Source organism: Chrysochloris asiatica, unplaced genomic scaffold (assembly GCF_000296735.1).
Source record: "Chrysochloris asiatica unplaced genomic scaffold, ChrAsi1.0 scaffold00035, whole genome shotgun sequence".
In the NCBI taxonomy this organism is placed as follows: Eukaryota; Metazoa; Chordata; class Mammalia; order Afrosoricida; family Chrysochloridae; genus Chrysochloris; species Chrysochloris asiatica.
Window position 1 is genome coordinate 7,663,805 of NW_006408553.1, and position 71,179 is coordinate 7,734,983.

The window sequence follows — 71,179 nt, forward strand, 5'->3', positions numbered from 1 at the left end:
AGAAAAAAAAAAAAAAAAGCTATGGCAGTGTGGCTCCTGTCTGAGGTCAGGTTGTCTGTTCACCTCTTGTCCAGCTTGCAACTGACATTAACCATAAAGGACAATAGTCACATCTGAATTAACAGAGAATCAGAATCATAAGTAGAAACCTGGAGAACGAGACTTAGCAAAACTGCTAGATACAGAAGGGACCATTTGACTGTGTTCTTTCCCAAAGCAGTATGTATAGTTGCCTTTTACCTGATCTCTCCAAAATGGAACTCTAAGCTAGACTGAGGGATGGGCTGGTGGCCTAAGTGTGGCAGGGACTCAGAGCACAAATAGATGGGACACTAATGAAACTCAGCTTGGTAGAGTTTACTATGGTCTGTTTCACTCAAAGATATTCCTCACACGGATGTGTTTGGGCCTTAGTGAGCATTGCTATAATTTAATTGTAGTCCCCACCAGCACCAGATCCAAGCTTATGGTGATGTGGATAGGTATGTAGGTCCTCTGGAAACTTACAGGGAACATCCATGTGTACATTCTAAATATTGCTTCCAGGGCAGGACTCCAGGGCGAACATAAGCAAGGATGTCCTCTCAGAGGGTGTGTATATGGAAAAGTCCCAAAAGAAACCCAAGAATGAGTCTCAGGTCTTTTGTGGCCAGAAGAGCTACCTTTTCAGACCTTACAGAGATTTCCAGAAGTGACAAATCTTCATCTGACGGTGCTAGAGGGGCAACAGGAACTGGATATACCCTGCTGCTTAAAATGACCCAAAAGTGAGCACACTCTATGAATCAAAAAGTTCAAAGCATTAGGTGCCAGATGACCAAAAAATGATCCGTGATAGATGGGAAATAAACAAGGTGAGCCCCACAGTTGTCCAATTTACTGCTTTGAGTGAGTTTCTTGATCACAACATAAGGAAGGGAAACCCACGTAGACTTCTTGAATTGAAAGAAGTTTCTGAGCATCCAGCAAGACCAAGGTGACTAGAGTTCCTAGAGTAAAGTATCAGAAAGAAGAAAACTTCAGAGAGAATATTGGAAATATGCACAATGTCTCCCTAAGTATTCACCTGAGTACTAATCAACTATTTCCAAACCCAGACTGATCATTCACAAACATTGCTCGAGTACACAGATTCTTGCCTCAGAAATGAAGACTGCTTCAATTCTGACTAACAAATCTTGAAAGCAAAACTCAGAAGTATCTAAGTGTTTCCAAGTAATTAACTGCATAATAGAGTAAACCTCAAGAATACTTATAGAACTACAAAACTATTCAGCACACAACAAGGTAAAACTCACAATGCCTAGCATCCAATTAAGGTTTACCAGGAATTCAAAGAGGTAAGAAAGCATGACCCATAATCAGGAGGAAAATCAATGGATTGAAATTGAATCAGACTTGACACAGATGATGGAATTACCAGACAAGGATGCTAAAAGTTAGTCTAACTTCATTTCAGATGTTTATAAGTTAAGAGACATGGAAGATTTCTTTTAAAGACCCAAATTGATAGTCTAGAAATTAAAACTATGATGTGTGAAATGAAAAATACATGGAATGAAATTACACTTGCAGAAGATTGGTGAATTTAACTAATATAAATTCTCCAAAATTAAATAATAAGGATGTATCTGTGAACTATAGGGCAATAGCAAGTAACCTAGTATACAGGGTTGCTATGAGGCAGGACTGACTGGACAGCACTTTAGAACAGCAGCAATATATGTAAAATCATAGTCCTTGAAGGAGAAAAAGGCAGAAAAAGTATTTGAAGAAATCATGGCAAAATGTTTTTCTAAATTTGGTGAAAACCATAAATACACCAGTTGAAGAATACAATAAACCTCATGCACAGAAAACATAAAAGCAGTTACATCTAGGTGCAGTATAAACAAACTTCAAAATCAGTGATAAGAAGATGTGAAGGGGGGTGGGAGTGGTGTTTTTACTAAGGAATAAAAAACAAGGATGACATCATTTTTCACATTAGACACAATGCAAGCCTAAAAGCAATGGAACACCATTTTCCTCTAATGTCTCCTAGAATTCTATACCCAGCAAAAATAACTTAATTAAAGGCAACCATGACTGAGGTCTTTAAATAAATAAATGAAGGCAAAATAAAGACATTTTCAGATACTCAGAAGTGGAAGGGATTTATTGCTGGGAGACCCATGCTGCAGGCATTGTTTTTAAAAACAGTTTTTCAAGACAAAAAAAATGATTATCAGACAGGAACACAAATCAACATAAAGGAATGAACAATGCTAAATATATTCATGAACTACAGGGGAAAATATGTAATACTTATTTTATTATTAGGCTCTTATACTATATGTCAAGTGTATAATATTACTTTAAGATAAAGTATGATGTGTTAAAGAGTTATACATAAACCCTAAAGCAACCACTGAAATAATGAAATAGAGAGCTATAGAGTTATGGTTAATGAGCCATCATTAAAAAGAAATAAATTTTTAAATTTTTAAATAAAGACAAAAATCATTAAAAACAGATATTTAACATATCCAAAAAAGTCAGAAAAAAAATAGAAAAAGGGAGCAAAAAACAGATGGAATAAAGAGAAAATAGCAAGTAATAAGTTTAAATCTAATGTTCACAATCTGATTAAATACAAACTATCTAAATAACCCAGTTAAAAAGTGGAGATAATCATTGTTGTTGTTAAGTGCCATTGAGTTGGTCCCAACTCATAGCAACCTTGTGTAGGGTTTCCAAGTAGCAGCTAGTGAGCTTGAACCACCAATCTTGCAGTTCAAACCAACCTTGCAGTCCAGCACCAAATACTGGATATAAAATTAAGGCCTGACCATATGCTGCCTGCAAGAAATGCCATTCAAATATAAAGGCACAAATAGCTTAAAAGTGAAATGATGGGAGAAGATAAAACCTGCTAACACTAATCAAAAGAAAGTTGGAGAATCTGTATTAATATCAGACAAAGTGAATTTTAGAATAAAGAACATTACCAGCAATAAAGAAAGCAATTTCATGATAAATTGGTCAGGTCATCAAGAGAACATTATTGTTGTTAAGTGCCATCAAGCCAGTTCCAACTCATAGCAATCCTTTGTACAACAGAATGAAATACTGCCTGGTCCTGCACCAACCTGCTATTCGTTACAATGTTTGAGTCCATTGTAGCAGCTACTGTTTTAGACTATCTCATTAAAGGGCTTCCTTTTTTTTTTTTTTTTTGCTGACCTTCTACTTTTCCAAGCATGATGTCCTTCTCCAGGGACTGATTCCTGCTGATAAAATATCCAAAGTACATAAGATGAAATCTCACCGTTCTTGCTTCTAAGGAACATTCTTGCTATACTTCTTTCAAAACAAATTTCTTATTTCTTCAGGCAGTTCATGGTATATTCAATATTCATTGCCAACATAATACTCCTAAATATTTATGCACCTAATAATAGAGTTTTGTTTTGTTTTTTCCATTTTTAAAATTAATTTATTATTTTTTATTTAAGGTTTTTATTGTGCATTGATTAAAACTTTACAGGGCAGATCAGAGTTTTACATTCAACAAATCATTCACCTTGTTTATTACAAGATTATAATCCCCTCCATGTACCATCAATTAACAGTGTTTCTCTCTATTCACTTTAGCTCTTTTTTTAAAAAACACTCAGGCATATATAATAATTTACACTACCAAAGGGCACATTCTGCAAGTCTGCCTCTTGGTCACTAGCTTTTAGTCCCTCTCTTCTCATGAAACTAGAATCCTCAGCTGCTCCCCTTCTCCATGTCCCCATCTCTGCCTCCATCTCTGGTGTTGCTTCTCTGGTTAGGGTGCCACATTCCACTTGTACTCTTCTCTCTTGAAGGTCCTAGGGTCCTTTGTTTCTGGACAGTAAGATTAACTTCCCCTGTTTTTGTTATAAAACTTCTACCTTTACAATTGTGACAGCCACAATTAGTCATGATAACAGTTACTCACTATTGAATCATAAGAATCTTATTCCCATCTCTTTAAACCAGACCCATCTAGACAAGATGAAAACTATTCAGCTGGGACTCTTTCTTTCCCCACACACTCTGAAACTAATCTCCCCCTTGAAACCTTGCAAGCCAGTCACTTCGTGCTTTTTTCGCCCCCTCATTTTAGGTAGCCAATGTCTAAGTTGCCTGTCCCTATCTACCCTGTGTACAGAGGGGATAGCATTGATACTTGATGTGAAGACTCCTTCCCTCTCTGTTGGTATTTAGAGTTATTACCTCCATGAGTATAGGTCAGGTTCATCAAATGGTAGCAAATTACACTCGTTTCCTTTATCAAAAATTGGTGTTTGTTTTTTAATGTTTCTCTAGCCTAGTTCTGATTATCAAGCCATCGAGGCTAGGTCAAATGGGCACTATCTGCAAGTTTAGGTGTTCTTGTGCCTCTCCCCTCACTTCATATCAGCTGGATGCTTCACTCTAAGCTCTAACCCTCTATGGCTATGTCCTTGTCCATGGGCTCAGGTGTCCCCAGGTTTCACCACACTTTGAACCAACCAGCCCTTCCTCTTCTCTCTCTCATCTCCAGGTCAATGGGAGTCTATGGACCATGGTTGAACACAACCCATTTCTTTATTGCTGTTTTTCCCCCTCTTCCACTCACCAGTAGACAAATGTGGTTGCCAGCAAGCTTTCATGCCTGCTCATGTGTTCCCTTTGAGTTTCAGTCTTAGAGGGGGTTTGTCCTAAAGGAACTTGATTGCTTGCCTTAATGGCTTCCTGGCAAACATCTTACTTATTCTTGTAGTAGCCAGTCATGCTGCCATTTTTGTTTGGGGTTTTTCCTGATGAGATTTCTTTAAAGATGTATCTTCTGTGCTCTAGCTGTTCCAGGCTACTCTGCTTGTCCTTTCTAGTGGGAATGTCCCACCTCAGAAGGTTCTGGATGGGACTCAAAATTCTACCTAAGGTCCTATATCCACAAGAGGCCTATTTCACTGGACAAGTTCTAGAAGCCCTTTTAGGTATTCCAATCATTATAGGCTGAAGATGGACTTACAAGTTTTCTGTAATCATGTTTCTGGACTTGTCTTTCTATCCCATTCAAATGTCTATTTTACAACACTAGACAAAGGAAACCAATATACATAAGACAGTCAAGCATCTCAGTATTATTTCCCTTCTTCAAACTATGCCTAGATCCTTGTATCCCAGAGCCCTGTTGTTCCAAGGTTGAGCATGCATCACTATTTACCTCTGTCCCACTTAGCCCATGCAAACCTGTCTCAGTGTTTCCCTATCTACCTTGTTCTTCCACTCCTCCCCGTTCTTATATTGCCCTCCCCAACACCCAAACTATGATGTGTGTGCCCTTACCCTGTGCTCTACTATTGCCTCCCTCCGCCTTCCCCTAAGCCCCCCACCCCAACCCCACCATTGTGGTTACCTTATATTCCATTAATGTTTCCCTCTATTTAAGACAGTTTGTTTTATCCTGTAATCTACCTGACCTTCTCACCACCTGGACCTCTGTTCCTCTGTGTGCACCTTCTTTCACACGGTAATTGTTTTGATCGTAGACTGACCTCCCAGATCCTCTGAATTTGTTCTTAAAGTTTTATTCTGTTCTCAACATTTCCATTTGTTGATTGAGTTCTGGGTGACGCTGCCACGTACATCAATCTCTGGTTGTTGTCTGTTCTTGTTGGTTCTCAGTACACAGAACTCCCTTTAGGATGTTTTTCATCTCAGGGTTGGCTTTGGCAAAATCCCTTAGCTTCTGTTTATCTTGGAATGTTTTGATTATGCCATTGTATTTGATTGACAGCTTTGCTGGGTAGAGGACTCTTAGTTGGCAGTTGTTGTTTTTTTTTCTTTCAGGGTTTTATATATGTCTCCCCATCTCCTTCTTGCCTGCATGGTTTCTGTTGAGAAATCTGAGGTTAATCTGATTTGCTTGCCTTTGTATATTACACTTCTCTTTTCCCTAGCTGCTCAGGATTCTGTCCTTATCTTTGATTTTGGAGAGCTTGATTATTATATGTCTTGGTGCTTTTCTTTTAGGGTCTATGCTTCCTGGGGTTCGTTAAGATTCTTAGATGCTTATCTTTTCGCTTTTAAGGGTGTTAGAGAAATTTTCTTCTAGAACTCTCAGCACGATAGGAATATAAAGGAACTCACTCAACCTGATAAAGGTCATCTACAGAAAATCTAAAGCTAACAACATCACATTTGGGAGCTTGGACTCTGTAGGAGAAACACTGGACTGTCAGCCACAAGGTCAGCAGTTCAAGCCCACCAGTTGCTCTGCAGGAGAAAGATGCGGTTTTCTGTTCCTGAAAAGATTTACAGCCTTGGAACCCTACACAGGGTTGCTGTGAGTTGGAAATGACTCAAAAGCACTTAACAACAACAACAACATCACATTTAATGATGAAGACTGACAAGGTTATCTAATCTCACCACTGCAGTTCAACATTATATTAGAGTTCTAGCCAGTACAATAAGACAAGTAAGAAAAATAAAAGGCAACCAAATTGAAAAGGAAGAAGTAAAACTGTCTCTATTTAAAGATGACATGGTTATTCACGTAGAACATCCAATTAAACCTACAAAAAAAAAAAAGATTAATAAGTGCTTTTGGCAAGGTCCCAGAATACAATTTCAATGGCATTGTACGATAAGCAAGGTCTGTGGTTCAAACTTACCAGCTGCTCCTCAGAAACCCTGTACAGGGTTGCTTGGAGTTGGCACTGACGCCACAGTATTTAACAACAACAAGAAGTAATGAATGATTGGAAATTAAATTTTTTAATTTAAAAATAATACAATTTATAATAGCATTGGAAAAACTTGAAGTACTTGGAAATAATCTAACAAAAGATGTGAAAAACCTACACATTGAATCCTATAAAACATTGCTGAGAGAAATTCAAACCTACCAGCCACTCCCTAGAAACCTTATACAAAGTCGCTATGAGTCAGAACTGACTGGACAGCTCTTAACAACAACAAATTAATGTAAAGGATCTCTGGTAGTATAGTGGGTTACACATTACGACTGTAGGTTCAGCAGTTGGAATCTACCAGTTACTCTGTGGGAGAAAGATAAGGCTTTCTGCTTCTGTAAAGATTTACAGTCTTGGTCGCTATGAGTTGAATCGACTCTATGGCACACCACTCGCACAAAATAAATGTAGATATATATCTTATTAATGGGTCAGAAGACTTGATATTGGTAAGAGTTAATTCTCCCTAAAATGATTCGTGTATTTGATGTAATTACAACCAAAATCCCAGCATGCTTTATTGTAGACACCGACAAAATGATTCTAAGAGTTATATTGAAAGGATCTTGAATAGAATAGTCAAAATAACTTTGAAAAAGACGAACAAAGTTGGAGGACTCATGCTAACTGACCACAAGGTTTATTACAAAACTAGTTTGGTACTGGCATATAGATAAATAAATGAGTGGAACAGAATAGAGATTCTTGAAATAGATCCATACGTACAAGGACAAGTGATTTTCAACAAAGGTACAAAGTGAATTCAGTGGAGAAAGGGCAGTCTTTGAACCAATAGTACTGGGACAATTGGCTGTTCATAGGCAACAATGAACTTGGATTCATACCTCTCCTTATATGCAAAATCAAAATAGATCATAGGTTAAATATAAAACCTAAAGCTATAAAACTTCTAAGAGAAAACCTTAGAGATCTTGGGAAAAGCAAAGCTGTTTTAGATACAATACCAAAAAAAAAAAAAAAAAATCAATAAAAGAATAAAGTAGTGAATTAGACTTCATCAAAACTTAAAGTGAAAAAACAAGACACAGAATGGGAGAAAATACTGACAAATAAGACTCTGATAAAGTACATTTACCCAGAATGCTTGTATATAAAGAATTCTTAATAATATGAAAATAAACAACCACATTTAAAATATGTACAAAAGTACAAAAGATTGGAACGAACGAAAAAGCATCTGCGTGATTAGTTTCCAGTTGCTGAATGATTTCCCACAGCTGGCTATGGAAACTGCAATGGTAAATAGAACCTGCTTGTTGGTGTCACCCCTCAAGTTGCACCCAGGGCACTTGCCACGTCTGCCATACCTCTGATACACCTCTGTCCCAGAAGATATACTTATGGCAAATAATCACATGGAAACCTGCTCAACATTATTAGTCATTAAGGAAGCGCAAGTTAAAACTATAGGAGATGTTACCATGCATCTGTTAAAATGGCTAAAATTAAAAAGGCTGACCCCATCAAGTGCTGATGAAGGTATAGGGGAAATGGAACTTATGCATTGCTGGTGTAAATGTTAAGTGGCACAACCTCTTTGGAAAACATATTGGTCATTTCATTAAAAGATAAATACATACATACCACATGATCCAGCCCTTTAATTTATAGTATTTACCAAGAGAAAAGAAATATATATCCATACCAAGGAGCAACTTTTTTGTAATAGTCTAAAACTGGAAGGAACACAAGTATCCATTAGCAGATGAATAGATAAAGTGAACGGTGGTATATCATACAATGGAATACAGATCAGCGATAAGGAGAAATAAACTATTAATACAGGTAACAACAGCAGATAAAACTTGGATGAAACTCAAAATAATAAGGCTGAGTCAAATAAGCCACACAAAAAAAGAGTGCATACTGTATAATTCAATATATATGAAATTCTAGGAAATGCTAATTAATGTGTAGTGACAAAAATCAGATCATTGGTTACCTGGAAATGGGGTGGGAGTGGGAAGGTCAGGGGGAGGAAGAGATTACAGAGAAAACTGAGGAAACTTTTGTGGAAGACCACTCTTAGCTGTATGACCTTAAGCAAGTTGCTAACCCTCTAGTTTTCTAAGCTATAAAGTAGGAATAATAGTTCCTTTGTAGGTTATTGTGACAATTAAAAGCTGTGTGAGGTATGTTTTAAGTTAATTTGATGCTCAGTAAATTATAGGAATAATAATGCTTGCAAGACTAATATTAAGGAAACTGATTATCATTTGATTCTAAAATGGTCTACTCGCATGTATCTGGAAGGATGTCTATGGAGGGTTTGAAGATCCCTGCTCCTGGTTTCCCAATTTTCAGAAAGTCGGTTTTATACTCTTGCAATGACTTGGAGTTATTATCATGGTCATTTTCAACCCACCTATTTCTCCTACTCTCTCACCTTCTAATAGTTCCTCCAAAGCAAAAAAGTGATTACCTTTGTCTTTATCACAGCCTTACTCCCTCTGCCCCCCCTCCCCAGGCCCCTGACCACCTAATTGTTTCTTCCTAATTTTATGTCTTGGGACCACTTAGACTGGTAGAGATTGGTTGAAAAGGAAACTCTCCTGGGAAGATTAAGAGAAAAAATGTATGCCAAGCACGTAGCCTGGCTCCTGGCACATTGGACATATAGGTAAATGTTGTGATTATGCTCCATGTGGGCGAGGTCATGTGTCTGGCCCTTGTGTCACCCTCACACAACTGGAGAGCTCCCCAGTGGTCATTGGGCCAACGGAGTCCCAATCCTGTTCTAGGCAAGTGGGAGAAAAAAACCTCAAAAGAGTTTACAATTACATGAAGCAATTACATGAAATATAATTGTTTCAATAAGTAATTGGGGAAATTTTTCTTGTAGAAAGAGGGTGATGGAACCTGTCTCTGTGTGTGTGTGTGTGTTTGTGTGTTTGTAATCCCTTTAGCACAGTGCCTGGCATGTAATCAGACCTCAACTAATGTTTACATTGAACAACTGAGCAAGTAAGGATAAATGATGGTAGGGTTGTCAAAAGTAGAGACAGGTGATCAAGAAAGAAGATTTTGCAATAAGGAAGAAAATGCTTGGCTTTAATAAAGGCTTCTCCCTGGAATCGCTGGAACTATGATGGGATGTGGGATGGGGTGGGTTTGAAAGGCAGAATCAAGAGTTGGACAATAGGTCTCTTTGGAGACCAGGAAAGTCCTGACAAGACTCAGCAGTGGGCAGCCTCACCATGTTCAGTGTCCTACTCTGGCTCTACTGGATCATCAGCAGTTGTAGGCACACAGCTGCACATTGGTTCACCAGACAAGCTGAGCTGAATAGAAAATCTTCTAGTCCCTTTTCCCACTCACATGTTTAGATACTTGCTCTGAAGAGAAGTCCGAGACTCTTTCTCTGTAGCAGGGACTACCATTCCAGGCTAAAGGAAAGCTTAGGGAGCCAGTTGCCTGACAGAATTTTGCCCATCCCACATTTCATGCAAGCTTTCCCCACACCCCCTCATACAGGCCATTCACTCAGTTGCTTCTAAGCACCAGAGAACCAGTAGCAAAGCCAAGCAGAAACCTCTCAGGCTCAAGCCAGTCAGCAAAAAGCAGACACATTAAGGGGTCGTGGTGACTACAGTACCATGCATTTGGGAGCCAGCGTTGTCTGGCTCCAATCCCACCAGATCTTTGGTGACCTGGAACTGAGATAACTAGCTCAGGGCTTCAGGACAGAATATTGAAGCAGCAGCAAATGTGTCTAGCATCTCATGGTGCTCCTCTGACCTTGCCCCCTCTTTTGAACCCTTAGAACCCTCACCTGTGCCACTTTAGATCGGTCACAGTTTCTGGAACCAATATGCAGCTTGAGGAAAAGTTCCTTCATCCCAAACCAGAAGCCCGTTTCCCATTTGACCATCGCACTGAGGTCTGTGGATGTTCAGTGTACCCCCGTTAGACCCCTCCAAGGCAGCCTGGTTACTGACCCTGGTTTGGGGTGGGTGTTCCCTCCCTTTAAGGAACATTCCCAACAGAACCCCTAAGGACTGTGCTGAAGTGAGATTCTGAGCAAAGAAAGAGCAACATTTCTATTTGCACAGCCATCAAGAAGTGGGCCTTTCATCTGATTAGAGACAGATTGGAGCACAAGTCCTTTGGAGAAATGCTGCTTTATCTAGTGCTCTGGACTGGATAAGAAAGAATTCAATCTCTTCTCTTTGCCATACAGCAAAACAGCCCTCCCCTCTCCCACTTGCTGGCTGCCCGCCCCCTGCCCCAACTCAGAGCCTTGTTTCTCTTGCCTCAGCACTCCAGGCAGCAGCCACAAGGCCTGAGGGTTGGAATCTGAGCTTGGAAAGCCCCCCTACCCCGAATGTGCATGCGGATCTATGGCTGTGCCTGTGTGTGTGTGTGTGTGTGTGCACGCACACACACGCGCGTGTGTGAACTTGCACGTAAGCGTGTGTGACAAAAATCGCTTCTGGAGCATGTTGCCCTCTGTCTGCCCATCCAGGTTACGACGAGCTGCTGTCCCCCGCCTCCCTGCACTACACGCTTCCCCCTCCGCTGTCTGCAGACCAGTACTGGAACGACACCATCCCTCTGGCAGCCACAGAGCATGGCACCGGTCAGGAGACGGAGACGTCTGACATGCCGGTGTGGTCCGCGGGCCTCACACCCTCTCTGGTCACTGCTGAGGACTCCTCTCTGGAGTGCAGCAAGGCCGAGGACTCTGACGCCACCGGCCATGAGTGGAAGACATCTGACATGCCGGTGTGGTCCGCGGGCCTCACACCCTCTCTGGTCACTGCTGAGGACTCCTCTCTGGAGTGTAGCAAGGCCGAGGACTCTGACACCACCGGCCATGAGTGGAAGTTGGAGGGGGCGCTCTCCCAGGAACTGCAGGGCCCCGAGCTGGGCCCTCTGGACCTTGTGGAGGACGACACAGTGGATTCAGATGCCACAAATGGCCTTATTGATTTGCTTGACCAGGAGGAAGGTCAGAGGTCAGAAGAGCAGCCACCAGGTTCTGAGAGACAGGATGACTCCACAGGTGCAGGGCAGGACTCAGAGAATGAAGTGTCTCTTGTTTCAGGCCAGCAGAGGGTGCAAGTCCGAATCACAGAATCCCCCACCGTGAGTCTGGTGATGGAGAAGAGCCAGGACAGGTAAGGGCGTTGCTGCTGTCACTTTAGTCTTCCTGGGCTTCTGGATAAGAGTGTGTCTGACAGTGAGTACAGAGGAAATTCTTAAGGACGGTTGTCACCTTTGGCCCTGAATCCTAAATGCCCTTCAGCAAATAAATCCAATGTGGCACCAGTTTCTAGCCATGGTGATTAAGCCCTTGGCTGCTAACTAAAACATTGGCAGTTTGAACCCACTAGCTGCTCTATGGGGGAAAGATGCGGCATCTGCCTCTGTAAAGAGTTATAATCGCCTTAGAAACCATATGGGGTAGCTCTACTCTGTCCTACAGGGTTGTTGAGTCAGAATTGACTCAGTGATGGACAACATGCCACCAGTTTGCCTCTGAATCTACTCAGCCTCACTTAGGGCTCTGTAATAATAAGAGTGGAACTGTGAATTGCATGCGCCAGTCTCTTCCCAGGACAACCCCGTGGGTGAGGCCAGCTGAGACAGGAGAGTAGTTGAGGGACCAGTGGGGAGGGTATTTGGGATAGGCAATAAAGCTTGGAGAAAACACATCTCTAAAATGTGGGCAGAGTGAGGTGCCCAGGACACCTATTGTTATTGTGTGGTTAGTGTTTAGGGCCATACTTAGAAACCTAGAAGTGCCAGTCTCCAGAGAAGTCATGCACATGTGGTCCCTGGCCTGTGTGTGACAGAGCTGATGAGTGATACCCCTTCTATTATGCCCTGTAAAAGAGAGAGATTGGTGGGCTTGTCTGGGGCAGGACAGGACTTTTCAGCAGCTAGGAAATGGTCATTGCTTTGGGTAACTCTCTCACCAAGCTTCCAGTGATAAGGAGAAATGGCACTGTGGGGTAACAGAGCAGTGCTGGCAGGGGGGTTTATGCACCTCTGCAGACCCCGAGAGTCCTTAGGCTGAGGACTACTTCCCCTTCTTTGTTTTCTCTCTGTCCATGCATGGACACCCACCATATGCCCGGCACTGTGCTGAGTGCAGAGGAGGGTGCACAGTTGAGGGTCCCCTTATGGACTGGAGAGATAAGACATGTGAACGGGTGTCGCTTTGACCATCCTAGGCTGTTCCATGGGGTGAGTGGCAAAGTCCATGTTGCTTTGCTTCCTACATTTCCCCAAACACAAGGAGTTTGTTCACCTGCTCCCAGAAGGCTGTGGCTACCCAAGGAGTGAGGCCTGGCCAGGGTGTAAGGTAACTGTTCTCATTTCTTCTTCCTGTCCAAGTTGCTCCTCAGGCTCTTTCTTAGTCCCAGTCTAGCCAAGACACTACCCTGGATCCCTACAGTGAGGACTAGATGTCATTGTTGTTGTTGTTGTAAAGTGCCATCAAGTCAGGTCTAACTCATAGCAACCCTGTATAGGGTTTCCGATAAGCAACTGGTGGGTGTGAACCACCCACCTTGTGGCTCAAATCCACCTTGTGGCCCAGTGCTTATCCTATAGCACCATATCAGGACTCCAGATACCATTATTGTTGTTGTTGTTGTTGTTGTTGTGAAGTGCCGTCAAGTCGCTTCTGACCCATAACAATCCTGTAGAGGGTTTCCAAGGAGCAGCTGTTGAGTTTGAACTGCCAACCTTGAGAGTCAAACTGACTTTGCAGTCCAGTGCGTTAACCCACAGCGCCACACCAGGACTCCAGATACCATAGTATTAGGGAAAAAATAGTTTAGGAAATGAGACAGCAAAGACTTTCTAAAGGAATCCTTTGATTTGTGGAATGAAGTAGAAAGGCTGGAAGTTCAAAGTGGCTTACTGACATTCCTATGAGAGAGACCATTTCCCAACAACCTGTGATGATCATTTCATCCAACAAGATTTTACCAAACACTTACTCCTGATGGTCACTGTACCATGATATCATAGCAGTCACTTCTGTAACTTACTGGCTCTGGGACTATGGTCAGCCTTCCAGTGGGAACAGATGAACTCCATTCACTCACTCAACTATACTTACTGAGCACATACTATGTGCTGAAGGAGCCCTGGTGGCAAAGTCTTAGACTGCTAACCAAAAGGTCAGTGGTTCAAACCCACTAGCCCCTCTGTGAGCAGAAGATGTAGCAGCTTGCTTCCATAAAGATTGCAGCATTGGCCACCCTGTAAGGCAGTTCTGCACTCTGTCTTGTCGGGTCACTGTGAATTGGAATCAAGTCAGTAGCAGCAGATGTGGTTCGGTGTACTATGTGCTGGGGACTTTTTCTAGGTACCGGGGCTATGGCATTGAACAAAACAGACAAAAGGGAATGGTTGAAATTATAGATAGAGTGACCTCGATGAGACAGTGGCATTTGGGGAAAGACTTAAAGGAATTAGTGAGCAGAAGGAAAACTGGTGCAAAGGTCTTGAAGTAGAACATGTCTAGCACATTAAAGAAACAATGAAGAGGTCCTTATGCTTAGAGCAGATTGAACAAGGGAGATGAGGTCAGGAAGGTAATGGGGTTAGACCTTAAGGCTTGTAGGTCCTAGATAGGACTTTGGTGTTTACTGAGTGCAGTGGGGAGCCACTGGAAGGTTTTGAGCACAGGAGTGGTGTGATCTGTGTACATTTTTACAGACACACTCTGGAAACTGCCTTGAGAATAGCCTGGCGTGGCCATGGGTGGAAGCAGAGGGATGGACAAATGGCAAGAATTGATGTAATGCAAACCAAGATAGTAGCAATGCTGATGACAAGAAGGGGTTGGAGTGACAATATTTGATGAGAAGTAAGATGTGGAGTGTGTGAAAGACGGCAATGCCATTAACTGCAGTAGGGAAGATGGTTTAACAGGTTTGGGGAAAAGATTGTAAATGTGGATTTGATCATGCTATGCTTGAGATGCCTATTACAAGTCCAAAGGAGAGAGATCTAGGAGGCAGTTGTGTTATGTCGTTCAAGGAAGGGAGCTGGCTAGATACATACATTTGGACACAGTGAGCACATTGTTGTTGTTAGGTGCCATTGAGTAGGTTCTGACGCATAGTAGCCCCGTGTACAACAGAACAAAACACTGCCCAGTCGTTTACCACCCTCACAATTGTTCCTATGTTTCAGCCCATTGTTGAGTCACTATGCCAATCCATCACATTGAGGGTCTGCCTCTCTTTCTCTGACTCTCCACTTTACCAAACACGATGTCCTTCTTCACAGACTGGCAGTGGACTGAATGAGCTCACTTAGGAAGTGGATGTGATAAAGACGAGGTTTGTGTACTGAGCTCTGGGGCACTCCAATATTCAGAAGTCAGGCAAATTAGGAGGAACCAAAAGGACATTGGAAGAGAGGCCAGAAAAGGAGGAGGAAGCTAAATAGAATGTCCTAGAAGCCACAAAAGAATGCTTTTGGAAGAGGAAGGAAGGAAGGAATTGCTGTTTCAGTAAGGACTGAGAGCTGCCTAGCAACTCTCAGATTCAGCAAGGGAAGAGGTGACTGGTGTCCCAGTAGTAACCATGTCAAAGAAATGGGAACACTCAAGAGAAAGTGACAGCAAGAAGTAAGGATGGAGCACTCTTAAAAGGAAATTTTTCTGGAAAAAGGAATAGAGAAAAATGGATGTAGTCAGAGAAGTAGTACATTCAAGAGAGTCTGTGTGCATGTGTGTGCATGTGTAAAAGAGGGAGAGAAATATTACTGGTCGCTGTGAGTCAGAATCAACTTGATGGCAGTGAGTTTGGGGTTTTGTTGTTGGAAACGATCCTGTAAAGGAGGAAATATTGATACAGGAAAAAGAGGGAGGCTCACACTCATTCTAGAGAATACTGGTGGTGCCATGGAGTCGATTCCGACTCACAGCGACCCTGAACAGGGTTTCCGAGGCTGTAAATCTTTACGAGAGCAGAAAGCCTCATCTTTCTCCCGCAGAGCAGCTGGTAGTTTCGAACTGCTGACCTTGAGGTTCACAGCCCGATTCGTAACCACTATGCTACCAGAGAATACTAACCCCAGAGGACTGGGGCTCAGGAGTTAGATAAGGTGATAGAAGTGCAGTGCAGTTCTCTCCTGATGGCTTGCATTTTCTTGCAAAACAGGAACAAAATCATTGAAGGTGTAAGAGGAGGGCGAAAAGTATGCAGTGTCTGTCTAGGGAAAGGCTTGGGCCCTGGAGGGATGTATGCTTACCAGGAAGGTGCTGGAAGGTACACTTAAGGTTGTTGGGTGCTGTGGAGTCTATTTCAACTCCTAGAGACGCCATGTGACAGAGTAGAACTGTTCCATTGGGCTTCTTAGGCTGCAGTCTTTGCAGAAACAGATGCCAGGTGCTTGTCACAGGGTAGGTTCACTTAGCCTTACACTTGAAGTTGGTAGGTGTGAATTTCAGGTTAGATCAACCAGAGTGCTTTGTGTTTGTCTTCAGCCATGTGGCACAGGGAAGGTGGAGCCAAGCGAACACTGAAAGAGAGTTTATGCAAGGTAGTGAGTATAATGACTGATCACGGGGTTTAGGTTGTAGGAGGGGAGATGGAGGTGCACTGGTCATTCAGTGGTAGAGTTCTTACCTTTCATACAGGACACCCAGGTTCAATTCCTGGCCAGTGCACCTCTTGTGCAGCTACCACCCATCTGTCAAAGTCTGTTGCAAGGATGCTGAACAAACTGAGATGGACCAGGAAGAAAGGCCTGGTGATCTACTTATGAAAACTGTTGCTGTTGTTAAGTGCTGTCAACTCAATTCTGACTTATAAAGACCCTGTATAGGGTTTCTGAGGAGCAGCTGGTAGGTTTGAGCCACTGACCTTGTGGTTAGCAGTCCGGTGCTTATCCTGCAGTGCAAATCCTGTGGATCGCAACATTTCAAACCATAACTGATGGTGGGGTTGGCCTAAGACCAGCCAGCATTTTGTTAGGTTGCACATGGGGTTGGGGGCCAACTTGACAGCAGCTAACAACAACAAAAGAGAGGGGGATATGAGTGCGCTAGATTGAAGGTCCTGGTGTTGGATGGCGAATTCTAGAGGGCAGTGAACTAAAAATAAAAGAGGAGCTAGTTAAGAGAGTGCTAGAGTGAAGCCAAGATTATGGAAAAGTGGCAGTTCTTGATAAGACAATGAGACAAAGACTATGGCTGTGGCGAGATGTTGAGGTAGGGCTGAGGTCATGGTTGCTGAAGGAGAAGAGGTGAACACGGATACTGAAATCGTCAGCTATTTTGGCCTGGGTAGTCTTGGAGAAGCCAGAGGTAGAACCTTTGAGGAATCAATTGAACTGACTTGGAGGACAGGAGGGGAGGTGGGTGGCGTACTAGTCTGAGAATGTAAGATGCTGACCATGAAGGCACCAACAACAGGGTCATCAGTGCTGGCTAGTGCTTTGGGAGCCCAGAGTGGGGAGCAGTTCATTCCAAAGAAGGAGAAACAGTGGTATCCATGGCCCTCTCCACTGGGACTACGGGGATGGACCATCTGTGACTCTCTGGGCCAGAGCAGGGTTTGCTGACACTCTCCCCACCCCTGGGTGGGCAGTACAGCTGTGTGGATGAACCAAGGCTCTGGAGGGAGAGGGTATCTGGAAGAGCAAAGACAGGAGCGTGACTAGGTGTTCTTTCTCTTTCCCGGCCACCTCTGTCACTTCTCCTGGACCCCAGGCTACAGGACTGGGATAGGGAAGGATCCATTGTCTCATATCTACAAGATGCTGGACAAAGTTCTTGGCAAGAGGAGGTCACGCAAGGCCCACACTCATTCCAGAGAACGGTCACCACCATCGAAAGGCTGGAGCCCAGTAGCTCTCAGGAATCTGAGAAGGTCCTGTTGTCTGCAACTGAACACATGCCGAAAGAACAGCCTGAGGCCGAGAGTCCCCTGACTGACAGAGAACAGAGACAACAAGCCCACACAGATTGGATGCAGGAAGTTCAGAGCACCTTATCCCAGGTGTTCGAGGTGAGAGCCTGTAGGGAGCTGTCTGCTATTGCTTGCCCCAGTGCCAAAAGCACCCTCCCAATTCAAGTCCTCACCCAAGCATGTTTTCATTCTTTAAAAATTGTGGTGATGGTGACTTTACTTTCTCTAGAAGTTACGAATACAAGATCACTGTCCACCTTTCTGCCTCTTTGACCCCTATGAATGGAAGGAAGTAGCTAGCATTTATGGGTCAACTAGGTGTTCCAGGAACAACATATGTGGTTCATTCATCTTCACATCCACCCTGGCAGTCAGGTGATACTCCCTGACGAACTCCGGTGTAGAATGGTGGTTCCTTTTGCAAGGTCACAGTTTCAGAAGTGGGTTTTGGATTAGGTCTGGCTGACTCCAAAGCCCATGATATTTGTTTTCTTTTACCATTATGTTTAAGAAAGGATTGAGAATCAAGAGAACTGTTAGGTTAACCCTGATCCTTCCTTGCTCAGTGTGTGGCATGAGCTCTTGGCACCTCAGTTTCCTCACTGGTAACATGAGGGGTGATTGGATTATCACCGAGGTTCATCTGGCTCTGAAATTCTGTGATTCTGTGGGTGACCTCTGAGTGGGGTTCGACAAGACAGTTGGATAGACAGAATTTTCCTCACGTGGGGTCTCTCTCACTTCTCCCCTCCTCCCATTCCTGAATCTATCCTCTCTCAGGCCTCTCTCCCATCCCTCCTTTCCTCTTCTTCATCACCCTCCCTTTTTAAAATCTCCCTTATTTATTTTCTTCTATCCTTATTGTCCATACTCATTCCCTTGGCCCTTTACTATTTCCATAGTCATCTATTTTAATGTATTTAACATAGGTGTTTTGTGTGTGGTGTTGTTTGGGTTTTATTTTGTGTTTACTTTTTATAATAGGAAATTGCAAATAAATATACAAATAGAATAATGTACCAACTTCCCATAAGCACTAATTGTTCAATGTAGACCACCTCAGTCCCCCTCTCTCCCTCCATGTTATTTCAAAGCAAATCCTAGACATCTTATTAATGTACGTATTTTTCATTTATGTGTTTAAAATTTTTTTTCATTGCTGTTTGACCCGTAGGTATTTTTAATACATATATAACGTGTTCGATGTCTCCTTCAGTATCATGTTAAAATCTGTCCCTGCGGCTCAGTGCTCACCTCTTCCTGCGCTTCTAATTGCTCTCCTCCTTTCTCCTTTTCTTTCCCTGCCCCTCTCTCCTATGTGAGCCTGACCCTTCATTCTAGCTGAGCACCTTTGAGGAGTCCAGTTTACTCTAAAATGGCCCTGGGCTGCTGGCTGTGAAGAACTGCCAGGAATTACATAGAGTTTTATTTAGAATGCCTCCCTGCCAAGTATGTGCACTCAGATAGGACTGGAAGCATGTCCATTTTTAACCTCTGCCCATCCCTTACATTCTTCTCTGTCAGGCTACTCTTTAGTGCCTTATTCCTGTCCTGCTGCTCCCAGTTACTGAGTGTTTCCCAGAGCAAAGGTGATCTTTTGTGGGTCTGCTTTCCTGAATCCCTGGGGAAAGCTAAAGCAGGAAATGCTTCCCACTGTCCCTCTGCAAGCAACCCTTGGTGACAAGAGAACAGGGGAGCAGAGGCAGAAAGCAGGACCATCTAAGGAAATTGTGCAGAGAAACCTAGATTATATGTCCCAGTCCCCTCATTTATATAGGAGGAAACAGGTCCAGAGATGCCAAAGTCACACAGTGAACCTATGTCAAGGGCAGGAAAGTCTATATCTCGTAGTTCCCAGTCTGACATTCTTGCTGCCAGAGTAAGTGTGGAAGGCCACCACACCTCGCCTTAAAATGGAGAATGCTTTCCTGGCCTAGGTTCAGAATGAACAGCATGGACACGGCTGTTGTTAGCTATCATTTGACTGGGGTATGCGGATGTCAGTGAGGTATATCTAAGGGAATGTTTATAAAACATCCGTAAACGAATACTCCTTCTCCTCACTAATCAACTATTTTGTTATCCAACATTTCACATTTATGACCAGAGGGGAAAAATATATCGTCCAATTATTCTGTACAGTAACGATGTACATCTGGCAGTAACAAATGCCAGTGTGGGATGCAAGAGGAGTGCCGTCGGTGATGTTAAGGTTATGTGTCAATGTGGTTGGGCCATGATTCTCAGTGGGTTGTCAGTCCTATAACTATGTAATTTAGCAATTATCTGGGGCACAGTGGGTTAAATGTTGGGCTACTAACCCAAAATGGAGATGTTTGAATCTATTAGTTACTCCATGGGAGAGAAATGAGGTCGTTTATTTCCATAAAGATCTACAGCCTCGGAAACCCTATGGGCAGTTCTACTGGATTCTATAGGCCTGCCATGAGTCAGAATTGCCTTGACAGCAGTGGGTTTGGTTTCTTGTTGTATTTTGTGTTAGTCGTCCTCCATGTTGTGATCTGATGTGGTCATCCTCCATTTTTCACATAACAACCTGGTCTTTGGAACCTAATCATGTTGATAAAGTAAGGAGAGGATATATTTCTGCTGACTCACTGAAAACAGTGCAGTTCTGACAGAGAGACACAGATGCCATGTAATTTGTGGCTTGGGAGTATTAGACCAAAAAGCATATTAAGTCATAATATAAATTGAAAACTGATTTGACATTTATTCAATCTACAATTTGCAAGTCAGACAGCACTTCTGACTAGAAAGTCACAGGGTTCCAAAGAAAAAAGGCTTTCCAAAGGTTCTTACACCACACCTTATTGACATTGCCATGGAAAAAGACTGGGGAACAGTGTTTACATAATAATAATTCATTTACCCTAAAACACAAAAGAACTCAATGATAAGGGGAGAAGGAGCCCTGGTGGTACAGTGATTAAGCACTTGGCTGCTAACCAAGAAGTCAGCAGTTCGAACCCACCAGCTGCTCCTTGGGAAAACGAACCTTGGAAGCCCTATGGAACAGTTCTGCTCTGTCCTACAAGGTCACTGTGACTCAGAATCCACTGGATGACAATAGGTCAGATAAGGCAAAACAGCTCCCACTAAGCTATTACTAGGCTATTGTTTGACTTAGAACTCAAGTTTAGGACAATTAGGAGATCAGTCTGCTCACGACTCAAGGTTCAAAAAGGTCAACTTTGGGTAATGGCCTGAGTGGGTCACTCCAACTTCATGGATCCCAGGAATCTGGCTTCCAGAAGAGTGTTTCTAAGAAGGCAAACCTGGAATGACTAGCTCAGCTGATTCTCTGAAGATCTGGAAGAAATATTAGAAGTTGGTCGTTTCTTGACTTCCCAGTCACCAGCTCCTTTATATATGTTATGGACTTTTGTTTCCCTGGGTGCTTTCTTGTTGACATGTAGTGATAAGAGTTTGAAACATGACTATACTCTTTCATTTAAGCAAGCTAACAGACTTCACTGTGCCTCAGTTTCTTTTGGGTAAAAATATTTAGAATTCACCTGGTAGGATTATTATAAGGTTTAAATGAGTTATCTTGTGAAAAGCCCACTGAACAGTGTTTGCAGAGTTGAATGCACCATTGTGTGTTTGTTATAATTATTTATAGTTAAAAAAAAAAAAAAAAAAAACAGTTGCCATCAAGTTAACTCTGGGTCATGGCATGTGTTCACAGTAGAACTGCTTCAGAAGGTTTTCATGGTTGTGACGTTTCTGAAGTAGATCGCCAGGTCTCTGATGTAGCCGAGTACTTAACCATCGGTGCTACCCAGGGATTACATTATTCACGTTTGTTGTTTAGGGCTGTCAAGTCAATTCTGGCTCATAGTGACCCTTTATAGGGGTTCCAAGGAGTGGCTAGTGGCTTTGAACCGCCAATGTTGTGGCTCGTGGTCCAATGCTGATCCTACAGCACAGCAGTCCTCATAAACCATGTGATCCTCAGAGCAATCTTATAAAGTAGTAGGGAGAGCTCGATACTCTCTTTGTACGACTAAGGAAACGGAGGCACAGAAAAGGTACACAGTTTTACTAAGATGTCACAGTAAGTGGCAGGTCAGTGTGCTCTGTCCCAGATCTTTGTTCTTCCCACTGTGATGAGCTACTAATCAAAGAGGACAACCTGATCCAGAAGCTGAAATTTCTGCCAGTCCCAACTACTACTGCTACTACTGCATTTATGAATCAGCTCTGTAAAAGCAAGTTAATAGGCATGGTTCCTGCTCGGTGGGTGTTGCTAATCTAGCATGGGAAGAGCCTTTAAGGACAGGCCTTAAATGGGCATACCAGTTACATGCCCAACGTCAATCAGGGTTTCTGTGCCCCGTAAAGGAAGAGACCAAGGGCATGTGGGGCTAACAGGAAGTTGTGCCTCCAGAACTCCCCAGTGGGCTTCCAGGTAGCCCCACCATCTGTGCTAGATCCCTGCTGTGCTCATTGGACTCACTCTTGGGGCTATTTTTTAACTGCAGCTTTAACTCTTTAGGACATTAACTGGTCCCATCTCTAGAGGGGGCGGTGGTGAGCATCATTCTGATCACAGCAAGAGCAGGCAAAAAAAAACAAGCAAACAAACAGAAAAGCATGCAAGTAACCATATTCTTGGAACTCTTTTTCCTCTTAACAATGGGTGGGAACATTTCCCTAGGAGGAATCCCCTCCCTCCCTGGCAGTACTGCCCTCTAGCTCCCCATAAGAACAGGCAGGAAAGGCAAGACACACGAGACCCCCTTCAAGCTCTGCCGGATAAGGTGGGCATCATTCGCACAGTGACTTTGACATGTGCTCTCAGTGCAGAGGACAAACGCACCTGCCGGCTTCCTTCTCGCCCAGTTGGACAGCTCCAGCAGTTGGATTTTGGAGCTAAAATTATAGAAGCCAGACGTCACTTGGGTGTGAGGGCAGAGCCTGGAGCTGCTCTGCAAGGAGGGCACTCAGATCCAGCTATTCTAGTCTTAGGGCCTCTGGTTCTCCTGTCCCTGGAGAAAGAGTGAGAGACAGAAACAGGGAGAGAGAGACAGAGAATATGGATGGGGCCACTGGGGAGCTCAGGAGTCCAAGAGGAGAATGAGAAGGTGCGCTTCAGCAGCAGCTGGGCCCCTGGTTCCACCAGCTACCGGAGGGCCAGGCTGCTGAAGAGGAGGTGAGGATGTGGACTTTCATCATCCAGCTCCTGGTCACGCTAGTGCTCCTGAGCTTTTTCCTGGTCAGCTGTCAGAACGTGATGCACATTGTCAAGGGCTCCCTGTGCTTTGTGCTGAAGCACATCCACCAGGAGCTGGACAAGGAGCTGGGGGAGAGCGAGGGTCTGAGTGATGATGAAGAGACCATCTCCACCAGGGTGGTCCGGCGTCGGGTCTTCTTGAAGGTAAATGCCAGGCAGGCAGGACTGGGCTGGAGGTGGGAACCACCAGGGCCATGGCAAAGGAAGAGTTCTGGGCTGGGCTTTGGGGAGAGTGGGGTAAAGTGCTAGACTCCAAGTCAGGACACATACTGGAAAAGAAGAGCAGAAAGACTTCAGCAGATCAGGCTCTGTGGAGACCCCACACATACACAGCAATGTGTGAGGACAGAGAATGGCAGCTCTGGGCATTAGGAGGCCTATTCTCAACCTGAAGTGTTGGGATGGCAGACCAGTCACATTCAGGGAAACTGTAAACTTTGTAAACCTTGAATTGCTATAGAAATATAAATTAGGTGCCTCACTTTCAGGGCCTCCAAACTCTAGGCTCCATCCTGCCTTCAAGACTCCATTGCAGCCCCTCTGACACTCAGTGAGCCCATTGGTTTGGCTGTCCCTACTTGCTGAGTTGGAGTTTCCCAAGATGATGGGGATTTATTGCTGCTCCTGCTATTTTACTTCCACTCCCTCTTATTCCCAAACTACCACTTACCAACCTCAGATTTTCACCTTTTCTCTAATTCCAGGGGGATGAGCTTCAGAATATTCCAGGGGAGCAGGTGACGGAGGAACAATTCACGGATGAACAAGGAAACATTGTTACCAAGAAGGTGGGTATAGAGAGTCCCCAGGAACCGGGAGAGGCAGGTAGACCGGAAGATGATGGGCATACAGAGCTCACAACTGTTTGCTCCTGCCCCTACAGAGGGCATGTTGTTGTTGTTATTGTTGTTAGGTGTCATCGAGTCGGTACCAACGCATAGCGACCTTATGCACATAAGCATGGCTATTTCTGTCCCCTTTACTGCTCAGTAGGCACAATTCAGGTGCTGACATTCTGGTGTTCTGCAGTCCAGGCATGGTATTCCTCATAGCCTCTTTGCCAGATTCAGCCTGTTGAAATAGCCCCCATGGAACAGCCCAAAGACAGTCCCATGATGCTTATCCCAGAAAACAGAGCTTTACGAGAGCAGTATGGTCATGCTGACCTACCACGTATCTCCTAAAATTAAAAAGAGGTGAAAATCCACGGAATTGATAGCAGACATGATTTTGTCTATAGAGTGTGGGGTCATTCTGCCAGGTATGAGCAAGAGGAAAGACCTTGTGTGCGTGTCCACTGGGATACCATTGCCACTTCTTTAGAAGCAGACCCTCTGTGTTCGTGTTTCCTCCTGCACAGTGTGCTGTTTGCAAGCAGGGACCATGTCTTGTGTATGTTTCATCTCCCCCTCCTAAGACACTGGCAGAATACATGGTAGTTTGAATACTGGGATGAATGAATGAGGGAATGAATGGATTGACTCGCATTACTATTGATGACAAAGAAATGCTCACTGCCTTCAGGAGCTTACAGTCCTAAGGGGAAGATAGATACACAGCATACATAAGCTTTTATACATAGCACAGGGCAGAATGAAATAAGTGCTTTCGCCCAGAGATAGAAGTTACATACACATGTTCAAACCTTGATCCTTAAGCCTTTTAAGGCCTCTCTTCAAATCTATCTTCTCTGTCATTGTCCCTTGTGAGTTTTTTCATAATGTGATGAGGGGTTGGGAGTGGAGGTGGGAGTGGGCCAATCAAGGAAGGACCTCTCAGGACAAAGGCTGCCTTTCCCTTGAATCTCAAGGTGCTGTCTTGATTGTTTGACCAGCCCTTTTTACCTCCTTGTCTCTCTTTTCCAGATTGTTCGCAAAGTTGTTCGGCAGATAGACTCATCTGGTGCCGATGACACCCAGGTGCATGAGGAGGTGATTGTTGAGGGGCCCCTGCAGGATGCTAGTGAGCTGGAAGCTGATCTTGATTCATTTATGAGACATGCCAAGGTACTAACTACTGCAGTGGCACCAGCCTTCTGGAGTCTCTGGCTCTTCTGAGTGGTCCCAACACTGTCAACTTCAGCCAGACCTGCTCCAGCTCACTCTGGGTTTCCCCCTGCACTATGCACTCTCCATTCACCTCCTTTGGCTCCCCCTTGAGCCTCCAGAGCCCTTTTTCATTCTTTCACCTATGCTCCACCTATCTCTCTGTGTGATCTGTCCTGCCTTCTGTCTCTGCTACCATCTCCAGGTGGAGCTGAGAGGGAGTAGCCTACAGCCGGACCTGATAGAGGGCAGGAAAGGGGCTCAGATAGTGAAGAGAGCCAGCCTGAAAAGGGGAAAACAGTGATCCCCAAGCCTCTCTCCCAGGAAAAACCTCTTTAGAGGTAACACCGTCTTTCATCTTTCTCCACCTGCCCTGCATGGCTGGCTGCTCCTGGAAGGCTGCACACCTCCACCCACACCCACATCCTCTTCTCCCAGGAATTCATCCTCTCATCCCCTTTCACCCCTTCCACAGCTCCACTCCCTCAGGCCTGCATGATGTGGGATGGAAACAAGTCCTTACAGCTGGGTCAGGGGAGGAAGAGCACCTTCAGAGCATAGATTCTAATTCACCAACCTACTAACTGTAGCCCTGAGTAGCAAGTTCCTCATCAACAGTCAGTAATCTATTTGACCTACATCTCAGGAAGTACTTGGAAAACATACAGACTTGAGAAAATGCCATGATGAGCAAAAAAAAAAAAAAAAAAAAATGCCCATTATAAATCTAAGTTAGTAACATCTTTGAAAAGAAGCGATTGGGGCTTCAGAGATGAGGGGGACAGGTGCTGGAGAGGATAGTAAAAATCTGTGTAGCCTGGAGCCATGTAGGCCCCCAGAAAGAGCTCCAATGATGAAGATAGGCTTCCAGCTCTCAATTATTTCTTGTGTCTGTTGAACCTGAAACCTACAAGTCTGGATGAGCCCAAGACTTATATTCTCCTTGGTTCTCCTTCAAATATGTTTCTCCTTTGCTTTCTAGGAAAGCGCTAAATTCAACACCATTCTCCCCACAAGTCAGGAGGGTTGGGGTTTAGGAGGTGGTTAGCTGTCATGGGGCATGTGTGCCTAAGCATGGGGGCTTGTGCCGGAAGTGGAAGGTGTGTGGTGCTGGGCCATGAGGGGGCTTCGTGAAGACTCTGCACCCGGCGGATGGTCCTGCAAGCGCCCTGTGCAGTGCCAGGGACTTCATCGGCCAGCTCTGGTCTCTGTCCTCCCTGATGGATCCTGTACTGAGCTGCCCCGAGGCCCTTCATTGTGCCCAGCTCGGGGCAACTCAGTACAGGATGCATCGGGGTGGGAGTCAGCAGGAAGCGAGGAAGCACTGAGGGCCCAGCACAGCACTGGCCGGGCTGTTACCCTTTAAGCCCCCAGGGCCCAGCTCTGGGGCCAAGTCCACACAGACTTCGCCTTTCAGCAGGCCCGCTGCCTCCTGAGCCTCTAGAAGTGCTGACTCTGTCCTTCTGGTCATATCTCAGCACTTGGGCAGAAAGGGGACTGGCGGATCTAGTTATAGTATAAAATTAGACCTGACTCCTCAGCAGCTTAAGTAGGTCACCGGCTTAACCCTCACACTGCCAGGCTGTTGGTTCAGAAAGTTGTGGTGAGCTACTTTCTGGTGCTGGAGATAATGCAAAGGTGCATATAACTAGAGAAGGCAGAGGGTGCCTCATTTTTCTTATGGTAGCAGCCACAACAGCTCTGAAGTTCAGCTTCTATTGGGCTGAGATTCTGCTGATTTTCTTAAACTGGAGAGAGGCAATCAAGAAAATCCAGCCTACAGGGGTTAATTTGCTATAGACAATCTTCAAAGTGGCCAAAGTCCCCACCTGTCATACAGGGAACAGATGACACAAGCGTGGACATGAGGAACACTGAGCAGTCTGGCTCCAGGACAGTCCAGAGACCTCTCTCAATAGGCTAGCAAGGGGCAGTGGTGAAGGGGGCAAATGTGAGGCAGGGCTTCCACCTGTGTCCCTAAGGGTCCAGGGAGCTGCATAAAACCCTCTACCCTCCTAACAACAGCAAAGATTACCCCACTGCTATGGAGTCAACTCTGACTCATAATGACCCCATAGGGCAGAGTAGTAGAGCGACCGATGGGTTTGAACTGCCACCCTTGAGTTTAGTAGCCCCACAGTTAACCCATTACACCACCAGGGTTCCTTGTAACAAAGACTGAGGAATAGTTAACAAATAGCCTGAAGGCTGTCTGATCCTCAATAGCCACTTCCACCACTCCTAAGCAAGAATTGGTTTCAGAGAAAGCGAAAGCTGGGGCTTTGGAGTCTAGACTCAGGTCTGGCTCCCCCTGTTTCTAAGTTGAAAACAAACAAATAAACCAGTTGTCAGGGAATTGCTCCAACTCATGGTGCCTCCATGTGTGTCCGAGTAGAATTATGTACCCCAGGGTTTTCAGTGGCTGATTTTCAGAAGTAGATCGGCAGGCCTTTCATCTGAGGAGCTTCTAGTTAGATTCGAACCACAGTAACTTGGTGTGCACTGTGGGTTAATGTGCCAGACTGAAAAGCTGTTTGAACTGCAAGGTTGGAGGTTCAAGCTCACCAGCTGATCCTTGGAAACCCTACACAGGGTCGCTATGGGTCGGAACCAACTCGATGGCACTTCACAACAACAACACCTTGGTGGTGGTGGTGGTGATTATGTGCTGTGGAGTCAGTTCCAACTCATAGAGACCCTGCCTAGGGTTTCTGAGGCTGTAAATCTTTACCGGAACAGAAAGCCTCATCTTTCTTCTGTAGAATGCCTGGTAGTTTCAAACTGCTGATCTTGAGGTTAGCAGCCTAACTCGTAACCACTATGCTACCAGTGCTCCTTAGACAAAATTTTTAACTACCCTAACTTTAGTCTCCTTAAGGGCAGATGACAATAGTCCCTCCTGAAATGTGTGTTGCTCTTTTTTGAAAAAAAAAAAAAGATTTAAAAATAGTACCTGTAAGAGCTATGGATAAGAGTAAATACGAACATGTATATTCTGGCATTCAATCAATTGCAGATCTCATTTGTAATGTAACCCAAGACAAGTCAATTGATCTCTCAAAGGCTCCAGTTCCTTATTCACACAATAGCAATATGATGATGTTTCTCTTATAGGCTGGTTGTGGTGATCTGCGAGTTTATGTTCGGGAAGGGGCTTTATCAAGTATGAAGTTCTCATCCGCTGTTTCTCAAAGTGTCATCCACAAACCTCCTACATTAGTCATCCAGAAGTTGCATTAAAATGCAAATTCCTAGACTTTGTTCTGGACCCTTAAATTCTGCATTAAACACCTGAAGTGATTTTTATTCCTCCTGGAGGTTAATTTAGAATGGCTGGTTTTGTTCTCCTTCCCAAACTTGCTAGAAGTGATGTGGCACAGTTGTAGACTTTATGTAGAAAAAGTGAGTTGTAATGAATGAGGGTTATAGTTTGTGTGAAGATGAGAAAAACCCTCAAAGGGTGGAACATTCCAATGCAGGTTGGGGTGAGGATTGAATGGACTGAAACTGTCCATTCTGATGCCCCTGCCTCACTCCCAATGCTGGGAAGGATTTTGCACCTAAGACTTACTGTAGAGCAGGATGGTGTTTTCTGGTAATATTTTAAAGATGAAGGCTGGGGGCAAACAGTAGCAGGTGGTGGGTTTTGCTTTGTTCCTGAGTATTTAGGTCCAGGTATTAGCGTCTCAGTGCCAGGGTGCTGCAAACCGTTAAGGCACTGAGCACCTAACTAAAAGATTTGCAGTTCAAGTCCACCCAAAAGTGCCTTGAAAGAAACACCTGGTAATCCACTTCTGAAATACCAGTCAATGGAAACTCTATGGAATCTATTTCTACTCTGACACACATGGGGTTGGCATGAGTCAGAATCTACTTGAGAGCAACTGGTTTTATTTCATTATGGTCTCTGTCCTGCTGAAGGGGTAAAATGGGACAGCTGGAAGGGCTGGTAGCAAGGCAGACTGGTAGTGCCCTGGGTTACCAGGAGACTGACTCTCCACAGCCATACAGGATTCAAAGACAGTTGCCTTTTTATTTCTTCAGAAATCCTTTCCGTTTAGAAAACTGGGTTTGCAAAACCTGCATTAGCTCTAATAATAGGATGTTTTAATAAGTTTAAAAAGGGACAGGGAAGCAAGGTATTTTGATTTGCTGTTTTATTTAGTTCTGAGTTGCAATCCATCCTCACTTTCAGCTATTGCAAGTATATTAAAATCTGGGGTTTGGGAAAGAGGAGCTGCAAGCGTTGGGTGGTGACCAGATAGCAGAGAGGGAAAGAAACTGGCAGCACAGCCATCAGGAGTGGGCAGGGGCCGTTTTCTGAGTTTTTAAAGGGCAAGACCTTTCTCTGAGTGAAACCAAGAGAAGTGTTGGAATGGCAAAATGAGCCCAAGCCAGTTCTAACCCTACCCCAGCTACTACTTACATGTTCCAACTTGGACCTGCCACAACTCCTCTCTGAGACTCATTTACCCAATGATGAAATTGAGGGTCTGTGCTAAAACGGCCTCTTAAGGCTTGGGCTTTCTCCTCTGCTCAGTGCCTGGGCAGAAACATGAGTGGGAAATGCTAATTGGTCTTTCATAGGCTGCAAGTTTTATCATTGTCTCTCATGTAGGAGTGCTTAGCACTAGGATAAGGAACCCTGGTGGTGCCGTGGGTTAGGTGTTGGGCTGCTAACCAGAAAGTTGTTGGTTCAAACCCCCCAGTTACTCTAAAAGGGAAAGATGAGGCTATCTGCACCCATAAAGATTTACAGTCTTGGAAACCCTAAGGAACAATTCTGTTCTGTCTTATGTTGTTGTTAAGTGTTGTAGAGTCAGTTCTGACCCATAGTAACCTTGCATAGGGTTTCCGAGGAGCCGCTGGTGAGTTTGAACTGCCAACGTTTAGGTTCAAATGAGTTTGCAGTCCAGCACATTAGCTATGCCAGGACTCTGTCATATAGGATCCCTATAAGTCAGAATAGATTCAATAGCCGTTGGTTTGGGATTTGGGATTAGCACTAGGGTAAACACTGTGTTGTTGTTGTTAAGTGCTATTGAGTTGATCCTTCTGACTCACAGTAACCTTGTATAGGGTTTTCAAGGAGTGGTTAGTGGATTTGAACCTCTGACCTTGTGGTTAGCAGTCCTGTGCTTATCCTACAGTGCCATACCAGGGGAACACTAAAAGGAGTTTTGTTATGTGCTGTAAAGTCAATTCTGACTCATAACGACCCTGTATAGGATTTCCAAGGATCAGCTGGTGAGTTTGAACTGCCAACCTTGTGGTTAGCAGTTCAGTGCTGGTCCTACAGCGCCACACCAGGACTAATAATTGCCTCTACCAGTTTCTTTCCATTTGATCTCGACTCATGGTGAACCTCATGTGTGTCAGAATAGAACTGAACTCCACAGCATTTTCCATAGCTGATTTTTCTAAAGTGGATCACCCGGCCTTTCTTTTAAGGTGCCTTTGAGTGGACTCAGATCTTTAGGTTAGCAGCCATGTGCATTAACCGCGTGCACCACCCAGAGCTTCTAGCAGTTGCCCTCAAAGTTGTTCACAATTCATCCAGGGAAATAATGTAGACAAGAAGGAAAGACAGGCCACAACTGGAAGTATTTCCAGGGTCCCAGTCATGTGATTTACACTCATATGATGCTCAAACCACTTTGTATATTCTAAATCTTTTAATTAGCACAACAATCTAATGTTATCCTCATTTTACAGCTGAGGAAACTGAGTCACAGAGAGCCTAAGTAAGTTGACTAAAGTCACGCAACAGGTAATTGGCAGAACCAGGATTTGAATGTAGGCTGTCTGGCTCCAGGGTTCTTACTCGTATCTATCACAGTCTACTCTTTCTCTAAATAAAATGTAGAGACCAAAAGAGTTTCCAGAGTGCAGAAGGGAGAGACATGAGAGAGCTGGAGTTATCTGGAAGGCTTCTTGGATGAGGGGAACTGAATTTTGTTAAGGGTGCTGGGTAGAACTTGAGCTGAGAAAAGAGTGGATAGTATCCTTGCCAGGGGAGAAGCACAAGCAGAGACAGAGGCAGAGGGCATTGTGGTTCAGACTTGGCTTATAGAAATGCCCAGGTAGTTCAGGGGGAGCTCAAGTTCTACCTCTCAATATGGAAGAGTCCTGTCCTTAAGGGTAACAGTTCATTCAAAGGACAGCAGTAGAGGTACCTGATTTTTTAGCTTTTTAGTAGCATCTGGCAAGGAACTTAACACCACCCCTCTCTCATCCCTGGAGAATTTCATAGAGTGAGACCACTTGGTCACCTTCAGCATTCTCACCCCAGTCCCTGTTCCTGTGGACCCAAAACTGTGCTGCCTCAGAATAAGTTTCTGCCTTTGTGTGTCACTTTCTCTTTTGGTATTCAAGAATCCTCCTACTGCCTTTTTCCTGATGGGTCCCACGGTCCCTGCAGACAGAATCCTGAATGACTGGTCTTAAATACATGGAGTTTTCACACCAGGTTGGAGGATGAGGGACAAGGAGATTGCAGTGAGGGTGCCTTACTATGAATCCTAGGCTGCTGAATTGGCCCTTCACTCTGCAGGAGAAACTGCTGGTTTCAAACCTAAAGCACACAATATTTCAGGGAGGTTGCTCCTCTTTTTTAAAACTCTCTTTACACAGTACTGTCCATCCATGGGACACACAAGAGGAACCAGTGTCACTTGACAATAAAAGCTGTGAACCAGAGGAACTGTCATCCCTGAAGCTATGGGTTCCTAAGCCAGAGAGGACTCTTACCTGCTTTGTGTCTGGGTCCCATGGCTGGCACATTTGTTGTTGTTGTTGTTGTTGTTGTTAAGTGCCACCGAGTCAGTTCCAACCCTATGGGGTTTCCAAGGAGCAGTTGGTGAGCTTGAACCATCGACCTTGTGGTTCAAACTGACTTTGCAGTCCAGCTCATTAACCCACAGCACCACACCAGGACTTCAGACATCAATTCATGTTGGCTGAACTAAACTGAAATAGAGGACACCACCAACTAGCTTAGTCCCTTTTGTGGTTCAAGTCTTGGCTCATGAAAATGGTCTGCTCTCCTATGGTACAAAGACCTGCTCATGGGGGTGTCTTTCAGGTGACAGCCTAGGCCTGGGAGCTGCCTACCTGCTCCGTGAGGGCAAAAGCTCCTTTAACCCACACAGGAGGGTGCTCCCAGGAGTTCATTCATTCAGCAGCCTCTTCAGTGGGAGGTTGGGAAGCAGTGGATGGTAGTTCAGGAAAGGCAGAGTTTAAGAGCTCAATGCCTTTCATCTCATCATCTTGCTAGTTATCAGTACTGCTTGCCATTGAGTCGACTCCATGTGTGTCAGAATAGAACTGTGATCCACAAGGTTTTCAATGTTGATTTTTCAGACGTAGATAACCAGGCCTTTCTTCTGAGGAAACGTTGGGTGGGTGGAAATGGTCAAACTTTCAGTTAACCATTTGTACCACCCAGGGACTTCCCTACCTTGCGAGGGGTGGCTGCTTTTCCTGAATCAGATCCTGCCTGAGCAACTAGACACAAAACTTTGTAATTGGGTTTTTGTCAGGGATTTGCCACTTTATAACCTAAGTGACCCCTTGTCTCTTTCTGTCCCTCAGGATCACACCTCGACACCCAACCCCTGAACTCCACACACTCTGCCATGCACACAGGAGGAGAGCTGTACCGGAGGACGACTGAAGTGGTGCACATGTTCCTTTAGGTTCACGGCATGAGCTCAGTAAGAGACTTCCTTTAGTCTCCTATTCGCATGAATGACAGGCTGTAGAAGCATGACCTACAGTCCTCTCAATCCTGCCTCTAGTGACGGATCTCTGTCGGAATCAGGACAAAAGCAGCAAGAAGGGAGAGAGAGAGAAAAGAAAAAGAAAACAAGTGCAAAGAGAGAGCGAGAACGCAAATGTGAATAAGGGCTCTTTGTGGCTGGGGATGGTATTTCTTTTTAAATCATTTTCTTTTTAACCTCGAACAGGGTAGTTTTCTTCCAACCTCATCTGTAAGAAATCCATGTGGGTTTTCTGTAAAGGAAAAAAAAAAAGGAAACTGGACATGAAATTATTTCAGCACCTTAATCCCATGTCCTTATCTGGCAGCCTTCCCCATCCACTCACACATCTCCATTCCATTTGTGACTGTCCCCTTCCACTCCCCAGTGGGACCGCTCCTCCCAGAATGCGCTACATGACATTCAGGACTCACACACACATGTTCACCTCTCCCCTCCACTCAGTATACACACAGATTTTACTGTGATATCTGAAGCTGTATAGAATCTCCTGTGGATAAACTGGAATTTTTTTTACGTTGTCTCTCTCGCTCCCTCTCTCTTTCTCTCTCTCTGCCAGTTTCAGTATTAATCATCTTCCAATGGAAAATCATTACCTTTAGAGTGCATTCAGGGTTCCTTGTGCTCGGGACTTAAGAATCTGAGGCAAGGACCCCAAGGCTTAGCTGTAGAGTTCAAAGGGAGCCAGCACCCCATCTGAAAGGGTCTTCTCTCTCAGTTGGTGGAAGGCCGTGGCTGTCCCAGGATTGCACCAGCATGTTCAATAGAGAAGAGGTTTTCTATATCTTCAAGCACTTATATCATAGTCTGTGTTCAAAGTGTAAACTGTACAGTAATCAGCCTTGTGTATATGAAAAACAATAAATACTATGCAAACCAATAGAAACACTTTAGCAGTATGTACAAAGCACTAACAGCTCAGCTCCTGAGGACTTCTCCAGGCTGCAGGAGAAGGAGCTACAGCCTGTCCTTTCAGTGAAAGAAGAAAGAAGGGAGTAGGGTTAGTGAATGTATCTGCCAGTTCTTAGAAGTCAACGACAATCCTGAGGTCTCCTAGAGCAAGCTTGGTGCTCTAACTCCAGGTAGTTGGCAGGTTGGACGGGTCGTGAGTGCACAGCCTCAGTGCCCCACTCTGGCTGACCACGCCCCTCTCGCCCCACCTGGAGAGGCAGAGTGAGGGGACCACTCCTGACCATATCCCCAGGGAAAGGAGAGCAGGAGAAGAAGAGAGCTACTGATGACCAACATGCCCGGAGTTAGGAAGGAGACCCTCCTAGGCCAGGCTCCAGGTCCGGGCAGAAAGGAGCTCGCCTTGGTGCCATCAGGGAAGAGCCTTAAAGTTACACTAGCGCCTCTGGCCAAGGAAGGCCCAAATCAGCACAATGCGCCCCCGCTCTCTGCGGCGGCGCCCTCTAGGGCCAGGAGAGTGACTGTGGCAGGCTCTTCTCGCTTTCAAAAGAGCTGCTGTTTCTGAATGTCCTGTCACCTTCCTTCTCTGCCGGTCGTCTGAGGTGTCCTCGAGATAACATTTAAACCTTCCAAGTAGCACAGAGTTCCCTCAGTGTCAGAGGCCCCAAGGCCGTGGTGCCAGTGACCACACCCAAAGATTTCCCTGTGGAGCGGGGACAGCCGGCCCTTCCGCCGCAGGCCCCTAGCCCGCCAGTCCCGTCCCCTCGGTGCCCTCCCCAGGCCGAGTGAGGACGGCACCTGGGGGCTGCGGAGCCGCCGGCCGCCCTGCCCGGGCCGCCCAGATACGGCACGGTCTGCGCCTTGAGCCCGCCAGAATCCAGCGCCCCCGACCAATGTGTTTTCGTGTGTTCCCGGCGGGTTTTGCTTTTGCTTTCTTAAAGGAGTTGGGAGGGGAGAAGACGTTCAAATGTGTGGCCAGCATTCTCCCTGAAGACTGTCAGAAGAGACCTAGTCTCTGGGTCTCCTCCTCTGAGGCTGTACACGTCAGAGTGCTTCTTTCCAAGTGGGCGCTGTCGCCCTTGCAGAGAGGCTCGATCTGGGTCGGCTGTGGCGTGGCGCGAGGGAAGAGAGGGCCTGCTTGTCCCCAAAGCACCCTCTCCCCGGCTGTGCCCCTCGCCTGGGGGACGACGCCACCCACAATGCTGCGGGCTCGGGAGTCGATCGGGTCTCCGCTGTCGCCCCGCCACCCGACTGGCTCCCGAGCCCTGCGTCCCTTTCCGGGCGGCGGCGGGCTAGGGCAGGCGGCGCGTGGGGCTGAGTTGGGTGAAGGCCCAAGGAAGCCAGGAGCAGGGCTCGCCTCTCCCGCCTCAATTCTGTACTCCCTCTCCCGGGTCGCTGCTGCAGCCGAACCCAGTAGCCCCTCTTAGCACCCCGCGTGGGTCCCGCGGCTCAGGCTGTGCTTTGGCACCTTCCGCTCTGTCTGGCATGGCTGCTTGGCCCGCCGGCCCCAGGCCCTCGGCGGCATGGCTGCACGCTCCAGTTGCTAGTAGGAGCTGTTAGGGGAGGAGTTTGGGGTCTCCACCTGATGCCTAGAGAATGCTGCAGTCTGCACATTAGACGCTTTTTAGAAGTTTTGAAATTACCTTGATTTTTTAAAAAATGTTATGAAAATGAACCTTTTCTTGACTCTCCCACATGCTCTGTTACGGGGAGAGAACTCCCCACCACCCCCACTCTGATGTATAGACCATTTTCCCTACACCAGCTGAACAAATGTCAAAATTAATAAAGAAATTGACTCATGGCAGAAGGCTCCATCTCTCCTTCCTGGCTGTTCTTTGGGGGTGTTGAGCACTCCCTGAAACAATGTCTGGCCACTGAACTCAATGCCAGTCACTAATTCAAGAAAGTGCCCTACTATGGGGAGGAATTTGAGTTCTTGGATGGTGTGAATGGTTGTGTTGAAAGGTTAGTACCTCAGAAAACAGGTCTGGTGATTGGCTTCCAAAAGTTCACAGTCTTGAGAAGCCTACAGAGCAGTTCTACCCTGCACACATGGGATCCCCACAAATTGGAATCAACACACCAGTAACTAACAACAACATGGAAAGAAGAGGGTTCTGTTCATAACTAGCAGTGACACTTTGTGCAAAGCTAACTCACCTTGGTTTCCCCAGCTGGCAAATGAGGGAAAGGAGTGAACAGTTGCTTAAAATATCTTCCAGTTTGGTTATCCTGGGATTCGCAAACATGAATGCCTGTCTTAGGCTTGGGATAAAGAATCAAATTGTTTGCTGAAACTTTTTTTTCCTCATAAATGCCCATCTTAGGAGGTGTCCAAATCAAAGCCACAGGGTCCTAGGAGCACTCATAATGCCCACCCCTCTCCAAATTTCTCTCAGAGTCTGAGAGGCCACCCAGACCAGTGGGCCAATCATAGCTGTATCTATGTACATAGCATCACCGAAAGGATTTTTTTAAAGCAAAGATTTACAATCTGAATTGCCTGGAGTGCTTGGCTGGTGGGGGAAGAGGGGGACCACATGAGGAACGAGAATTAAATTTTTCAGAGTTGTGATATGCTATCTGGTAGCAATGCCAAGTCAGATATATAAGAACCTTTTTGTTGTTGCTGTTTTTCTACAAAAAAAAAAAATTCCACGGCCTTTGAGAGGTCTTCTTACAATTTTCCTTGAATCAACCTAAGCCATTTATACCACGGGGGGAGGGGGTGGTTTACAGATGAAAGCAGAATGGGAAAGTCAGGCTATGTGAGGGGGGACCCTCTCCCCACTGTAAACCACAGGGAAGCCCAGTGATGAAGGGTGTCTCTTGTCTCCCCCATCATAGCGCAGACCACAGTTAGTAAGGGAGCCAGCCTGACCAGGAAGAACTCTGAAGCTGCCAGTGAAGAGAAACAGAAATTCATCTGTCTGACAAAACTATTTTCCTGCCACTTTGCCTGTTCAGACCAGTGACATGCAGGTTTCCAGTTTTAGCAACCAACTCCAAGAAAGAATGCTGCCCAGATGTGTACAGAAACAACCTAAGTAACTAGAGTGCCAACTCTGATTCGTCTATACCTCAGTTTCCCTGTTTATACAGTGGAAAATTGCCCCCAGGTAGAGAGGCTTGTGTGTTGTCAAATTCATTAGGGGAAAGGAAAAGAACACATATGTGTGCTCTGTGATTTGTCCTGTCTAATCCCTCAAATCCATCAAAATATTTACTAAGCATCCATTAAATGCCCAACACTGGGATTCTTGGCTGAATCATCTGCCATCCAGCATCCAAGATTTCAAACTCAGGCACTAAAGCAGAAAGAATGGGGCACTTGCTGCAGCAAAGGCACAAATGATTCCTCTGTGGTGCCAAGGAGGAGGAGATGATTCTGACAGAGGGAATCAGAGAAGGCCCCCAGGGGTAGAGGCAGGAGCATGTGCACAGCCTCAGTGGGCAGGAAGGTGCACACGACTCGCCATGTTCAGAGTTCCTTCCTCCCTGGCCCCTGTGACAATCTTCCATCCTCAGGCTTTCAAGACAATCACAGGAATAGGCAGCCCCCACCCCCACTCCCAGCAGAAAGCAGGTGTTATCCAACCTTCCCACTTACCCCATCCCAGCGTCCCAGCATAGCACATCCAGGCATCCCTGCCAGGCATCCACACATAAAAGAGTCTGAACACCTCAGAAGGTCATTTACCTCTAAGGTTGGCCTCCTCTCCCTCAGGGCAGCAGCTGCAGGAACTCTGAGCTTCGAGAAACCTCCCAAACACCCACCTTTATCTAGATGTTGGTCTTGGGGGAACCAGGAGCAATGCACCCTCTGGTGATAAACTCTTTTCAGAGCTTATTTCTTTCTCTCTCTCTGTCTCTCTCTCTGTGTCTTTCTCTCTGTCTCTCTCTCTCTCTCTCTCTCTCTCTCTCTCTCTCTCTCTCTCTCTCTCTCACACACACACACACACACACACACACACATGAACTGGCTGATTTTACAGTCAATCTTTCAAAGTACAATTTGTCTAGGAAAGACCAATGTGAGGCCCGTGTGGGCTCCGACCAATGGCGGTGCAGCTCTCTCAGCTCAGCCAGTCTTGGGCCTGTATTCTAATGGACCATATCTTTATCAGGGAAATGTTGGTTCTCTGAACTTAAAACTTCTCATGGAGGGTCCCCAGACTCAGAGTCAGAGGAGGGGTCTGAGCTGAGGAGTGGGGAGCCACCCTTCTCCAGGCCAGGGCAGGGATAGCTGAAGCAGGATTGGTGAGGCCTCTCACCTGTCCTTGTGAGCACCTCCCTTCTGAGCAGCTGACGTGGGTGCCCAATCCCTGGGCAAAGACCGGGCCGGATGCTTCAGGTGGGAGGGTGGTCAGGGGCTCTGGGACCCATTTTGACCCTCTAAACATACCATGGGATTCTGGGCCACAGTGTGGGTTCTCAGGATTTAGGGGCCTGAATTTGGGCAGCCAGGGCCCTGCTGCCTTCTTTCTCCCTGTCTTGGGGATCATGGAGTCCAACCTGCAGGGGACATTCCTGTTGAACAACACATCGCTGGCTCAGTTCTCAGAGATGAAGTCTCCCATGTGCCAGTATTCGGTGCAGAACTCCTTCTACAAGCTCAGTCCTCCAGGCCTGGGCCCCCAGCTGGCTGCTGGGACACCTCACGGGATCACGGACATCTTGAGCAGGCCAGTGGCCACGCCAAACAGCAGCCTCCTCTCCAGCTACCCCCATGTGACAGGCTTTGGTGGACTTGGCTCCCAAGGGGTCTACTATGGCCCCCAGGTAGGGAATTTTTCCAAGGCTGGGAATGAGTACCCCACCCGGACCCGGAACTGCTGGGCGGACACCGGCCAGGACTGGCGAGGCGGACGACAGTGCAGCAACAGTGAGTACAGGGAAACCTTGGCTCCCACCCCACCCAGGCACCATGCAGTCTTGCGGGAGGAAAAGCGGGTGAGAGGGGACTCTTTCAGGGCAGTCTGCTCTGGCCACCCACCTCAGTCGCCATTAGACAGTCCAACTCAGGCACCCGGATCCACTTCTTTAGCTTAGTGCTAAACTGACTTCCTGCCCACTCCCATCCCAGCTTTGCTTGTCCTGATTCCTAGCCCCACCCCTTTCCAACTCCTGTCCTAGGGCACCTGGAAGACTCCAGGTCTGGTAAAAACTACACAGCCTATACCCTATGTAGGGTTCCAGCTGGTAGCTCTCCTTGCTTTTCCCACCATTTTCTTCACCTCAACCACCATCCAGTCCTCAGAATACAGGCAAATGCTATCCCCCAACCAAGAGAATTTGCCACTGGATTGCCTTCCCAAAGAGCCTACCCATGCCCTGACATCCTACAGAGATGAAGAATGCTCCCTGACCCCATCCTAACTCCAGCTGCAAGTGAGGGGGCCATTTCCCACTTCCTCCCCAGGCCTCACATCAACAGTAGCAACAACAACCCACCCAGCCCCCAGAGGCTGAACCCAGCTGCTGGTTATGGGGATAGGCATTCTCTACAGCCTACTACTCATCCTCAGGCCACATTGTAGCGAGCTGGTCCAGGGACAGGAGAAAGATGCAGAGCACATATAGCCAGATGGTAGGAGCCATCTGTGAGGCCCTGACACCCTGCCCAGGTCAGGTAAGGGGTAGGGGTGGAGGGACCCACTCCTGCTGATAGTCTGATCGCTGGGCTCCCCTGCAGTAGGGACTTGGGGCAGCCAAGGAAACCCTCAAAAGCACACCTACCTCCTCCTCTGCTTTTACTGCTCCTGACAGGCATTTTGCCAACAAATCAGTCCATCCTTCATGAGACAGGGAATGTCTGACGTGGGGCCACCGCCACAAACCTCTAGGACACATACCAAGGGGCAGCAGCCCTTAACCTCCCTGTAAAAATGTCTGACTCCTGTACTCAACACCATTCATAAATTCTAGTATGGCACTATAGGATCAGCACTTGACTGCTAACCACAAGGTTGGTGGTTCAAACCCACCAGCCACTCCTCAGAAACCCCATACAGGATCACTATGAGTCAGAACTGACTCCACAGCACTTAACAACAAAACAGTACCAACATGGAGGTGGGGGGAAAAGGAGTCTTGCTGGTACAGAGGTTCAAAGTACTCAGCTGCTAACCCAAAGGTCAGTAGTTTGAACCTCCGCGCCAGTCTGTGGGAGAAATATGTGTCAGTCTGCTTCTAGAAAGATTGTTGCTGTTGTTGTTATGTGCCGTGGAGTCGGTTCCAACTCACAGCGACCCTGTGCAGGGTTTCCATGGCTGTAAATCTTTACAGGAACAGAAAGCCTCGTCTTTCTCCCACGGAACAGCTGGTAGTTTCGAACTGCCAACCCAGAGGCTAGCAGCCCAATTCGTAACCACTACACTACCAGAGCTCCTTGGAAACCCTATGGGGCAGTTCTACTCTCTCCCGTAGGGGTCCTCTGAGTGAGAATTGGCTTCATGGCTTTGGGATGAGAGTTAAATGCGGAGGATGCAGACTTCAATTTTATAACCCCTGTTTCAGGGTGCTTTCTGATATGCCTCAAGCTCTCAGTCTTTTTCTCTCTCACCTTCATCTTCCCTCCCTCCACCCCAACACATACAACACAGACACACTTTCTCCTCCCCCATACTCGATAGTGGTGGGGGGGTGAACCTAGTGCTAATCCCAAATGCACATACACACACAGGGAAATATTTAAGAAAGTTAATGTCTGGATTAAGGTAAAGGAAGAGAAGACTGAGGCGGATGGTCTCTCAGGAGGTCTCCTCACCTTCTGCGCTTCAGTTCCCTCACCTATAACAGGACACACTGGGATGTGCCTTGAACAAGGTCTAACCCATGAGACCTGACACATGGGATTTCTGCTTCCTCTGAGTCCCCTGCTGTGTCCTCTTGAGTCCTCTGTGGGGTCAGGCTCTCCTGTATGGTCGCAGCCTCCTGGTGACATGGGAGAGCAGCAACTTGGGGCTAGAAGTTCACCCCTCCCTGCTTTTCCAGGAGACCTGGGAAGTTGGGACCTGAGAGTAAGGAAGTGAAAAGGAATTCATAGACCCCTAGGGTCCTGCTTGTGAGTGGGAGGTGACAATCCCTATCCTGGTCATCTAAAGGGAAGTCCCTGGGACAGAGACAAAACTTGGAAAGGGGAGCTACAACCGTAACTACAGAAACCACAAGCTGGAGAAGCACAAGACCTCTGGAGGATTCCAAGCCCCTCTATCCCTAGTAACTATAACCGGGACCAACAGGACCCTTCCTGATGTTCCTTCCTACTCAGACATGGCGGAGGTCACAGTCACTGTTACCAAAGGCCAGGAATGCCACAGTGCCCCAGGCAGCCTCATTGGCCTCTCTGTAGGATGGAGTGTCCTGTGGGAGAGACAAATCAGGGCTGGAACTTGGCAGGTGTGGCCCCTGGTCCGTCCCTCACCCTGCTCACCCATACCTCCTTCCTCCCGCCAGCACCAGACCCCCTGAGTGACAGCATCCACAAGAAAAAGCATACCCGGCCCACCTTCACAGGACACCAGATATTTGCTCTGGAGAAAACCTTTGAGCAAACCAAGTACTTGGCTGGTCCTGAGAGGGCACGGCTGGCATACTCTCTGGGGATGACCGAGTCCCAGGTGAAGGTGAGTCTGTGTGTGGGGAACCGGGATGCCGCTGCATAAAAGACAGTCACACAGCTCCTGGGAGAAAGGCTGTCTCAGTCTTGGAGGCATTGCATTTCCATCTAACTATCCTATTGTTATTAGGTGTGCCATCAAGTCAATTTTTGGCTCATAGCATTCTAGTGTCGTGGAGTAGAACTGTCTAATAGTATTTTCTAGGCTGGAATCTTTATGGGAGCAGATTGCTAAATTTTCTCCCATAGAGTCACTGGTGGATTTCCACCACCAACCTTTCTACTATCAGCCGAGTGCTGAACCACTGCACCACCACGCCTCCTTCCTAACTGGCTTAAAGATTGTAATTAACAGTAACAAAATACTGAGCCCCATTCTGAGAACCTCATACGTAGTACCACATTTAATCCTTGCAGCAAACTTGAGGTGTTTGTTGTTGTTGTTGTTGTTATGTGCTGTGGAGTCGGTTGCGACACTATACAGGGTTTCCGAGGCTGTAAATCTTTATGGGAGCAGGAAGCCTCATCTTTCTCCCGTGGAACAGCTGGTAGTTTTGAACAGTTGTCCCTGAGGTTTGCAGCCCGATTTGTAACCACTACGCTACCAGAGGTGTTTAGTGTTATCCATTTTACAACTGAGGAAACAATCCAAATTAAGCCTCTTGCTCAAGATCACCTAGCTGGTAAGTGACAGAGATGGGACTCAGACCCAGATCTGCAGGATTCTAAGTCTCATGCTTTCCCTGTGTGCATTGCCTCTGTCAGAAATTCCAAGAGCTGATGGCAGCCGCTGGGCTGGGTTATGAGTCTGGAGACCGGCTCAAATCTGTTCCTTAGCTACCCTTAGCTTGTTCTTATTGTTATCAGCTGCCTTCTAGTCAACCCTAACTCATGGTAATCCCATGCACAAAGAGATTGGAACTTTGTGACCCAGAGGTTTTCACTGGCTAGTTTTTGCTTTTGTTTTTGAGGGGATAGCCAGGCCTTTCTTCCTAGTCTGTCTTAGCCTGGAAACTGCTGAAATCTGTTCAGCCTCATAGCAGCATGCACACTTCCAGTGACAGATGCACTTTATGTACATTGACCAGAAATAGAACCAGGGCCTCCCACATGGGAGATGAGAATTCTATCACTGAAACACCAATGCCTTCCTATCCTTAGCTTACAATTTTTTAAATGAAGATAACACTTCTTGCTATCCATCATCATACAAGTGAAGACAGATGGGAGCCTCAGGCAAGTGTTGTTGTGAAGTAGATTCAAACTCATAGTGTTTTCCAAGGAGCGGTTGATGGATTTGAACCGCCAACCTTGTGGTTAGCAGTTCAGTATTTATCCTACAGCACCACACCAGGATTCCAGGTAAAGGTTGTTGTTGTTAGGTGCTGTCAAGTCAGTTCCACTCACAGCAACCTTATGCACACACACACACAAAATCAAAACACTGCCAGGTCCCGCGCCAACCTGACAATTGTTGCTACATGCTACACTTGAACCCATTGCTGCTGCCCCTGTGTCCATCCATCTTGGGGGTCTTCCTCTTTTTTCACTGACCCTCCACTTTACATAGCATGATGTCCTTCTCCAGGGACTGGTCCCTCCCGTTAATACGTCCAAAGCATGAGAGACGAAGTCTGGCCATCCTGCCTTCTAAGCAGGATTCTGGGTATACATCTTCCAACACAGATTTGTTTGTTCTTTTGGCAGTCCGTAGCACGTTTCATATTCTTCTCCAACACCATAACTCAAATGCATCAAATTTTCCTATAGTCTTCCTTATTCACTGTCCAATTTTCACATACATATGAAGCTGTTGAAAATACCAGGCAAGGGTTAGGGAGGCTAACCTCATGCTCTCACACTGCATACCACAGGAACTGAAAGCAGCTTCACCCACTCCTAATACTCCCTGGGAACAACTTTCCAACCTTGAAGCCAGAAGTGTCTGGAGAAACTTTGGGTGGGGAACACCAAAGGATAAAGCTTTGACCTAGGCCAGAACTGCCCTATTGTATGAAATAGCAACAGATTTAAGATTTAAGAGAAGTGCCCGATCCCAGGTGTGGGATCTGCTTATGGCTCTGACATCTGTAGTGGGCCTCTACTAGTAACTCTTCTGGAGTAAGAGCTGATGAATTAAATGGAAGGAAATGATGTGAATCCCCTTACATGTTCTAAGTGTTCTTGCACACTTTCCAACTATCTCAAGAAATGGGCATTTGGTGTTTTTATCTTTAGGAGGGAAATCATTCCTGAGTGTCTGTGAACTAGAAGAAGTGACTCTTTGAGCATGTACTGATGTGCCCTAATCTGGACTAGACCTTTCTGCCCTGCGGAGACCCACTATCTCCTATCCGTGTGCCCCAGATTGGGAGGGGAAAGGAGGGATACCACGCTGAAAGGGCTGCTGTACTCACAATACTAATTTTCGTTTTATTGCCCCTCTTTCTCCCAATGAGGTGAAATTACAGTCTACTATTTATCTATTTGTTTTAGTATGCTGTCGTAGTTAAGTGCTGTCGAGTTGCTTCTGACTGTATAGGGGTTCCGAGGCTGTAAATGTTCTCGGAGCGGTTGGTGGGCTCAAACCGCCAACCTTGTGGTTCGAAGTCCAGAACTTAACCTACGGCGCCACCGCGCTCCCATTGTTTTAGTGTAAATTCCCTTCTTTCACGTTTTTGTACGTGCCATCGAGAGGAGTCTCCTGCTACACAAGGGGCCCTGCGTGTGCTGGGATTCCCCAGGCTCTATGGGCCATTGGATCCCAGGCTCTATGGGCCATTGGATCCTCAGAGTCTTTCCTCATCCCAGGTGTGGTTCCAGAACCGAAGGACCAAGTGGCGGAAGAAGAGTGCCCTGGAACCTTCGTCCTCCACGCCCCGGGCGCCGGGCAGTGCGGGCGGGGAGCGCGCGGCCTCCGAGACCGAGGACGACGAGTACAACAAGCCGCTGGACCCCGACTCAGACGACGAGAAGATCCGACTGCTGCTCCGCAAGCACCGCGCCGCCTTCTCCGTGCTCAGCCTGGGCGCGCACAGCGTCTGACTGCCCGGCCGTCCGCCCCGCAGGCCCGCTCCCTCTCCCGCAGCTGGCCGCCGGGTCCCCAGTCCCGTCTTCCCCATCTCTGCGAAGTCCTAACAGCGGCCCTATGAGACCAGGGACGCTACCTTCCCCACGCTGCTGTGGGAGTAGGGGGCTGAGTCCAGCAAACCCGGCCAAGTGGGGGTGAGGTGGGTGGGGAAGAGGAAGTGGTGGAAGGAAAAGAAGAGGGAGGAGGCTACTCCAGCTGAGGGAAGAGAGAGCGAAGAGAAAGACCTGGGAACTCAGAAACTTCTATGCCACCTTGCATCTGTGGGCAGAAGCTTTCGCTGCTGATTCCGCAGGTTCCTAAATACACAGGCTCTGATGAAGAAAACAACGGGGGATGGAATTCCCAGATACACTTCTCATTCTTTAGGGACCAGAGCCCAAAAGCATAGCCCAGGCTGGAGGAAACCCACCTCAGGGAAGAGAAGTGGGCCCCAATTAAGAAGCATTCCTGACCCTTAGCTCAAGGATTTTACCGTCTAAGCAGCAGAAGTCCTCTGTGATCTCCTTTCTCCACTTTCCCCTAAAAAGATCCCCTGGCAGGACCCCACAAGCCAGAAAAGGTGACGCTGCAGGAGAAGAGAAATTTAAGATGAGAGCATCCTAGGGGTTGGTATGGACCTGACAGCTCCTCCACCTGGACTCCCTGCTTCGCTAATGCAAGCACAAGGTCACTGGGGAGAAAGGGACCCCAGAAATATCTGCTCCTCTTCCAAATGGGGTGCCTATGGCAGGAAGGGAGAACCCCCTGAGGCTAGGAGATTCCCCACAGGGCAGGGAAAGGGGCTGAACCAAGGGCCTTTTTTCCTTGGATCACCACACAGCCTGGCACTCCCAGGTCTGGTGCTGGGGGAGGGCATGGACCAGGGTGGTGGTATTTTTTCAAAGCTGATTCCCAGCTACCCGCAAGTGGGAGGGAACAGGGATAGGGGAGGCGGGTGGGAGGCTAGCCACAGGGAAGTACAGCCCAAAAGGGACCGAGCATTTGCCCATCTTCAATGGCTTTAAAAAATAAAGAGTAAAAAATAAAAGTCCCAGAAACAACCTCATGGCTCATGTGCTTCTGTGAAGGAATGAGTCACAGGAAATTGGCTATGGGGTCCCAGACATGGTGATGGTGATGCAGCTGTGGAGGCCCTGGCCAGAGGGCAGAAGTCTCTGGGGGGTGGGGTTCTGAGAGTCTAGAGACCTGCTGGTTGTCTTCATGTGTGGCGCTCTGCTGCTGACCTTGAAGACAGTGCTCTATGAGGCAGGCTGAGGGGACACCCAGTAGCTGGGAGGCCCAGGAAATGAGATCAGTGACTAGTAGAGGGACTCTCATCTGTGAAAGGGATTGAAAGGGGCACTCAGTCTACCTTAGAGGAAGACTTGGAGACAGTGGATCATTCAGAAAACAACAATTCCTTTTATACTTATAATAAAGCTTTTTATTTCCCTAATGAAAGTGTCTGCCATTGTCTGCATGGCACTGGTCCATTTGAAATCTTCTCTCCTGGAATATGCTAGACACTGACCTAGGTGCTGGAAAACCTGAGAAGAATTTCATGGGTCTTGCATTCTCCAGGAATTCACAGCCTAGTGGAGATGATTATGTTTAGAGAATTGAGTACTACAGGAAAAGATAATGGGGAAAGAATAGAAGAACTAACATTAATTGAACACCTACTAATTTCCCCCACATTGATTGTCTCATTTGACCTCACAATAACTCTGCTTTTGTTGTTTGTTGCCATCAAGTCAATTTTGACTCATAGTGACCCTTTATATTACTGCATACAACTGCTCCATAGGATTTTCTTGTTAGTAATTACAACAAAAACAGATTCTCAGTCCTTTTCTTCAGCAGTGCTATTAGATGGGTTCAAACTGCTAACCTTCTGGTTAACAGTCGAGTACAAACTGTTTGCACCACCCAATTATGTTGTGTGCTATTGAGTCAATTCCAACTTACAGTGATCCCAGCTCCTTTCAATAACCCTGTTGTTGTTGTTGCTGTTGTTGTAGTTAAGTGACATTGAGTCTGTATAGGGTTTCCAAGGAGTAGCTGGTGAGTTTGAACTACTGAAGGTAGATATTATTCTCATTTAATGAATGACAAAACTGAGGCTCAGAAAGCACCTAAACCAAGGGACAGAAGTGGAAGAGGCAAAGTCAGAGCTGGTTCCAAGATCCTCACTTTTGCTTTCCTGATGGCACTCAGAAACCTCTTCTGTAAACTGAAAACCTTGTACATCTAGTACTTTAGAGGCCCTTCCAATTTTAACAAGCCATCCAAACACCAACAAGGCTTCAAGTAACTATAAACACCAGGCTGGTCCCTTGGGCCTCCAGGAACAGGAGAATTTGGTTGGTAGCCTCAGCCAAGAGACAGAACGAGGGGAGGAGGAAGACTCTGGCTGGGCACCTCTTAGAAACTGAGGCTCCAACCTTTTATAAAGATCTTCACTGAACAGAAGACAGAGGGACATATGACAAGAAAATGTAGAATGGTCTCAAGCAATGATCCTTTATCTGCAATCATGCCCCACACTCAGGGCCTGAGTTGATCTCTTTATACATAAACTGGGAAGGCAATAAGAAGGCAGCTACGAAGAGTCTTTCTTCTAAGAGCAACTTCAGAAAGCTCCTGGTCATGCTCCTGAACTGGCCACAGAATATACTGAGGCGTCTGCCCCTGAGGGAGTGTTGTTGCAGGAGGCAGAACACAAACCAGGAGGACCAGAGGATCTATCTAGCACAGACCACCAAGATGAAGACCTTCCATGGATTTAGGGAGCCACCTGATGCATTGTATTTACTGTGCCTGGGAAGACAGTCTGAAACCTGCAGGCAGGGAGGTTGCTGACATAATCCACATGGAAAGTCATGAAGGGGATGAGGAGGGAGACGCCAGTCCAAAACAAAATGTACTAGCTTGTGTTATTTTTCCCCCTTACATATTTTATAATCTTAACTGCTCAACTATCACTACAATTCTTTTTTCTTTTTTTTTTTTTAACTTTTATTTCCTGTTGAGTAAGTGAAGGCTCACAGGGCAGATCACCAGCAAATCATTCTAATATTATAATCAGAAAATCATTATATTACAATCCCCTCCACGCACCCTTAGCCAACAGTATTTACCTGTATTACCTTTTTTCTTTTTTTTTTGATATACATATATTGTTGTGGTTGTTGAATGCGTCATATACCACATTGAAAATATATATTTGTTTAAATGTCCAAAGGGCACATTTTTCAAGCCAGCCTCCTGCCCACAGGCACACTGCTTTTCTCAGTTCATGGGCCTAGAGTCCTCAGCTGCTCTGTCTCTCATGGCCATCACCTCCACCTCCATCTCTGATGTTGCTGCTTTTCTACCTCGCTCCTCTCATGTTCCTCCCTCTTGATGGTCCTAGGGCCCTCTGTTCCTGAAGTGACAGATGAACTGCTCCCCCACCGCCTTTTAGTTGCATCTCTTCTGTATTTACAGTTGTGACAATGCCATTAGTCCTGAAAACAATTACTCACAACTGAATCATAAAATCCTATTCCCATCATCACCAGAGTCATCTGGACTAGAAGAAACCTATTTAGTAGAGTTTCTGTCTTACTCCCCTCATTCTGATACTAAGCACCCTCATGAAAGTTTGTAAGCCAGCCACTTAGGGCCTTTGTTGTTAAGTCCCTTCGAGTCAGTTCTGACCCATAGCCACGCTGTATAAGGTTTCCAAGGAGCGGCTGGTGAGCTTGAACTGCCAACCTTGTGGTTCAAACCAACTTTGATTAACCCACAGATTAACCCACAGCACCACACCAGGACTCTTCATAGTCGAAGTCTAAATTGCCTGTCCCTATCAACCCAGTACACTGGGGAGACATGCTTGATCCTTGATATGCATATTTCTTTATCTTCATCTGGTTGAATTATGGTCGGCAAGCCATCCAAATTAGGCTAAATGGGTACTGTCTGCAAGTCTGGGAGTTCTTGCATGCCTCCCCCCTCTTCACATCAGCTGGCTGCTTCATTCTTAACTCTAGCCCCCAGTGGCTAGGTCAGTGTCACTATAATTCTTGCATGCCTGATTCACATCGTTTGGGGTCAGTATTAAATCAAGGTTGGGGAGCGTCTCTCCTGGGAAACATTTGCTGAGCTAAACAAAACCTCTTCGAATCTCAAAGTTCTGGGACACCAGCCACTAGAACATTTGGCCAAGATTTCAGCCTTCCCAGCAGTCCCTTGAACTCCACTCCTGCCTTCTCCACTCTGTGGTCTGAGCATAAAGGTCAAGTGAAGGAGAGGCACTGACCTGCTCCACTCATTATTGTGCTTGTTGTTGTTGTTGTTAAGTGCTATGGAGTCCATTCCAACCCTGTATAGGTTTCCTAGGAGCAGCTGGTGAGCTTGAACCATTGACCTTGTGCTTCAAATTGACTTTGCAGTCCAGTGCATTAACCCACAGCACATTCCTATTCAAAAGACAAGGCTTGGTATGTGAATAAGAAGAGTGGAAAGTGAATGCTCCAGATTGCTGAGGATAATTTGGAATAAGTCTTGCTCTTAACAAGACGTGTGTGTGTGTGTGTGTGTGTGTGTTTTGCTGGAAAGATTACAATGCTATCTTGCTTTAGCATCTATTGTAAAGATAAGCCATGGTTCCTATAACTACCCTGGCCTGTTTTGTATTTAATTGTGTGTTCCCCCAGATACCTACAAATATGAATCCTAATCTCTATACCTGTGGATGAAATCCCATTTGGGAATGGGGTTTTTTTTGTTATCATAATGATACCACAGTAATATAGGTTATGTCTCAAGTCTCATCACTTCAGGTTCTCCCAGCAAGCACTCAGTCCACTTCTATAACCTTGTCTCTGAAGTTCAGGGTTCCCAAATTCTCACCTGTATTGGTTTTATTCATTCTCTCATATCTTTGTTGTAGAGTCTGTGTAGTATGTCTTCCGTGTCTACCATCTTGCCAGAAGTTGCCCTGATCACTTCCAAGTGGTAGAAGGTGCAGCAAACACACAGATACAGGTGTGCATGAACAGGGAAAGGCAACAGCACATGTGGGGATCGCACTGAGGAATCCCAGGGCTCAAGAAGCTGAGATAAAGATTTCTCCCCAGAGCTCACAGATAGAGAGCTTTCCTCTAGTACCAGTGCCCTGAATTCGGACTCCTAGTCTCCTAAACTGTGAGAAAATAAATTCCTGTTTCTTAAAGCCACTTGTGGTATTTCTGTGACCACAACATGTGGCAACTAGGACAGTTCATTAAAGGGACATATAAGCACATGGCTGTTCCTGACAACTCCTCTTCTACCACATCAGGAACCTTTCAGAGATCAGAAACAACAAACCCAAACCACTGTTACCAAGTCCATTCTGTCTCATAGCGACCCATAAGACAGACTAGATCTGCTCCTTAGTGCCTCTGAGACTGCAAATCTTTACAGGAGCCGACAGCCTCTCATCTTTCTCCATGTAGCAGCTGGTGGGTTTGAACTGCCAATCTTGCAGTTTACAGCCCAACCCTTCACCCACAGCACCAGCAGGACTCCTTAGAGATCAGAAAAGGAGACAGAAATTTAGTCCTGTCCTCCCTTAGCCATAAAGACCTGCACTCACGGGCAGTCTAGTAGGCTCCAGCAGGTGGGCACAGATGTGTCACCAGCAGGGCAGGGAAGGGGTAGACCAATTGATGGCAGTGTCAAAAGCATCCTGTGTGAATATGTGTGTTCTTCTTCTTCTTCTTGTTAAGTGCTTTCAAGTCGATTCCAACTCATAGCAATTTTGTTTATAGGGTTTACAACGATCAGCTAGTAGGTTTGAACTATCAACCTTGCTGTTCAATCCGATGCTGTGGTGGAGTGTTTATCTTACAGCACCACACCAGAGGCTGGCCCAATTAGGTGTTCCACAAATAGTTGTTTGAGGGATATAAGTAAGTATAGGTTAGGCTGGTGGCTTAAATGGTTTGCATTTGACTACTAACCTAAAGGTTGGCAGTTTAAATGCACCCAGCAGCCCTAAGGGGAATAAAAATGTCTGCCAATCTGCTTCAGCAAAGATTAACTAATAATAAAAAAAAACCAACGCAGTGCCATCAAGTCAATTCTGACTCATAGTGACTCTACATAGGGTTTCAGAAATGATAAATCTTTACAGAAGCAGAAAGTCTCATCTTTCTCCCATGGAGTGTCTGATGTGGTTAGCAGTCCAGTGCTTACCCTACAGCCCAAATGACCCTTATAGAGCAGGTCTTCTTTGTAACACATGTGGTCGCCATTAGTCAAATCAACTTGATAGTCATGGTCAGGTTGGATCTGGTACATTTGTGAGCATATCAAGCAGAGCTGGAACCTGAAGTTTCACCTCAGAGGACCTGAGGACAAGAAAGTAGTTGCCTCGAGAATCCAGATATTAACCTAACCACTTACAGCCAAATGATTTTCGACAAAGGACCTAGGCACATTGCATGGGGAAGAGACAGTCTCTTTAACAAATGGTGCTGGCAGAACTGGAAAGCGATATGTAAAAGACTGAAACAAGACCTTTGCCTCATGCCCTGTACAAAAATGAACTCAACATGGATTAAAGATCTAAATGTGAATCCTAAAATTATGAAGATCATCAATGAAAAAATAGGGACAAACATGAGGGCGCTAATTCAGGGCATATAAGACTGCCACACATATTGAAAAGTACACAAACACAAATAGACAAAATAGATGAGTGGGATATACTAAAAATTCAAAACTTGTGTGTATCAAAAGACTTCACCAAGAGAGTAAAAAGGGAACCCACAGACTGGGAAAAAATCTTCTGCAACGACATATTGGATAAGGGACTCATCTCTAAAATATATAGGAAATTACTACACATCTACAAAAACAAGACAAATAACTCAATCAAAAAATGGGCACAGGATATGAACAGACACTTCACCAGGGAGGAGATCCGGGCAGCCAACAAACATATGAAGAAATGTTCACGATCACTAGCCATTAGAGAGATGCAAATCAAAACAACAATGAGATATCATCTCACAACAGCAATAACAGCAAAGATCAAAAAAACTGAGGACAACAAATGCTGGCGAGGATGTGGAGAGACTGGGTCACTCCTGCATTGCTGGTGGGACTGCAAAATGGTCCAACCTCTCTGGAAAGCAATATGGCACTTCCTCAGAAGGTTGAAAATAGAAATACCTTATGATCCAGCAATTCCTCTACTTGGTATTTACCCACAAGAAAAAAGAGCCAAAACACGGGAAGATATATGCACGCCAATGTTCATAGCTGCACTATTTACAATAACAAAAAGATGGAGACAGCCAAAATGTCCATCAACTGAAGAATGGATAAACAAGCTGTGGTACATACACATAATGGAGTATTATGCTACCTTGAAAAATAACAAGGAAGCTGCATGCCACTTCCTAACATGGATGAACCTTAAGGACATTATGTTGAATGAAATTAGTCAGTCACAAAAGGAAAAATACTGCATAGGACCACTACTGTAAAAGACTAAGAAAAAAACCCCATACTAATCCACTAAAGTGGATTCTTAGCTGGTTGCTAGGACATAGGGGTAGTGTTAGGGGCAGGAGGGGAAGGTGGAGCACAGTCACAGGATAATTTGGGTATTGGGGATGGGGGCAATATACAAGTAGGGAGGGGGAATGGAAGAACAAAACAGATGGGAGAACAATTAGACAGGTATGAATGGACTAAATGGGACAGAGGTAAAAATGATGCAGGCACACCTTTAGAACAACAGGGCTCTGGGATACAGAGACTGAGACATAGTTGGAATGGGGAAAAGGGGGGAATAATGTTAAGATGCTTGGCTGTCTTTTGAACCTTGGTTTCCCATGCATTATATTATAAAACAGACACTGGAGGGGGAGAGAAAGGAATAGCCAGAAATATCACCATAGAAAGCTCGTAAGTCCGTCTTCTGCCTATAACTGATTGGAATACCTAAAATGGGGCTACAATGTGTCCAGTGAAGGAGATTTCCTGAGGAGCCTCTGCATTACATAAGACTATAGGTGGAAGCCTGAACCACATCCAGACCCTTCAGAGATGGGAAATCTTCCACTTGAAAGGACAAGCAGACCAGCCTGGAGCAGCTAGAAAACTAGAAGATACTTCTTGAAGAAAGACCTACAGGAAAAATACAAAACAATAAGGGCAGTCCGACTGTTACCACAAGAACAAGCAAGTTGTTTGCCCAGGAGACATCAAGCCAAGTGGTCGGGTCCTCTCAGTGCAAATCCTCTTCCAAGGCTAAGACGCAATGGAAATACACTCTCGGATTGGCAACCACGCATGTCACCCATAAGGGGAAGTGACCGAAGAACATCAATGAAGCGGCCAGCTCAGCCCTACATCGTTCAGCAGACTACCGTGAACCCGGGTGGAGACCTGGTCAGCCAGTAGCAAGGCAAGACCTGGGGACTCATGGGCTCAGAGTCAATGACACAACCACAGAGGACTAGAGTGGAGAGCGAAGCGGCCAGCTGATAAGAAGGCAGACAGATGCAAGAACACCCACACTTGCAGATGATACCCACTTGACCTGGCTTCAGTGACTGAATGAACAGAGCTCAACCGAAGAAGAAAGAAGAGGAAAAAAGCATCATCTGATACAATTTGATAAACTTGACCTACACCTATAAATGCAGTAGCTCAAAAGAGGAAACAAATCCCCGCTGCAAGAATTATTCCCACCCCCTCCACACAAAGAGAAGACAGGAATGGGCAACTTGGACATTGGCTACCCAAAATGGGGGGAGGGATACAAAGGTAAGAAGTGACTGGCTTACAAGCTTTCAAGAGGGAACCTAAATCCAAAGAGCGTAGAGGAAGGTAGAGTCTCCAGTGAATAGTATCCAGCCTGTCCAGGAAGGGCTGATGAAATGAAATGCAGATGGGTCTCTTGTGATGCAATAGTAAAGAATTGTTATCAGGACTGATTGTGAGGGCTGGAAATGTAAAAGTGGACATTTTATAGCAAGAAGGGGAGTGATTAACTTTTCAGTCTATGAGCAGAGGGCCCTGGGACCATCAATGGAGAAGAGCGGAGAGCGGGACCCTACCCAGAAAAGCACTGAGGCCTGAGATGGAGGCAGAGAAGATGACGTGAAGAAATGGATTGGCTGGGGACTTGAGATCCAGAGAGGGAAAGGGGCTGTGTGCTGAGGACCATGGGGGGTGGGGGTGGGGGTGGGACAGGATGGTAACTATGGCAATGAAATGTTGTATGATAGAATGAATGTAAAAATAATGTTCTTCCATGTAAACTATCACACAATTCACAATAAAACATTTATATTATATTTTTTTTTAAAAAAAGAAAGTAGTTGCCAGAGAGCTCACACTCTGCTCTCTCAGGTAAGATTTGGAGCTACCTCAGGTACAAGACTAGACTTAGAGAAGCCTGTAAGTGGAGACATGGGGAGGCAATGGCCAGTAGCAGCAGACAAAAGCAGGAGGAAGAATCTCAGAAGTACAGGCTCCTAGAAACGTTTGGTGAACGGATTCAAAACTCAGTTTACTTCAGAGGCCTTGAGGACATCACTATGGTCCATATTCATAACAATGACCCAGAGCAATCGAAAAGATTAAACTTGTTCTTTATCTTCTGCTTAAAGCAGCCAGAACAGTTTAGCAAGATCTCCACTGGGAAATTACTTTGCTTAGAACAATTCACTCCCTGATGAGGCACAGACTAACAAAATTTTTAAATTCTGCTGCCAGGTAATCAGTGTTGGTTCCTTGTCATTTCAACTTGATTCTGAGGTTGAGTTGGGAGTTTATGGAGGGATCCAGTACAAACCTGTGGCTGAAAGGATTTTCCACCAACAGAGAGGCAGGAGTCATGGTGATCAGATAGTATCCCCTTGGCATCAGGATAGGATGCCAAGGAGGCGTTTGTTCCTTCCCTCTAAAGTAGGAGGCCCAGGGTACCAGGAAGTCTCTTCTAAATGAGGCGCCTCTTCTACATGCTTTACTCTCCTTCATCATTTATCTTCCAACAGCAATTATGATTTAGTGTCCCAATCTTCCAGAAGGAGAAGCTGAGGTAGAGAAATAAACGGCTATACCCATAATGTACCCAGGTTAGTAACGACTCTGGGCTACTCCTCTCAGCACAGAGCTATTGAAATGACTAAATCAACAGTTACTTCAGCTACTACTCTCTGCCGCTTTTTATATACCAAACGCTGTTGTAGGTGCTTTCCTTATCTCACGTAATCTTTAAAAAAATCGTATCAGGAAAGCACTATTATTATACTGGGGTGGAGTCCTGGTGTGGTGCTGTGGGATAAAGCACTGGACCGCAAAGTTGATTTGAATCACAGGTCAGCAGTTCAAACTCACCAGTCACTCCTTGGAAACCCTATACAGGTTGCTATGATTCAGAAATGACTTGAGGGCAGGCAACAACAACATTACTATGCTCATTTTAAAGCCGAGGACACTGAGGCACAGAGAAGTTAAGTAACTTGCTCTAGATCACACAGCTTCAACCAGTCTGATTCTGGAACCCCCACCCATAGCTCACTAAAGTACCAGGAAGTGGGGGGAAGAGAAGGCCCATCTGCATTATAAGTAAGTCTGGATTATGGAACAGTTTTTAAAAATTATAACTCTTGTTGTTAAGAACTGTCAAATCAGTTCCAACTCATAGCAACACTATATAAAGTGTCCGTGGAATGGCTGGTGGGTTTGAACTGCTGACCTTGAGATTAGCAGTCCAGTGCTTACCCTACAGTACCACACCAGGAATTTAAAATTAGGACTGCTGTTGTTGTTGTTAAGTGCCAATGAGTCAGTTCTGACCCATAGCGACCCTGCAGAGGGTTTCCAAGGAGCAGCTGGTGAGCTTGAACCACTGACCTTGCAGTTAAAACGGCTTTGTAGTCTGGCACATTAACCTATAGTGCCACACTGTGGTTATGTGCCCTGGAGTCTGTTCTGACTCATAGCGACCCTGTACAGTGTTTCCAAGGCTGTAAAATCTTTGCGGGAGCAGAAAGCCTCAGCTTTCTCCTGCAGAACAGCTGGTAGTTTCGAGCTGCCAACCTTGCGGCTCGCAGCCTGATTCATAACCACAGTGCTACACTAAAACTCCATAAAATTAGGACTAGATACATTTTAAATGAAAGTCCATGCAATCAACATTTGAGGTCTGCTTTTTGCCTGGTGCCTTGTTTGGTGCTGGGAGTACAAACACAGAATGAATGCCCAAGCCTCCTGATACTTCGTTTAGAAGAGAGACTAGCTATCACGAATCAAGGGAAGTATATTGTTACTTGTTCTGTGAGGAATGTATTTCCAGACAAACATAAGGCTACATGAAGAATAACAGAGAATGTTAATGAATGGCAGCATACATGAACAAAAATGCAACTCACAATCATCAACAACATCATATCTCATCAAAGGCATATCTCTGTTTACATGTAAGAATAAGTGCAAACATAAAGGCAACTTCCATTCAAAAAGAATCACTGTGTCCATACTACCTAATATTTAGAATTGAGAGAGTCTGAAAGAGGCTATTTACGTAGGACATGAAAAGCAATGCCAGAATGGACTCACTCTGACGTTTGTTTTCAAGGCATTTCCCTTCACATCTTTTCATTTGATTCTCATGACTCTTGGAGATAGACTAGCCATAAGGTTTTATTTCCAATTTTCAGATAAAAAAAATGGAGACTTGGATAGCTGAGGAGACCTGGCCAATGTCAAAAGTTTAGTTATACCCACTTGACCTGGCTTCAATGACTGGGTGATCAGAGCTCAACTAGAAGATGAAAGAAGAGGAAAAAAAGAGTAATCTGATACAATTTGATGAACTTGACCTACACCTATGGATGCAGTAGCTCAAAAGAGGGAACAAATCTTTACAGCAAGGATCATTCCCACCCCCTCCACACACAGAGTAGACAGGGATGGGCAACTTGGACATTGGCTACCCAAAATGGGGGGGGGGGGCCTACAAAGGCAAGAAGTGACTGGCTTACAAGCTTTCAAGAGGGAACCTAGATCCAGAGTGCATGGAGGAAGGTAGAATCTCCACCGAGTAATATCCAATCTGTCTGGGCGGGGCTGATGAAATGAAATGCGGATAGGTCTCTTGTGATACAAGGGTGAATAATTGTTACCAGGACTGATTGTGAAGGTTGTAAATGTAAAAGTAGACATTTCGTGGCAAGGAGGAGAGTGGTTAACTTTGCAGGCTAGGAGAGGAGGTCCCTGGAACCATGAAGGGAGAAGAGTGGAGAGCGGAACCCTACCCAGAGAGGCAGCGATCCCCAAGATGGAGGCAGAGATGATGATGTGAAGAGATGGAGCAGCTGGGGACTCAGGACCCAGGGAGGAATAGGGGCTGTATGCTGATGGGGGGGTGGGGGGAGGGGTTGCAGAGCAGGCTTATAGGATGTACCCTTTCATTGATTGTTGATGCATGGAGGGAATTGTAACCATGGTAATGAAACAATATACAATAGGATGAATGTAAAACTGATGTTCTCCCATGTAAACTGTCACACAAGCCATGATAAAACTTATAAAAAAAAAAGTTTAGTAAACTATAAGTACCGGTTGCTGTCAAGTCGATTTCAATTCATAGCAACCCTATGCCATCCAATACTTATCTTCCAATTCCAAGTCCAGGGTTGTATCCAATCACTGGTGGTATAAAAATGTGATGCTCCAAAACTACAGCATACACAAGAAGACCATATGAAGTCCTCTAACAAAATGCACACTAATAAAATATGTGTCAATGTATTCTTACAGTAAACATCAGTTTTTATCACTTTTTTTTTTTTTTTTTTTTTGGATGTACGTAAAAACACTGAGGAATATATAATCATTTAAACAACCAAAGAGCACATTCTGCAAGTCTGCCTCCTGGCCACCAGCCCTCAGTCTTTCTCTTTTCATGAGTCTTGAGCCCTCAGCTGCTCTCTCTCTCCATGCCCTCATCTCTGCCTCCATCTCTAGTGTTGCTACTTCTCTGGATAAGGTCCCACATTCCTCTCTTGCTCTTCTGTCTTTGTCCATGGGCTCAGGCGTCCCCAGGTCTCACCACACTGTGAACCAACCAGCCCTTCCTCTTCTCTCTCTCATCTTCAGATCAATGGGATTCTATGGAATGTGGTCGAACTCAGACCATATCTTTATTGCTGCCTTTCCCCCTCTTCCATTCACCAGCTGACCAATGTGGTCACCAGAAAGCTTATATGCCTGCTCATGTGTTCCCTTTGAGTTTCAGGCTTGGAGGGGGGTTTGTCCTGAAGGGACTTGATTGCTTGCTTTGATGGGTCCCTGGAAGACAATTTGATTATTTTTGTAGTAGCCAATCATACTGCCATTTTTGTTTTTCTTTTTCCTGATGAGCTTTCTTTGAAGATGTCTCCTCTGTTCCTCTAGCTGTTCCAGGCTGGTCTGCATGTCCTTTCAAGTAGCAATGTTCTACTTCTGAAGGTTCTGGATGGGGCTCAGGATTCCACCTAGGGTCCTATACACTACAAAGGCTCCACAAGAAGCCTGTTTCACTGGGCATGTTCCAGAACCCCTTTTAGGTATTCCAGGTGATTATAGGCTGAAGACAGGTTTACAAGCATTCTGTAATTATGTTTCCAGGTATTCCTTTCTATCACACTCAAGTCTCTATCTTACAATAGTAGGCAAGGGCAACCAATATTCATAAGACAGTCAAGCATCTTAACATTATTTCCCCTCTTTTACCCATTCAGACTATGCCTCCATCCCTGTATCACAGAGCCCTGTTGTTTCAAAGTTGAACATTCATTACTATTTACCTCTGTCCCATTTATCCCATGTAAACCTGTCTCAGTGTTCCCCTATCTACCTTGTTCTTCCATTCCCTTGCCCCTTCTTGTGTATTGCCCTCCCCAACACCCAAATTATGATGTGTCTATCCCCTACCCTGTGTTCTACCTTCCCCTGCCACCCCACCCTGGTAACCAACAAATAATTTTTTCCCCCTTTTAATATGGGTATCTTTTCTTAAGCTTTTACAATAGTGGTCTTATGCAATATTTGTCCTTTTGTGACTGACTAATTTTTACTCAGCATAATGTCCTCAAGGTTCATCCGTGTTATAGTAGCTTACAGCTTCCTTGTTATTCTTCAAGGTAGCATAATATTCCATTGTGTGGATGTACCAAAACTTGTTTATCCAGTCTTCCATTGATGGGCACTTTGGCTGTCTCCATCTTTTTGCTATTGTGAATAGTGCTGCTATGAACATTGGAGTGCATATATCTACTCGTGTTATGGCTCATATTTCTTGTGGATAAATACCAAGTAGAGGAATTGCGGGGTCATAAGGCATTTCTGTTTCCAACTTTTTGAGGAAGCGCCATATTGTTTTCCAGAGTGGTTAGATAATTTTGCATTCCCACCAGCAATGTAGGAGGGTCCCAGTCTCTCTACATCCTCACCAGCATTTACTGTCCTCTGCTTTTTTGAACTTCACTGTTATTGCTGGTGTGATAGCCTCTTAGGATTTAAATTTTGACTTGAAAAAGCCTGCTCTACCAGAATGTGCTAATTTGTTAGGGTTATGTACTGGAAGAGAAAACAAAAGAAGCTTTCCGTTCTGCTTTGTCTTAGACAGTGCTGATTTCCACCACATAGCAAGGCACAAACAGCCTGTTCAGAGGGGTCTATGGCCAAGCCACAGAGTAACTATAAGATACTGTGGGTTGTCAGTGAATTGTAGCTTCTAACCTTGGCACAGTAAAAGGATGTGGTACATGTTTGTTGTTTGGACTTGCTTGGCACTGATTCTTGCCTTTTTCTACCTGTGACACCTTGATTTTCCTGTAGAAAACCATATCTAATATAGGCAGGCTGACCCACCCCTATTTCCATGGGAAGGAGAGTCACACAGTTCTAAGCTAATCAGTGAATGTCATCATCCTGGTTATGGGATGGACTGGTTGAGGGATGGGCATGAGGCTCAGTTCGGCCATTGAGAGATGGACCAGGTCTTCTTTGACTTGGAACTGTGAGGTAGGTGTTGGACCTGAAGCTGCTGCAGCCAGTTTACCTCTATAGGGGCACCTGCTCAAGAAGAGAGATGTGAGTGACGGAGGGCGAGTGGAATTGAATTCCAATAACATGTTTCAGTCATGATTTCGTCAGGCTGAACCACCTGTAGACTTTTCTGGAGATGTTAGATACTCCTTTACCTTAAGTCTTCTTGAGTTCTATCATTACAACCGAAATAACCTAAATCAACAAAGCGAAGCAATGATAATTTAACCCTGTCATTTGCTTATATGATGCAAATGATTAAGTGTTTAGCTATTAATAGAAAGGTAGCAGCTTGAATCCAACCAAGGGCCCTTAGAAGAAAAGCCTGGTAATCTACTTTTGAAAAATGATATCCGTTGAAAGCTCTGTGGGACATAATCCTACTCTGACACACATACAGTCACCATGATTCAGAATCAACTCAGTGACAACTGGTTTGATTATTTTGGTTTGGTTCATATATGGCAGGGCATATGAATCTGAGTTAGAACCTCCCAGCATCCCTTCCTTCGCCACCTGAGCCAGGTCCTACCTTCTAGCTCTACTCTCCTGCTTTCTTCTTTAGGCTAAGCTGACTACTTGGAATGAACCATTGTGACAACAAGGCACTGGATCAAATGATTCCATTCATCCTGTTATTGTTAGGTGCTGTCAAGTCAATTCTGACTCATAGTAACCCCATGCAATGAAGTAGAACTGCTCTATAGGGTTTCCTAGACCACAATCTTTATGAAAACAATTGCTGAGTCTTTCTCCCAGGGAGCTGCTGGGTGGGTTCGAACGACCAACTGTCAGTAGCAGCCAAGTGCTTAACCATTGTGCTACCAGGGCTCCTTCTCCTATCCTAGAAGTGGGTGTGAATTCTGAACCTTGCTGAAGACCTGCTGAGAACATGCCAAGCACTCATGGTACTTGCATCTTGTGTTCCTCAAAGAACCTGCTGACAGACACTGCCTTAGAGTTGAAGGAAGACCTGGTCTACCCCACACTGAAGGGAGAAAACTTTCAAAATACCGTGGCAGTCCCTGGGCTTGGAACAGCCTTGAATGGAGCAACTCCACCCCGGCAGCTTTTTCTTTGCTTTTTTCAACTAGTGACACCCTGGCTTTCCTGTAGATAACCATATCTAATATGGGTGGGTGGACCCACCCTTATTTCCATGGGAAGGTGAGTGATCCAGTGCTAAGCTAATCAGTGAATGTCATCACCCTGATCATGGGATGGACAGGTTAAGGGGTGGGCATAAGGTTTTCTGCTGTAGTGTGGTTATTTGCCTTTCTTGCCCTGCTTATGCTGTGCCAAACCTACAAAGTCACAGCATAGAAGCTGCTCTAATCCAGTCCTGTTACCTTGTCACTTACAGGCCTAGACCTCCTACCCAACATTCTTGGTCATTTCCATGCTCAATGTCTGGGTCCTCTCCCAGCAGCTCTACCCCAGAAGCCCTGCCCTTTTCCCCTAATATATTTTTCTTCAGATCATTGAGCCAAAGACTGATCCTACATGTGACAACCACCTTGGCTGTAAATGGAGCAAGGACCCCATTTGCAGAGATAGAAAAAGAAGTCAGGGACTAGAAGGGGAAGGATGGACTGATTTCCAGATCTCCACTGAGAAGCTCTTCCATGGGGTGGAGGCCAAATAGCTCATGTTCTGTGACCAGTAATTCTTTCACCTTGTTTATTCTAAGGGGGAGGCATCTGTGTCTGAATAGGAACAAGGATGCTAGAGTGGTCAAAGAGGCTGATTTTCCTCCCTACCCTACGGCATTTTGCCAGCTTCTTTTCCCATAGTCACCCCAGCAGGCATTTACTCAAAAGCCCCTCATTAGGCCTCTCTTAGCAAGCAAACAAATACCATTTATCTTGGTAAAATGAGTGAAAGCACATTCACCTGTCCAAGCAAGAGAATTAATGTTGTGTCAATAGGAAATTAGTGTTTACCTGTGGCCTTTATGTCATCCTGGGCAGACCAGCCCACACACAGAACCACAGTCAAAGGAGGGAAAAAGAAAAAAGAAAAAAACCCCAGTAGAGGAGTCACAGGGGATGTGGTAGGCGATGGGGTGCCAGGTGATTCCCTGGGACAGGTAGAAGTCCACAGTCTCAGAAAAGGTGGCTGTTGATAGCAGTCCCTGGGGGACAAACTTTCCCAGTGGACTGTGGGTCCCTGTAAGATATGCTTCTCCCTGGTCATGTGGAAAAAGGAGACTAACAGAAGACTCCTCTGGCTTTTCCATATGGATCCATCGGCTGAATGTAACAACATTATTAATCAGAGCACTGTGTCACCTGAGTGCCAGGCACTGTGTGAGGTGACCAGCCAACAATGGTATTCTACAGTCCTGGTGTGGCACTGTAGGATAAGCACTGGACCACAAGATCAGTTGGAACCACAAGGTTGGCAGTTCAAACTCACCAGTTGCTCCTTGGAAACCCTATACAGAGTTGTTGTGAGTCAGAATTGACTCAGCAACACAAGAACTGTTTTCTCAGATAAGAGGCAACGAGGGGCTAAAAAATTAAAATAGGTTCACTTTGAGACCGTACACAGACAGGATATGGGATTTGAGCCCAGGTCTGGCTCCATAACTAGTGTCCCCCAATCATCACCATGCACACCCCTCAGGAAGCATCAGCCACAAAGCATGAGGTCAAGTGTAAAGACAGGAACTTTCTGAGAAAGTTCTCTGGGTCATTCTCCATCCCCAGCCCCCTAGGAATGTCTCACGGGAGGGTCAGGGACAGGCAGGGTTGGGCCGGACTAACTCGGAGTGTAGTGGGTGTGTGCGTGCCTGTGGGACCCAGGAAAAGAAACCAAACAAGCGGATAAGATCTCTTGTTTCCAGAGCAAAGCACCAATTAAACACAAGGCAGATGTGAACAAATAAAACTGTGGCGTCCAGAGAGAAAATCAATACTAGATTATATGTCCTAACCCAATCATATACCAATTAATACAGAGAGGGTGGGGCTGAGTGGGGGGGAGGAAGATAAGTCTGGTGGTTGCTGGCCAGAATGCAAGGCCAGGGGTCTGCCCCTCCAGTAGACTGTGAAGCTGGCCTCAGAGACTCACTGTCCTCCAACTCTCCCCAGTGGGGACTAAAGGCTGCCCTTCTCAGGTGGGGACTGGGCTTCCTGATTCTAAAGGGCCTGAGTCTGAGATTTCCGAGAGAAGTACCTGTATGAACAGTGGATCAGGATGGGAGAGCCCAATCCCATTGTTGTTATGTTGATTCTGACTCATGCTGACCCTCCCTGTAGGGTAGAACTGCTGCATGTGGTTTCCAAAACGCTGAATTTTCACTGAGGCAGACTGCCACATTTTCTCCTATGGAGTCACTGTGGGGTTTGGATCCCTAACCTTGAGGGTAACAGCCCAATGACTAACCCACCATGCTACCAGGCTTCTTTATGATGGAGGAAGGGGTGTAAAAATAGCTTCCCCAGTCAGGGGGGCAGCTGGGAGCAGAGGGAGGGGTGAGTGAGAGGTGCTTTGGAAAGGGTGGTACCCACTGGAAAGGAAGATACCCAGACGGGCAGATATGAGGGGGCTTTAAAAAGTTGTGGAGAAATGGAATTAAGAGGTAGTGGAATTTCCCCAAAAATTTTTTGAAGCTTCCTCAAAGGCTTGTTGTTAAGTGTCATTGAGTTGATTCCGACCCATAACGACCCTGTATAGAGTTTCCAAGGAGCAGCTGGTGAGCTTGAACCACCGACCTTGCAGTTCAAACAACTTTGCTGTGTGACGCATTAGCCCACAAAGCCACATCCGGACTCCTCCTCATAGGCTACTTGGTATTTACTGCAATAAAAATCAGAGGCTTACCTTCAGAAAAATGATAGAAAATCAGGCAAAACTGGGAAAACATGAAAGCAAAATTCTACCCCAGAGAATGATACTGAAGCTCCTGATTACTCAGTGTTTTACTTAATTTAGAACGTACTGCTAAGCAATTAATAAATAATTTCCAAGAGGGTTAATAAAAGACAAATAGCAAGAGTTCAGGTGACTGTGGAGGGTGAGTGCCTAGAACATTCCGTGGGAGGGCTTCAGGCCCGTCACAGGAGTGCCAGGGATGCGGCATCGTGACACACCGCCACCTGCCAACAGACACAGGTTTTCTAAGTTTAGCGGGGCCCTTGTCCCAAGGGAGATGACCTTGGCATTGTCAGAAGGACACGTCAAAGTGCGATGTCCCAGTGAGAGGAAATCTGACTGTGGGCTCTGGGCCCAGCCACAAGGCAGTCACAGATAGGAAAGTCCAGCTTGCGTCGGTGTCAGGACACCGTGAGTCAGAAGACTGCATATTCTGTCACAAAATTTCCCACACTCCGGGAAAAGGAATCCCAAGGGTGTGAGTGATATAGAGAACAAAAGTGGAAGCGAAGGTATAAAGGAGCAGCGGCTTCCATTTCCCCCACCAAAAGTCCCTCTGGCCAGAGTTCCTGATGAACCCTAGATCCTTACTCCCCGACAAACACCTCCAGAGGCAGGGGCCCTTTTCGGTGGGAGTTCCATGGGCCAAGGACTGTTGCATGCCAAAGAAAGACGAAATTTGCTAGCCGAATATTTTTTAGACATTTTGCAAGATGCACGGCCTCCCTGACAATTTTTAATGTACTAACTGCCTGGTCCAGTGAGCTGATTAATTGGTGCTGGAGAGATCAATAAAAAACAGAAAATTAAAACAATTTTAAAGTGATTAAGTAGTTTAACACCTGTCTCCCGTCACGTCAGCGCAGGAAGAAAAATAAAGCAGGTGTCGAAGGGGCCTCCTGAAGCAAGAGAAAACAGCGCCTGCCTTGGAGAAATGACAAATCACAGCTGGTGGATCAATCTGAGTGCAAGCAGCCCTTCCCCAGCCCCACTGCAGCCCTAAGAGAACAAGGCGCTGGGTGGCTCCCCCAGCCTTTCCTGCAGAGGCAGAACCGGGCCCCAAGCTTACAGTTCCCATTTTGCTCCTCAGCTAGGGAGGAGGGAGAGGGGTGTACGTGCCAAGAAAACAGAGCAAAGAGGGTCTAACATCTTTCATGTTCTTAGAACTAAAACTCTGGATGTGATCAGATGGGCAGGGGCCAGCTAACCTCCTCCTGACCTCATTTCCTGCCATTAAGAACTAAGTTTGCAATATGTGGAAGGGATGCACGTGCAATCAAAATGCATGTAGGGACCCAGAGGGTCAAAGGAAGGAAACACACTGTCACAGCAAATATAGAATGATCAACTCCTCCATTCAGGAAACTTCAGGTCTCCTCCTTTCTGCCAAGAGGGACAGAGCCTCCCAACCTCACCTACGCCACCTCCACCTCAGGCTTCCTACTACTGTCTGGCTGTAGCAACAGATGGTGTAGAGACCTATTTGTTGATGGGCCTGGTAACTCCTGGCTACCTTTGTACCAGAAGCAATGTGTCTCTACTACCAACCTCACTCCTCTCAAACCCACCTTCCCACCAGCACCTACAATGGAAGCTCCAAAGAAACTTCCCTTTCCCATTGTTCAGCATCTTTGACCTGGAAATAAACTTATGGAGGACAAGAAACCCTAAGACTATTCTTCTCCAGCTTCCTCACTGAAGTCCTCCTAATAACAGAGTGACGAGCATGGACAATGGAGGCGTGAGGTGAGAGGAATCAACGAAGTCTAGAGGTAAGCCCTCAAAGTGAGACATTTTGGAAAAGTTTTCGAACTTGAAAGTGGACTTGAACTTTTGCACTTGTAAGGTACAAAATGGGGAGCATGGTGGCTCTGTAGGATAAGCACTGTACTGCAAACCACAAGGTCAGCAGTTGGAGCCCACCAGCCGCTCTTCAGGAGAAAGATTGAAGCTTACTGCTCCTGAGAAGATTTACAGCCTTAGAAACCCTATTACGAGATCACGGAGTCGGAACCAATTTGACGACACTTGACAAGGTACAAAATAGATTCAATGCTGCTCCCCTAACTCAGGTACATCACCACACATTCCTGGGGTGGGGGGTGTCAAGCCTTAAGCAAAGGGCAAAGGGGTCTTTTGAAAAGAAGATGGGTTCCCTTTATCAAATTCCTGCACACAGGGCAGATGGTTCATGCGCCTGCAACTATATTGACACATGCCTGCTCTGTGGGACATGCATACTGTTTCTTTTCTGTTGTTTTACTTTGGACTTTTTAAGGTCCGCTATTGCTATTCACCTTTAGGAGTCCTGATGTGGTGCTTTTGAGTTAATGTGCCACATTGCAAAGTAGGTTTGAACTGCAAGGTTGGTGGTTCAAGCTCACCAGCTACTTCTTGAAAACCCTACGTAGGGTCACTATGGTCGGAATTGACTCGACAGCACTTAACAACAGTCACTTTTAGGAGTCCTGGTGTGGTGCTACTGAACTGCTAACTGAAAGATCGGTGATTCAAACCCACCAGCTGTTTTTCGGAAACTCTACATAGAGTTGTTGAGTCAGAACCAACTCACTTCACAGTCACCTTTAAGGTCCTGGGATGCAGTTTTCACCACTGAGATCACTGAGACCCAGGATAGAAAACAGAATCCAGGCATTACAGCCCTCGGCAATGCTAGCTTCAAAAGCCCTGGTGTGTAAAAACCAAAGGTCACACTGAACATGAATGGAAAAGAAGTTGCCAACAGTAACCTGGGTATGGGAGGAGTCAAGGAGTTCCAATAATTACTTTAAAAAAAAACAAACTTATTTACTAGTCAGATTTTTTTCTTTCTGGCAAATTTTCACTGGACTGGGGGTTCCGGTCATATATTCAGTAGTACATACAACAATCTGTTTGGGCCCTATTAGTCTTCACAGCAAATTTTATACCGATGCAAAATGAAAATCTCACACAAAAAAAGATTTGGAATCATCAGTTACTAGGTCACTGTTAAGAAGAATCTAGTCAAATCTCTATAAAGCCAAATTTAGAGCATCTCTTGGCATTTCCTGCCACAAGATGTGCCTTTGGTGGAGACTGGGTTAGGAAGGAAGCCAAAAGGCCAATCTTTTCTCATTGATTCCCAAATTTCTGTTTTCAAGAGAGGCTTATTCTGGGGACACCTTCCAGTACAGGTGAAAGCTGACCGGTGGTCCTGTCTACAGTGCAGGCAGAGGGTCTGCGCTATCCCAGAATGCAATCGAGGGAGGGGTCCAGCTCAGGTACCTCACCACTTTCTGAAGCAAACCCAAAGTTCTTGACTCGGCGCCCTCAAGCTTGTGGCTGCTCCCTGCAGAATGAGACTCAGACTGACGGAGATAAAGTTTTCCTGGGCCCAAGTTCCAAACTCGGCTGTTTTGTTTCTGTTAAAATGCAATTGTTTTCCTCTGGAGTGTGTGGTGACTGCTCAGCGTCAGGAAGATGTATGAAAACCTCCACTTCAATTCAGCATCCCTTTTCTTCCAGACAAACATGGTCGGATTTTAATAAATCAAAGAGCCACACTGTTTAATAAAAATTTATTGACTTACAAGTGATTATTTATCAAAAGACCATTAATAGCAGGTACTGAAATGATGTGTTACTGGGTGGTGCTGGGAGACTAATAGGAAATCAATGCAACTGGCCGGCCAGAATGCATATGAGAAGCCCACCGCCCCCCCAACAGCAAGCGCAATTTCACCAGCAAAATACACCAGACGCTACCCCTGGTGCAATGAAAAGTTCCCCCTTTTTATTTATCGTTTACAAATGAAATGATCAATACTTTTAATCTAGAGCAAAATTTATTAACTTTCCCATCGGAGAGAGACATATTGACTGGGGGGAGAAGGGGTGTTGTGCAGTGGAAGATGGATGGCTGGACGGTCGTCTCTTAACCTGTCCAGGAGTCAGTGTGCATGCAGCTGCCCTTCCAGCAGTGATGCCCGAGGCCACACAGCAAGGTGTGACCAGAGAAACCGAGTCTGGCTACCAAGCACGCAGAACAGATGGATGGGGCCTGAGAGTGTGCAGTTTTTCATGCATCAGGGGACATCAGAAAGTACCATCCCACAGATAACTGAGTGGTCAATTCCATGAAGGAAATAGCAGGATTTATAGACCAAGAAAGCTCCCTAAGATTAGGGTTAGTGTCCACCATTGGTAAGGGCTGCTGCAAGATGGTGCCCGAGTACTCACTAGCCAGTCTGGAGTAAGCCATTTGGGGCTCTGTGGAAAACTCCCCTACAACCCTCACACTTCAAACCTGAACATTTCTGAAGAACAGCAACAGGAAGTGGGGTCTGAGACAGTAAAGAATCACATTTCAAAGTTGGTTCTACTATGGTACAAAGATGTCATTTCAAAGTGCTCCATCAAGCTTAGCTTGTTGAGTTCTGCTCTGGCTGGCAGTCCTCTACAGAGCTGCCTGTCAGGGGATTCTACACGCTTTATTAGAAAGTTTCTGTTTTAACTAGCTGGGAACATACCATGTTTGCTAGAAAAATGTCTGCCAAAACCCATAATCAAAGCCACCCAGTCCAAGGGAAATGTGGGTCAACTCTCCAACCATCTCTAAGACTTAAGGGGTCTCCTTTTGGAGGATACCCTCTAGTAGAGTTTACTCTCATTAGTCCCATTGTTTTTGGGGAAGCAAATTAATTCAAAACTGACTTCTTATATTTCTAGACTCAGAAGACTTTAGAAGCCCAAAGTAAACTATGTGTTTAAAATGACAGATTTCAGAGTAAGAATCAGGAAATTGATACAGCAAAATGGAAGAGCAGGTTTGGAATGAGGATGAGAAGCAGGTGTCACTTGAATAAGTGACACCACCAATATCACCTACTAGGTGTTTTTACTGGAAGATCATCCTCATCCCTGCTGGGGTCCCAGAAGAACTTTATTTTGTACTCTACATTGTTTCACAGGCTTCTTTGTAGTTATTCCTAAGTGCCATGAGATCTTACCACATAAGACTAACTGACTTACAGATAACTTGGGGCCTTCAGGATTCCCAAGTTAAAAGAATGGTACAACAGCATTATGCTTATAGCATGTTTGTAACACAGCACTGAGTAACAACCTGAGATCGTATTTTTGTGGGTGTAATTAACATCCCTTCTCTTCACTGTTAATAAGAGAATAAAACAATCATTGCTTAGTTTTCACAAGTATTTCTTTACACAGCAGTGATTCTAAACCAGGTTCTATAAAATCCAGCTGTGTCATTAACAACAGACAGAAAACTAAGAATAAAATGTATGAAGAGTGCTTCACAATGTTTGTGGAGAAAGGGAATTAAAAGATAATGGATAATTTTTCTATGAACTTTTTGAAGCCCATGTGTGTGTGTCTGTGTGTGTGCGCATGCGCTCACAGTTCTGGTAGCACAGTGGTTACAAATCAGGCTGCTAACCTCAAGGTCAGCAGTTCAAAACTACCAGGCATTCCTCCGAACGATGAGGCTTCCTGCTCTTGTAAAGATTTACAGCCTCAGAAGCTCTATGCAGGGTCACTATGATATGAATTGGAACCAACTCCACAGAACATAACCACAAATATAAGTTAATATATATACCTATGTAAGTCATGAAACAAAACTACTAAATAGTAGGAAGCTGAAAAGTTAGTTTCTGGTATTTTTAAAAAAGTGAACTTGACCTTCAAAGTCCCATTTTTAAAGACCATTCCACATAGCTTTTAAACACTATTTAAGTATTTCCTACAAAGTATGAAACCCATTTTTCTTTCTTAGACATTTGTAAAACAGTTCAGAAGAGCCTATTACTATAGTCATAATAGTATTTTAGCACTGTAGGATCAGCACTGGACTGCGAACCCCAAGGCTGGCAGTTCAAACCCACCAGCCGCTCCTTGGAAATCCTGTACAGAGTTGCTATAAGTCAAGATCAATTTGATGACACTTAACAATAACAGAGTTTTAAGACAAAAAGTTGGACAGTGGGATTTTTCACTATTAGCAACAGGTCAGGTAACAGGAAAAGTGAGGTAGAAGGAAGAAAGTTAGAGGTGACTATGGTTGGTGCAAACAGTTATGCACTCAAATAATTAAAAGGTTGTCAGTTGAAATCCATGTAAAGGCATCTCAGAAGAAAGTCTTGGCAATTAGCAAAAGGTCACGGCTTTAAAAGTCCTATTCTATACACCAGGTAACAGACTCAATGGCAGTGGTTGTTGTTAGGTGCCATCGAGCTGGTGCTGTCTCATAGCAACCTTACGCACAGCAGAACGAAATACTGCCTGATCCTGGGCCAATCTCACAATTGTTGCCATGGTTGAGCCCACTGATGCTGCCACTTGGCCAATCCATCTCACTGGGGGTCTTCCTCTTTTTCTCTGACCCTCCACCTTACCAAACATGATATACTTCTCCAGCAACTGGTCACTCCTGACAACATTTCCGCAGTATGAGACACGAAGTTTGGCCATCCTGGCCTCCAAGGAGCACTCTGGTTGCACTTCTTCCAAAATGGATCTATTAGTTCTATGGGCAGCCCATGGCGCTTTCAATATTCTCCTCCACCACAACTCATAAGCATGGCAATGGTTAAAGGCCAAATAAAATAGAGTCCTTAATTATGACCAAGTGTTACCAGACCAGTTCAACAGCCTAAGGAGCGACGTTTCACTTCCCACCACACCCCCAAATCCTAGGCCAGAGGGGCGACCTTGGAGATGTGACATTTATCATGACTGGTACAAAATCCTGAAAGGTATCACTAAGGTGCCACAGATGGAGAGAAGGGAGTGGGGACAAGTGAGGAGATGGATAAATGGTGGGAGAGAGGCACCTCTCTTCAGAAGGATGTGAAATTGGTGGGCCCAAGTGCAAGAGTCACCAAGGGTTGTTTGGCTTTGGATCTCCCTTCACAGTCTGTCAGGTGGGCCCATGAAGCCTGGATTCCCCTCTTGACTGTGCCTGATGCCAATTGCCTGGTCTTCCTGCTTTTACCTTACCTGGCTTGTAGCTCCTTGCTTTTTCCCACTATCTCCTGCCATCCAGACTAACCCAGCCACCTTCCATTCTCACTCCAACTCAATGAAACAGGCCCCCATCACACACTTTGAGACCCCAGGCTCCCATTTGGATAAATCCACATTTCAGTCTATGCTGGAAACTCTACACTGATCCTGTGCACCTCTGAACAAGAGTTACACAGACATATGATGTGAGCCCTTCATCTTTTTCTGAACTATACCCGCCACCAATCCAAATGTCAGTCACAGGATTATGTTCAATGTTCAAGTTAAGAGAATTGTAATTTTGACAAGAAACATGTTATACAAGGCTACACCTAAACAAAGAGAGAAAGGAAAAACCCCTCAATTAATTCACCATCCAAGACAATTTTATTTACTCACAACAACAAATCCAAAGGCCTGTGCCACAGCTCTGAGTTGACCTTGCCCTGCCACAGTTCACAGACCTCTACTTACAACATTGGGCATTATGTGTCCTTCACTCAGAATAGCACTTTAATCCCCACAACAACCCTGTGAGGTAGGTATCACCCCTCCCCTCCGGATCTAGGTTACAGAAACTGAAGCACAAATGAACAAAGAGTGAGTCACATGGGGAGGTGAGGACCAGCACTGGAGTCTGAATGCAGAATGACACCTGGTTCTCACCACAGACTAGTCAGTGGTTGGCTGGCCTCTTCTCATCCCTTTGGTGACAGCCCATAGGTATGGTAATAGGACAAGAAATTCAAACTTCATTTTGCTGAAAGCCCCTGCAGACTACAGTTTCCTTTCTATCAAGTCTGTGGAGCTCCAAAGCTTGGGGTGGGGGGGTGGGGGGGGTAAAGCAAGGC

The 71,179-nt window shown here is 45.6% G+C and overlaps 2 protein-coding genes across 4 annotated transcripts; both read left to right on the forward strand.

The window, feature by feature from the left end:
• Positions 1–22,824: 22,824 nt before the first annotated feature.
• LOC102827741 (ankyrin-1-like) lies at positions 22,825–32,587 on the forward strand. 3 transcript variants are annotated; one of them, XM_006859930.1, is made up of 4 exons: positions 22,848–23,066; positions 23,627–23,710; positions 24,788–24,928; positions 32,561–32,587. In XM_006859930.1, the coding sequence occupies exons 1-4, from the start codon at positions 22,848–22,850 to the stop codon at positions 32,585–32,587; spliced, it is 471 nt and encodes a 156-aa protein (XP_006859992.1). The 3 variants fall into 3 exon arrangements, with proteins under 3 accessions (XP_006859994.1, XP_006859992.1, XP_006859993.1); XM_006859931.1 differs by lacking the exon at positions 32,561–32,587 and adding an exon at positions 25,173–25,271 and having other exon boundaries at positions 24,788–24,853; XM_006859932.1 differs by lacking the exon at positions 24,788–24,928 and having other exon boundaries at positions 22,825–23,066.
• A 5,576-nt stretch (positions 32,588–38,163) lies between these two features.
• NKX6-3 (NK6 homeobox 3) lies at positions 38,164–44,326 on the forward strand. Its single transcript, XM_006859933.1, has 3 exons — positions 38,164–38,545; positions 41,119–41,288; positions 44,093–44,326. Exons 1-3 carry the CDS (start codon positions 38,164–38,166, stop codon positions 44,324–44,326), a joined length of 786 nt encoding a protein of 261 aa, XP_006859995.1.
• Positions 44,327–71,179: the final 26,853 nt, after the last annotated feature.

What these genes read in the sequence shown, in the direction of transcription:
- LOC102827741 (XM_006859930.1), top strand. Translation starts at nt 22,848, where the DNA reads ATGTGGACTTTCATCATCCAGCTCCTGGTCACGCTAGTGCTCCTGAGC. An exon ending in GAAACATTGTTACCAAGAAG is followed by an intron (nt 23,711 to 24,787) that starts GTGGGTATAGAG and finishes TCTCTTTTCCAG; the next exon opens with ATTGTTCGCAAAGTTGTTCG. An exon ending in CATTTATGAGACATGCCAAG is followed by an intron (nt 24,929 to 32,560) that starts GTACTAACTACT and finishes TCTGTCCCTCAG; the next exon opens with GATCACACCTCGACACCCAA.
- NKX6-3 (XM_006859933.1), top strand. Translation starts at nt 38,164, where the DNA reads ATGGAGTCCAACCTGCAGGGGACATTCCTGTTGAACAACACATCGCTG. An exon ending in CGGACGACAGTGCAGCAACA is followed by an intron (nt 38,546 to 41,118) that starts GTGAGTACAGGG and finishes TCCTCCCGCCAG; the next exon opens with CACCAGACCCCCTGAGTGAC. An exon ending in TGACCGAGTCCCAGGTGAAG is followed by an intron (nt 41,289 to 44,092) that starts GTGAGTCTGTGT and finishes TCCTCATCCCAG; the next exon opens with GTGTGGTTCCAGAACCGAAG.